This window comes from Malus sylvestris, chromosome 17 (genome assembly GCF_916048215.2).
Source record: "Malus sylvestris chromosome 17, drMalSylv7.2, whole genome shotgun sequence".
Lineage (NCBI taxonomy): Eukaryota > Viridiplantae > Streptophyta > Magnoliopsida > Rosales > Rosaceae > Malus > Malus sylvestris.
Window position 1 is genome coordinate 18041561 of NC_062276.1, and position 62076 is coordinate 18103636.

Here is a 62076-nt window from a genome sequence, read left to right on the forward strand (position 1 = left end):
AAATATGATTGTGTACAAAAAAAGAAAGTGCCAAGTGCATTGGGAAAATATGATTGTGTACAAAAAAGAAAGTGCCAAGTGCATTGGGAAAATATGATCGTGTGGGAAAATATGATTGTGTACAAAAAAGAAAGTGCCAAGTGCATTGGGAAAATATGATTGTGTACAAAAAAGAAAGTGCCAAGTGCATTGGGAAAATATGATTGTGTACAAAAAATGAAAGTGCCAAGTGCATTGGGAAAATATGATTGTGTACAAAAATGAAAGTGCCAAGTGCATTGGGAAAATATGATTGTGTACAAAAAAGAAAGTGCCAAGTGCATTGGGAAAATATGATCGTGTGGGAAAATATGATTGTGTACAAAAAAGAAAGTGAAGTGCCAAGTGCATTGGGAAAATATGATTGTGTACAAAAAAGAAAGTGCCAAGTGCATTGGGAAAATATGATTGTGTACAAAAAAAGAAAGTGCCAAGTGCATTGGGAAAATATGATCGTGTGGGAAAATATGATTGTGTACAAAAAAGAAAGTGCCAAGTGCATTGGGAAAATATGATTGTGTACAAAAAAGAAAGTGCCAAGTGCATTGGGAAAATATGATTGTGTACAAAAAATGAAAGTGCCAAGTGCATTGGGAAAATATGATTGTGTACAAAAATGAAAGTGCCAAGTGCATTGGGAAAATATGATTGTGTACAAAAAAGAAAGTGCCAAGTGCATTGGGAAAATATGATCGTGTGGGAAAATATGATTGTGTACAAAAAAGAAAGTGAAGTGCCAAGTGCATTGGGAAAATATGATTGTGTACAAAAAAGAAAGTGCCAAGTGCATTGGGAAAATATGATTGTGTACAAAAAAAGAAAGTGCCAAGTGCATTGGGAAAATATGATTGTGTACAAAAAAGAAAGTGCCAAGTGCATTGGGAAAATATGATCGTGTGGGAAAATATGATTGTGTACAAAAAAGAAAGTGCCAAGTGCATTGGGAAAATATGATTGTGTACAAAAAAGAAAGTGCCAAGTGCATTGGGAAAATATGATTGTGTACAAAAAATGAAAGTGCCAAGTGCATTGGGAAAATATGATTGTGTACAAAAAAGAAAGTGCCAAGTGCATTGGGAAAATATGATTGTGTACAAAAAAAGAAAGTGCCAAGTGCATTGGGAAAATATGATTGTGTACAAAAAAGAAAGTGCCAAGTGCATTGGGAAAATATGATCGTGTGGGAAAATATGATTGTGTACAAAAAAGAAAGTGCCAAGTGCATTGGGAAAATATGATTGTGTACAAAAAAGAAAGTGCCAATATGATTGTGTACAAAAAAAGAAAGTGCCAAGTGCATTGGGAAAATACGATTGTGTACAAAAAAGAAAGTTCCAAAAAAAAAAAAAAAAGGTGAAAGAATAGTGCATTAGTCACCATCTAAAAGGAAATGGATGTGTGAAGCACCATCTAAAAAAAATATATAAAAAAAAAAAAGAAGAAAAAGAAGGAAGTAACGCATTTTAGTCAGATATACATTTTATTTGTATTTAGCACAACATACTAAATAAAATAAAGCATGTCCATTGATATCTCTAAAAAAAATTACAAGTGTGTAAAAAAAAAAAAAAGTCAAATCAAATTTACAGGAAGGGATCTTCAAGGATGATCAGGTGGCGCCTCATCACTCAGCGGAGCTCCAGAAAGACGAAGCACCAGAGATTGATTATCCGGAGCTTCAACACTTAGTGAAGCGCCAGAGGACGAAGGCAGAAGTTGCCGCTGGAGTAACGCCACAAACCTCTGATGATCACTCTGAATCCAAACTTCGGACTCCTGCAGCTGGTCAAGCTTCCTCTTCATGCTTGTTGAGTAATTAGTTGCGAGCATGTGCAACTCTTTATTCTCGTGCCTAAGCACCATGACCTCTTGCCGAAGACTGGCCACCTCAGCCATCAACGACTTAACCTGACGAGATCGAACAAGAAGGCGTTGGCCCATGTTTGAAACTGAACCTGTACATCGAACGCTGTAGGCTAGAGAGTCCTGAACAGCCAGCTCGTCGGACCGCTTGGAAAGTATCCTAGTGTCTCTAGGAGTGAGAAGATTTCTGGCAACCACCGAAGCGGTTGTATCATTCATCATCATAAAATCCCCAACCGTAAGAGGACCATTGGGAGATACGAAGGACGGCTGCCAAATGTTGTTTGAAGAAGATATGTCACTATTTTCCCCGACATTCAAGTTAAGACGACGGTCAGAAGGGTAAGACATTTTCGAAGGTGTGAAGAAAAAGAAGAGGTCGGACAAATCAAGTTCTTAGAAGTGCAAGTAGGGAGCTTCTACAGGCGGAAAATTCAAGTGTGCTTTGGAATGTGATGCGTGCCTCTCTTTTAAAATCAGCACTCGACGGAGCTTCAGAAATCGAAGAGGCAAGCTCAGAGATCAAAGAGACGTCTGCTTTCTCAAAAGCTGGGCTACTCAGAAACCACAGACCGATCTCAGATATCGAAGAGGCGCCAGTCTTTTTTCAGCCTCGTCAGCACCTATCACATGCACACTCAGCTCTACGAAAATCACGGATAATTTGTCGAAGCGCCGATCTCAGATATCGAAGAGGCGCCAGTCTTTTTCAGCCTCGTCAGCACCTGTCACATGCACACTTAGTTTTGCGGAAATTACGGGCAATTTGTCGAAGATTTCTGATAAAGAAGAAAGCGCGTGGAGCCATACTGATCAATCACTCAATGGTTGCCAACACGAGTGAAAGAATAGTACCTCTACAGGTATTAAAGAACTTCCTATAACTGTCCACCTACACCGTCCATAGCAAGGCAGACTTGCAAAAATGCCCAACCCTTCCTCATTTCCGAGAGTACACTCTCAGCAGAGCCTCTCGAAATACCCAGTTTTCTTCCTCTCCTGGAGTACCTCTGCAAACAAATGACACCAAAGCAAAAGTATCTCATATCACCAGGGTAGAAAGCAAGAGTATCTCATATCATACTTTCTCCCTGTCCTTTCCTTTGTCCTTGTTCTTACCTGCAAAGACAAGGATAAAGAAAGCAATATGTCGGAACCTCCACTCAAACTCCGGGCAAGGAACCGACTACCGGGAACCTTTGCCTGGTTGCTTACCTGGCTTTGCTCTTGAGTACTCGTCTTTAGTTGCTGATGTACTTCCGAAAAAGATGCCATATTTGCCCGGAGAACAGATAAGGCAAGTGAAAATGATACCTTGAAGCATGTGGAGACAACGTGCTGATTTCCTTCAAGATCAAGTCTCCCCTTCCTTGCACAATCAACCAACCCAGCAGAAGGAGTCTAAGTTGAATCCAAGAGCTCGAGAAGTTTCAACAAACATATTGGTGGCACAATCGTCGAAGAACAAAGCCTCGCTGTGCAACGCTGTCAAATCGCCACCACTTCTTCGAAAGCAAGAGTATTTCATATCATGCTTTCTCCCTATTCTTTTCTTTGTCCTTGTTTTTACCTGCGGGACAAGGAGAAAGAAAGCAATCAGACAGCACTTGGTATCAAACTTCCGATCTGGAACCAACTGCTTGGAACCCTTCCCTGATTGCTTACCTAGCACTGCTCTCGAAGTACCCATTGTTTCAACATCATATGCTTCTAGAGAAAATACCACATCTGCTTGAAGAACAGATAAGGCAAGGGAAAATGATACATTGAAGCATGTAGAGACAAACACAACAAAACACGAGTCGATTCATCCGTTACTTCTTCAAAATCAAAAGTATCTCATATCATTAGGGTTGCAATCACTCTGGGTTTGGTGGACCTGTTTCGACCCTCAAATTCTTGGGTTGACTCGCTAGACGTTGTGAGCTACACGTGCCGATTTACTACCCTTGAATCAAATCCTTAAAGATTAAGTCACCAACTGGAAGAAGCGCCCATCACTCTTGAAGATCATACTGTTGACCAAACTGCTCAGGGTTCATATGAAAATGCTGCGAACTTCCTTGATCTTTCAAAGCAGGCATGTCTTGAAACTGCTCGTGGTCATGTTTAAGTTCGAGATCAAGCCTTGACAGCCTTTAAAGAAATTACAAGTCCGATTCAAGATCAAGTGTCCATCACCCTTGAATCAAATCCAGCTCAAGATTAAGTCTGTGGAAAGTCCCTTGGGGGAAACCAGAAAACCCTCCAACCCAGTTCAAGAATAAGCTGTGGAAAGTCAACAATTGGAGGAAACCAGAAAATCCTCCAACCCAGTTCAAGAATAAGCCTGTGGAAAGTCAACAATTGGAGGAAACCAGAAAATCCTCTGAACCAGTTCAAGATCAAAGCTGTGGAAAGTCAATAAGCGCAACAAAATACGTGCCGATTCACCCATTACCAAAGCAAAAAATCATCTACCACATGAAGCTCCTTGTGGTCCAATTTCAACCTTCAAGATCAAGCCTCAACGGTCTTTGAAGAAATTTCAAACAAAGTTCAAGATCAAGCCCCAACGGCCCTTGAAGAAATCACCAACCCAATTCAAGATCAAGCCTCAACGGCCCTTGGATCAACATCTGCAGTAAGGGACTTCAAAATGCATCTTCTACACGTGACAAACACATGTATACGACGAGCCTTGAAGTGGGGGCATTTGTAGACATCGAAATTTCGGAGGCCAAGGCATTCATTTTGGGATACCAATTCATAACCAATTCACCTCATACCACAACCTTGAAGCTTTGAAACTCAAAAGCTCCCAAGCAAATCCCGAAGGATCAAGAGAGCTCTCTTCGTTCTTCGTCAAATCCTCATTCAAAATCAAGCCCCAATGGCCTTTGAAGAACTTCCGCTGATTCAAGATCAAGCCCCGACAACCCTTGAAGAAAGTGTCCATCGTTCATCATTCGTTCATCCCTAGATCAAGCCCCGACGGCCCTTTGGATCCACGACGTCAACAAATCTGCACAACTGTTTATCCCAAGATCAAGCCTCGACGGCCATTTGGACCAACAACATCAAATCCACCCATTGCAAAGATAGAATCAGAGGCTAAATTTGTAGAAGAGATTGTAACCCCTAAATCATCAATACAAATATTATTTTGTACACGTGTTTCTTGTCTCGTTCATCGCAGGAATTTCCGTGTTTACAGACACCTCGATGTGCATGCTAGGAAAATGGTAGGGCGGACTCCAAGTGAGTGGATATTTTCCTTTTTATCGCATATATATATATATATGATTGGTAATTCTACAAACGTTTATAAATTGATTTTTGCATATGATTACTGTGAATATTTTGAAGTACTAATATGAACTACGAATGGCTTGATCTCTGTTTAGGGTACGTAGGCAATCTAACGAGACGTTAGATGAAGCCATACAATAAATGAGACTAAGTAATTGAGACAATAGCCTTGTTAGGAGAATTGAGCAAGGTGAAGAAGATTAGTGGAAAATGTGAGACGTAACATTATGATTTGGTGGTTAAACGTTGGTCATAAATCAATATATGAAGAATCAAGAAATTGAAGTAAGGAAATATAAGTAATGATAGATAATTTAACTAGTGTTTAGTTGGGCTTATTACCGATAATTATTCTCAAAAGCAAGTAGTTCGGGAGTGGGACGTTACAAATTATGCATATTTCGCCATCTTATATATATGTACATAATTGGAGATATTATGATATGTTGAATTTCAGACTTACATCATATTTCCATCTGTATATTCCTTGCACATAATTATTGAGAACGCTCGGAAGTGTAAAGGTGAATGTATGACACACAGGTAAGTTCAGGTAACTTCAGGTAAGTATACGGTATTAGTTGAACTGATGGGGTTATGGTATGACTACATTTATGTTTTAAGCAACTCCGACACTGTTGGACAAGTTGCAATAGTAGGCAACTCTGGCATTGTCGTATAGGTTGCTTATGAATCGTACATGTTGTATTAGATGTATTTAAAGCTCATAAACCTGCATCCCGGTGTTAGTGCTTCTGCCCGTGGCTAGGGCACAGTCCTTCACGTAATATTCACCTCCCGCACCATACGCTCACCTTGAATTCAAGGTAGGTGCACAGCTTGTCGTACAGACCACTATAGGTGGTTCCGACTCGTAAGTGACTCTTCACATGATCGTAGCACTTGAGTGTATCCATTTACACCCAGTCCTGTCGTACAGACCACTACAGTGGTTCCGACTCATGTGCAGGCGTAATGCCGTATAGGTCACTATATGTGACTTCGGCTAGATTGATTGATGAGATATGAATATGTCGTATAGTCATTATATGTGACTCCGGCTAGATTGATTGATGAGATATGAATATGTCGTACATGTCACTGCAGGTGACTCTGACTTATATGCTAGCAATGATTGATAAGATATTGAAGAGATATGGATAAGTCGTACATGTCACTAGAGGTGACTCTCGACTTATGAGCTAGCATATGTGATGAAATATGTGATGAGCTAGCATATGTGATGAAATAGGTGATGAACTAGTATATGTGATGAGATATGGGTAAGTCGTACAGGTCACCTTAGGTGACTTCGACTTGCGTACTAGTATGAGTTATTAATCGCCTGATTATTTGATATTACTTATGAGATGCTGTGTTGTGGTATATTATGATTTTCTAGAAATTATACAGGTGTTGCGGCGATGGGTTATAATGTTTTATATGGTTCATATTAAAATCTTACTTACAGGGCCACTCACCCTTGTCTTGTCTTCACCCTCCAGGTTTTATCAGCTGAGCTTTTTTATCGTCGAAGATTTGTGGTGATTCTTAGTACTGGAGATTATTTCGAGGGTACGATTCTTAATTCACTCTTATGTACTTACTTATGCTCTAACGTCACGTGTGAAGTGGGTTATTCCCGCTCATCAGTGCACTTTGGTATTTAGGCACTCTTAGGTTTAAATTTATTCACAATTTTTCCACATCACCACACTTTATGGCTTCGTCACCTTCCAGGTGTCGACCAACACAACTCAATTCGGAGTCCTAGTAGACATTTTGGGTCGGAGTGTGTCAACATTCATCAAAATTAACAAAAAAATAATATTGTATCAAAACATGGGTACATTCTTCAAAATCACAAAAAAAAAAAAAAAGATATTAGGCTTAATAACATTAGTAAATTTCTTCGATTAAAATTGACATTGATACATTTTAAAATCAAAGACAAAAGAATGTACCCATATAAGTTTAAAAATGGATTAGAAAAAAAATGAATAGATTTTATATATAAAAAAAATATGGTACATTTTACATATAACAAATTGGTATATTTAAGAATGAGTACATTTTAAGATTAAAAAGTTTTACATGAATGGGTACATATAATTAGCTTGGGTACATTTAGCAAAATAAAAAGTACAAATAAAAAATATATATGGGTACAAATAGAAATAAACTTTAAAAAATATGGGAACAAAAAGAAATTAATATATGGGTACAAATTAAAATTGAAAAGAAAATTGGTACAAATTAAAAATGGGTACAAACTAAAACTAAAAATATATGATAAAAAATTTAGTCATAAATATAAATACTAACTGTAACATTTTTAACATTAAATGAATATATTTAGAAATAAAAAAAATATTTTATTATTAAAATAATTAATGATATTATTAATACCTAAGGACCTTGATCAAAAATTGAAAATGAATAGGATTTTAATCAATGGAGTAGCAAAAAGAAGGATGAGAACTTAATTTGAAGTAATATTTATGTGAGAATGTGATATGCATATACTAATTAGTATTATGCTTTCTATTTTTTTTGGGCCAAATTATGGTTTTTAGTTTTATTATTTATTGATTTAAAATATATTTATGATATTATACCTATACTAAAACCCCAAAACCGTGCTACTATTCACGGGCATTGCACGGACGAAAATGCCCCTCAAATTGGTCTTCCCCATGTTTTTTTTTCTGCTCTTTCACAGATAAATGGCAATTTTGCCCTCGCTGGCCTCTCCTGTTTGATTTCTCTGCCGTTTCATTCTCTACCTTTCATTTTGCTTCTCTCTCTCTCTCGCCATTTTCCGCAATTGCTTCTTTTTTTTTGCCTTGCGCGTGTACACGTGTTGGTGATCGCAGAAAGTAAAGTGGTTGAAAGGCAAGGAAAGCAGTGGAAAAAGCTCATTTGCTTCCATTCGCTGATCTCAAAAGGGGCATCCCCTCTATTCACCAGTCTCGGGTTCTCGCAGTGGCGTCTTCTCTACCCTGCCTTCCCCGATTTGCTCCACCGCGGCAATAGCTTTTGTGCTTTCTTTCACCCCGTAGAAACCACTCTATTTAGATTGTCTGGGTCCTGCGATTTTGTGATAATCTTCCATGGTAACTAACTTTTGTTTGTTTTTTGTTGGTCTGACTTCAAATTGTTTGTTTTGGCTTGCTGCACATGATATAAGCTTCAAATGAGATAATTTATGTGTGTTAATATTTTTATGCAGGTATTTCTTATGTTCAGGGTGAGTCTCAACCTCACAGTTTTAACCTTATTCCAATGGTGTCCCTGGATCACATAATATATTCACTGTTATTTTTTTTTAATTCTTCCTTATCCCTTCTCTCTCTTCCCTCTCGCAGTTCTCCCGGGACTCAGGAGTGTCCTGACAACAATATTCGAGCTTTGCATACTCGAATTTACCCCTCTATCAAAGAGTTCAATAAGCCCAACTTGCGGTGGGTTTTTCGACGAAGATGCGAGTTTTTCCTGGCCAATTTCAGGCCTTTCCCACCTTTTTTGGGTCCAGCGAAGGTAATAGGCATACAACAGGTTTTGTTTTACTTACTTTCATAATTATTTTATAAGTAATTTTTGTATTTGTGAATTGCTTGATTCAAATGTTATATCTCATCTACATATTGAGGTTTTGTGGTTCCGCACTGCACAATATGGATATAGGGCTAGAGATTGACGAGGTACTAAACCATCTAATTTGTCTAATGGGCCACCATAGCTGTTGGCCATAATGCTTGAAGTGGAACCATGTAATATATCCTACAAACACGGAAAGAGAACAATGCTCCATATCGAGTTTTAAGAGATCACTTCAATCTGTTAGGGCTTTGCATACAATGGCAACACACACACACACACACACACACATTCGATCATGTAGACCAAATTAGAATCGATTACTAATTTGTGGTGAATATAATACATTCATTTTATGCAACCGTTAAGATAATGCTCTATAGTTAGACTTATGTTGTTCAACAGATGCATATTTTGTAGATAATAAATCAGGAGCACATAAAAAATCTACCATACCACAGTGTATGTATCAATTGGTATATGACGATTATGCCCCATCAACTTCCCAAAGTTTTTAAAGTTAATACTAACTGTTTCTTGCGTTAATTATTCTTCTGTTAATTATTTTGCAGCATCCTTATGTGCAGTGTATAGGGTTTTAGTGATTGAAGCCCTAGCCACATATGTTGGCCAAGTAGTTGTGCCATCCCTCATTGCCCTCTTCGTAGCTGCCACTACTGCTATGGTAATTTTCGCTTCTTAGGGGATACATTCAATTGGGATTTTGAGGGCTTTTAATGAATTTAAGGGTATTCAATTAGGATTTTAAGTGATTCTCTAAAATTCAAGATGTATTCAATTAGAATTTTAAGATAGTTTATTAAAATCCTTAGAAATCCGGATGTATTCAATTAGGATTTTAAAGAAGTTTATAACATTTCAGGTGTATTCAATTAGAAATTGATTTTAAAGAATTTGAGAAAGTTGAGGAATTAGAGGGAATTGGAGAGATTTTGTAGTGTATTTTAAGCATCCACAAATCTCACATCTCCTCCCCATGAGATTTCGAGGGAATTGAATCAAAATTTTATATGGAATCTCTACAAATCAATTAAACTCCATAAAAATCTATGGATTTATAAATCCATTAAAGTCTCTCAAATTCTCAATTGAATACACCCCCTTAATCTTTGTAATAAATTACATTATGAAATTGATGCATGCATTCAACTGGTGAATGTACATTTTGTCCTGGTAATGCAGATTAAACGGCGAGGAGTCCCATAAGCGCACCTCAGTGGGTTTTTCCGACGAGGATCCCAGTTTTCTCTGGCCGACTTCAGGACTTTCCAACCATTTATGGGTCCGACGAAGGTGAAACTCTGCACTCTGAATTAGCGTAGGTTGTGAATTCAGCTCACTGGCAGGCTTGTAGATAGAGTATTTAAACAAAATAGCAAGTGTTGAGTCCTTTAATACTCTAACTTTCATTCGTCATTTTCTAGAGTTCATATAGCAATCAGTGATTGAAATATATCTACATGCGAATGAAAATAACTGAAATGAAACCGTAGTGAACTGGGCAAAAAGACAACTTTACAATTGGTTACAGAGCTGGGCAAAAAGGCTACTTTGCAATTGGTCACCAACGAGGGTGCAGCCATTTGCAACTGGTTACAAAGCTTCCTGTGAGTTAGAGTCTTAAACTTTTGGTTGAAAATTTGTATGGTTTTTTTTTTATCATTTTTGTTATCTCTGCTGCTGTTCTGAATTTTTTTTACGAGTTTTATCCAATCTATATATGTGTAGGCACTCAAATTAGAGTTTTCTGTTTTTATTTTGAAAAAGGAAAACGATGGAAAGATAGGACTCCTATAAGATTTCAGTTTTTTTTGGGTTTTCAAGTTTTTCCTTGGCTTCAATTTTGGTTTTGAATCTGTCTGTAATGTTTGCATTGACCATTTCATCATTTTCGGTTCGCAGAAATTGCCGTTGTCAATCTGGATCTGGCCAAAGATGCATTGTCGTATCCTTTTCATTTTTTTCGTATTTATTTCATAATTTTCGTTGCGTGATTAGTATAAGGAAGCTCCTATAAGATTTTGGTTTTTTTGTGGGTTTTCAAGCTTTTTCATGGCTTCAATTTTTGTTTTTGAATCTTTGTAATGTTTGCATTAACCATTTCATCGTTTTCGGCTTGCAGGAAAATTACGGTTGTCAATTTGGATGCTGCCAACGATGCATTACCGTATCCTTTTCTTTTCTTTTTGTGTTTTGTTGTTTGTAATTTGTAGTGTTGCATTGTATTCCAATGTAGAATGTTGAGCCTTTATGTGAATTTAGTTATGAATGTTTTGTGAACATGGAGGATCTTATAAAACTCAGTGATGTGATGGTGGAGCACTCTCTTGGTCCCAATGGAGGTTAGTGTTCTTTATTGAATCTATAAAAGTTCAATACTTGGGTAAAGTAAACAGTGGATTTTTTTTGGTTTGGGAATGAAGAAGGAAAACGATGGAAAGATGGGAAGTTATTGGACTCTTGAATTTTTCTTTTGAAAATAGGTGACAATTTGGAGAAGTTAGATGGTAGGAACAATGGTTACTGACTTATTTTTGTTATTTAAGCATCCAAAGACAATTTTCCGTTTATTGACATCATAAAAACGTTCTATGTCAATGACTGCATCATTTTATAAGACGATTTTATGTCAAATGATGAGTTTACAAACTTAATAATATTGTAACGGTGAATGGTAATCTTTGTGTCAGAAGTATCTAATTTTATTGTTGATTAGGGTACCAGTGGATCCACTTGAGTGCCTGATCTCGCAGGACATTGCTAATAGCATTGTTGTGTGGTTAGCCAATACCTTAGGAGCAGCTGAGTCTGTATAGAGCTGTAAATTTGAATTTCAAAATGGGTTTTCTGTGCAAATTTCGTTTTTCTAATTTTGGGCGTTTTGTTTTCAGGCTTGAACACCATTGTCTTCAGAAGCCCTATGTACTCAAGGTAAGCAGTATATATTTTTGGTGGATTTAGAGTTTTGTTTAAGTTTTATTATATTGGAGTTAAATTTGATTGTTCCTTGGAGTTGATTTTGTTCAAGTTTATATTGAGGTTGAATTTGGCTGATTTTGTTTAAGTTTTGGTGCATTTAAATTTTGTTTAATTTTTTCACTTCTTTTATCTATTTCCTTTTGTGATGATACATGAGTCTCGCAGCATCTTCAGTCAGCATAGATAACACTGCGTCCAGGGTGACTAGTTATCTATCCAAGTCTCGGTCGAGAAGGATTTTCGAATCCTTATTGGCAGAGGTCATCTCATTAGCCTTTTCGACGAAGTGAGGTGTTACAAGTTATTACATTCGGCACATTGAAAGTCGAATTTGACATTGAACTTCACAGAACTAGCAGCCTTGTCTTCAGGCTCTAAAACCCAAAGGCCGAAAGTGTTCCTTCCTCGGCCGCAGTCGCGAGATTTAGAAGTCAGCAGTACACCCAACGCAACATCAACAAATTTTACTCCTCGATCGAGCTCGGCCGACGAGTTGTCACGCCCCGCATACAACTGAAAGACGTAGTTAACTTACTAATTACTCGGTTTGCGCGTCACGTAGGCTTGGTAGTTTTTAGGGTCAACATTTTGGCACGCCCAGTGGGACAAAGTGTATCACAGGCACAAAATCCCCTTAGTACCGTGACACCTGAGCAGCTGAATCGGCAGGTTCAGTTATAGTAGCCGAAGGGCCAGCTGCTCCAGAAGTGCTTGACAAGAGAGCTTTAAACTCGACTTCCCATGAAAGCTGCACACAAAAATCAGTTTAAGCATAAGGAAATCACGAAAGAATATAGCAAGAAGGTTTTGTTTTAAACCTGCTAAGAGGAGACTTCGGCCATGTCTTCGGGTTCGTTGCTCGAACCTAAAGAACTTAATGGCCGAGCCTAGTGTCTTAGACTGCTTCTCAACGAGAGACCTCTTTCCGCAATCGACCACTAGAGGATCAACCCGATCAGCTGCCTCAACTTCAAGGGGAAGATCAACGGTAGGAGGTTGTGTTGATCGAGATCGACTCGCCAGCGGAGTCTCATCACTCTTATCATCTTGAAACAAAAGTGTTAATAATTATTGGTTACTTAATAAGTGAAAAGATTTGACGACATAATCGTACCTCTTCTACGATAACTGCCGAATGTCGTGGGTTCTTGGAGAGATCTTTCCCAATCGAAGGAGTCATCTCCCCTAGAACAGGAACTCCTGTTGACTCTAGAGCTGCAGGCAAGACAATTGATGGTACAGCAACCAGCTCAATCACGACCTCAGGAACCTCAAGCTTTGGTTGAGCTTGGGTTGCTGGGCTGGCCGAAGAAGGTCGGTTAGTTGCCGAAACTTGAGCTACGGGAACAGGAAGAGAGGCACTCAGAGCGGTCGTCTCGGTGGTATGGCTGGAGATAAATAAATATCCCGAGTTCCCTTCTTCGCCAATTTCTTGACGCGTTTCGAGGGACAGGGAGTTGTATCTGCCGTCTTGGTAACAGGTTGAAGTCGTTTGGTCGGGAAGTTTTATGCGGAGGGTTTGGTCTTCTTGGAAGAAGGGGCCAATTTCTTGACGTGTTTCGAGGGACGGGGAGTTGTATCTGCCGTCTCGATGACAGGTTGAAGTATTTTGGTCGAGAGGTTTTGTGCGGAGGGTTTGGTCTTCTTGGAAGAAGGGGCCAATTTCTTCTTAATCGCTGCTGGGGCGATCACGTCCGTTTGTACCCGATCGCTTAGGAAAGCAAAGTCCCGTTAGTAGAATCACATGAGTAACTAAAAGAAAGACTAAAGGTAGAAACAGGGGTATACCTTGGGGCGCCTTTTTAAATTGAGGGGCAGATGGTTTTTTGGGCCGGTGACTAAAAATCTTGTTGATTACGCCCTCAGCCGAAGTGCCAAAAAAGTCATGTGAATATTCTTCCCACCAGTCGCTGAAGATATCAGTGTCGAGAGATTCAGGAGAATTTGGTCGAAGATGAAATTTCTTACATCTTTCTTGAAATTCTTTTTCGGCATCTTTGCACTCTCTTTCTGAAGAACCAGAAACGCGCCTTCGGGGCAGAAGGGAGCGAGAAGAAAGAAAAGGTAATGGGCAACCTTACAGGTAACCGAGCTGCCGGGCGGTAAAATAGGGGTGATAAACTTCCCAACTTACTCGATGCACATCACAACCAAAGGGAAGGTCACGAGTTAACACGAACGACCCCCAGTTTTGACGGAATGCGGCATCATCGTTATCACTCCAGGTCAATGTGGGAAGTCTGATGGAGCAAGGATATTCTTGATGGTGACATATTAAAAATTCATCATCAGAAAGAACATCCAGGCCAAAGAGGTGTTTAAAGACTTCTTCAGCTCGGTGAGGGGGCACTGGTCGGGATGCCAATTGAAGGCCGAACGCTACAATAGACTGGAGGTCAGAAACTTCAGGCCAAAGCGTGGAGAAGTAAACCTGCAGCCAGAGTTGGAAAACCTAGAGAGGTCCATTCTGGTGCAGGTCAATCTTGTTGAGGGTTGTCTCTACCAAACAACGAAGAAGGTGGGCGAAGATGGCAGGGCTGAGCGCTAGAGAATGGCCACTAGCCAGGGCTTCCGCCACCAAACATTTGTTCAACTTGGTATAACAAATGAATTTGTTATACCAGTAAAACAAGAAGGCCTCGTGTTCTCCCTTCCGCAGACTCACCTCTTCTCGATCGGCAAAATGGAAGATAAGGGTGTTGTAGTTTAGGAAATTGTTTTACAATTTCTAAACATCAGTTTTTTAAGGATCTTGACCTTCTTGACTCAACGTCTCGACGGCCCGACCGTCAAACAACGCCTTGAGGTTAAGATTGGAAGGGCATCCGATGAGGGTAGCGTCGACTGGGATGCCGGAAGAAGGTGTCCCAATGATAGCCAAGATGTCAATGATGGTACGAGTCATAGGGCCGAATAGGAGGACCATGGTGTTGGTGGCCGAGCACCAGAGGCTAAGAGCTGGCATGAGAAGCTCTTTATCCATTGTAATCTCCATGGTAGAGCTTGATGGTGTCATAAATACCTAGAGTTTTCCACTCCTTACCAAAGAATCTTTCCATTCGAATGACCCATGCCACCCAATTCGCATTGGGCGAAGGCTAGGATCTTTGGGGTTTTGCCTGACACCACTTCGACCAATCAAATCCTTGCAGCAAATCTGCCAAACAGTGTTCTTTTAACAAGTTGGTGATGGATGACGGCACCGTATCCTTAAAGAGTGGACCCAGAACTTGGTGAGTAGTGCTTGACTCACCCTCAAAACGCAGAGTTTTGATAGCATGATGATCGGTGAAATCCTTGGACTTGTTGCACTCAGAAGAGAGTTTTGAGACAAATGAGGCCATTGAGGAAAGGTTAGAAATTTCTGAGATAAAAGGATCGAAATTCTTGATTTTTGAAAACACATTGGTATGAAAACTTCAAGGGTTTTGAAAAGCGTAAAGTACGAATGGGAGAAGTATAGGTATTTATAGACAACTCCTTACGGCCGAATTCATTGTTTTGGACCCTTACTTCAACAAACAATACTTTGGAACTCTTTTTCACATCTTTTCAACTCTTTTTTCATACTTTTCACACTTTTTTTCTTCATTTTTTTCTTTTTCCACGAATTTTTTCTTTTCTTTTCTTTCCACACGTGCCTATGGCACACAAAATCACCAAAAGAAATACTTCCCCCACACTTGTTTTCTGTCAACATAAATTAAAAGGAATTCAATTTGAATCATGCTTTACTATGCTTTAAGAACAAGGGTATGGATGGTCCTAATCTAGGCTAGGTGAGGAAAGCATGGGTTAACAAAGAATAGGCTAAACAAGGCTCAACGGGGTTAAAAACCTACAAAACATAATAACAGAGGGGATTTACGGCTTTTTGGCTATGGTGGTGGTCACTACACAACTTTATCTTGAATATGTGTTATGCAATTCAATGACATGCTTTGAATGAAATGGGCATGAGTTCTAGCATTTGGAACTAAATGATGAAACGCCTTCTAAGTAGCAACCAAGCAAGGAATAATGAGATCATGCAACGACTTAGAAAACAAAGAATGCACAGATTTTAACTCTCCAAATAAACGTTTAGGCTCAAGTCTCACAAGGTTGTAGCATTAATTCGAGTTCCTTCCTTCAAGCATGTTACAAAAACTGATTTTTCCTTTATGATTGCATGTGAATTCATAAGTTATAACCACAACCAAGCATAAACAAAGAGTAAATCAAACTTTCATCCATGTTAATCACTCTCTTTAACAGTCATGCAATTAAAAACCAAATCCTCATCATTGTGTTGGAAGGTACCCTAAGACACAAACAAACACACAAAAACAACTCTTTTTGGGTTTTTAAAACAAATTTTTCAAATTTTTATGTGATTTTCGGATTTTTACTTCAAAACACCCTAAAACACACCAAAACAGCTTAAAAACAGCAAGGAACAAGTCTATAAGTAAAGGGTGATAAAATCCCACGAATTTGCATCAAAAACACTTATTTACCCCCCCACACTTAAATCAAACGTTGTCCTCAATGTTTCAAGCATAAACTCATACAAAACACAAAGAAACACACAAACAGCAAGTTAAAAACAAAACTGGCAGATTAGAAACAAGCAACAAAGTGAAGGGTTTTAGAAACTCAAATCTGGTTGTTAGAGCAATTCCTAGGTCCCACGGCATGGATTTGATCTTTGAACGGACGATGATACTTGAAATGAACCGGCATTGGTTTAGATTCTAGTGTAGGTACCTGATTCATCAAAATCAGCAAGTTAGTATAAAATGTAATGGAAATTGGAGAAGATGACTTACTTGCTTTGTCCGACAAGAACTCAATGACAAGCACCACTCCTTTGAAAGTTTCAGGGATATTGGACTTGGCCAGATTTACTATGATGGTTGTGACTTGTCCAATGTCATCAAATTCAACTTCTTTGGGCTTTGTTGTTTCAAATTTGTCCTCTTTGATGAAGTCTTGACATTCTTTAGCCACTACTTTCTCTTGAATCATTCTTCTTGGGAAACAAAGGCCTTTGAAATATTCAACACGATCTAGAACTTGCTTTGTTGCACCAGGAATTGGAATATCCTTTTGCACCTTTGGAAGAGCTTCCACAATGTCTTTTTCACTCTCTTCTTGCTTGGGAATCAAAAACCTGCTAGGAAAAGGGACATTGGGAGGAATAACATTAGAATGAAATGAAATTGGGACGTCCTTACTTGTGGTGGGTGGGTTAGAAGGCTTAGGGGGTTGCGGCAAGGGTTGTTCTACCCTTGCCGTGTGTATGTCTTCTTCCTCCTCCTCAATCAGCAGCTCCTCATCCACATCTAGGCAATGTTTGGACGTTTTTAGGTCAGCTCCAACCTCCATAGCACTTCCCAAAGTGATAGCATCATGGATTTTAAAATCTTCCTTCGAATTTTCAATAGTTGAGTTGGAAACTTCACTTTGCTCTTGAATTTGTGCCATGAACTCCATAATCTGCCCAATATGCTTCTCCAATTCACCCGTCTTCTTGGTTTGAATTGGCATCTCTTTGTTTCGATTTTCTACTTCCTGGTACAAAGAGGTGAGTAACTTATTAAACATATCATTATCCAAAGACGTACCTGAATTGAATTGGGCAAATTGTTGTGATGGATGTGATAGTTCATATGGCCAATGATAGAACTCCTCTTCTTGCTGCCAATATCCACCTTGTTGATCCTCCTTGGCTTGATTTTGTGAGCCCTGCAACAAAGAATTTAATTCATTAAGAATTTGATTATAATCTATTGACGAACCTAAATTTGATTGAGCATATTGTATATGAGGTTGTGGTGGCTGCATAGGTCTTGAATAGAACTCTTCATATGGCTGCCAATATGCTTTGTGTTGAACTTGTTGAGCTTCCCACCACATAGAGTTTGAATGATCACTCCAATCGCTTTGTGGATATAGATTGGCTTGGTATCCTTGCCTATAAGACGCACCAAATGTAGGGACACTTTGCATTGTGGTCCTTTCGGCAATCTGTGACAATTGAGAAGTAAGATTTGCTAATTGAGCTTGAATGCTAGCAAAATCCATGTCTTACTTCTCTAGTACCTAAAATCAAAGAAAGAGAACTAAATCAAATATCAAAAGTAACACAAAACAAGGAAAACAAAACTAAGTCAGAAACTAAAACAGAAACAAACTAAACAAAAAGAAAAGAACCAAGGGATTAGCAAAGTTGCTAATCCCCGGCAACGGCGCCAAAAATTTGATGCGCAATATATTAAGCACACAAATTAAACCCTCTTTTTGTTAATTGTAGTAAAGTATGTAAGTAGGGATCGTTCTGGACCGGGGATTAGGAGGGATTGCTAAACACTTGAAAACTGACTTAGAAACGTAAAAACAAAGTTTAAAACACTAGATTAGACTCAAAGAATGCAAAACTAAAGTTTAAAACACAAAAACAAACCAAAAACTCAAAACAGCAACCAAAAGACTCAAAACTGCCTTAAAAACACTTTCTGGGCAGTTTTGAACACAAAGCACCAAATTGGACGAATTTGGGTTTTAACTTGTACCAAAACACTTAAAAACATAAACTAAAACACTTTCTAACTAATCTAGGACTCCAAAATAAATGGGGGTTTGATTTGGACGAAAATAACTAACAAAACAGATTGCAAAGTAAAAACAGAATTGAAAACGATTTTGGGATTTTAAATGGATGATGGATTAGTTAGAGGCTCTTTCTCCACACATGACAAGTATGCAAACGACTCGATTTCCAGTTATTCCTTCGTTGAATTATGAATGACAATGCCCCAAATTAACCGTGACATCACTAGTTAATTCTCAAGTTTTCCTTGTGTTATTGGATTGGATGACATCATTCGACAACCCAAAGCATTCCTCAAAAGTTCCTTACATGACATCATAATAAAGATACAATCAAAGATCATTACGTTCAATGAAAACTATAAGCATTGACAAAACACTTGCAACTATGACATCATGTCACTCATGCTAGGAATTGGACTTAACGCGATCGTGACTAGCGACCTTCACTACACATGAATATAAGTGTGTGACGATTATGTGAAACAACCTTATATTCTAGCAACATATTCATGCAAGCCAATTAAGTGTCGATCCCTAATTAACAAACACAAATAAGTTATTACTCGCACAGTTAAGCCAATTGCATTCACGATTCAAGAACTCATAACTGGAATTTATCAAATCAAATTGCACACATAGTCATGGCTTCGAAATCACCCCTAACCAATAGGGGTTTAGCCACTCATGTTCGTAGCAAAACGAAAGGAAAAGAAATTAAACATTGAAATCATAAAACGAATTACACCTAGAATGCACCAACGATGAAGCTTAAGCATCCAAGAGCCCTTCCTTCTTTCTCCTTGCTACTGCACACGAATGGGTGAGTTTTGGGGGTTATGAATGGTGTAGAACGATGGGTTTATGGCTGGGATAGGTGTATGGGACGGCTAGGGTGGTTTTTGGTTAGAAAATATGGTGAATGGTGAAGGATAGGTGCTGTTGAAGATGGAGAATGGTTTCTGGCGTGAAGGATTATTTTCTGGATGAATCGCTATGTTTGTGGCTGCACAAACATGTTTATTGAAAGGGATTAGAAAATTAAAAACCCTAGGCTAATTAGGTAATCAGGAATTAAGTTTAAAGCTTCTAGAATTAAGGAAACAAATCAGAAAATTAAGGGAAAGGGCAAGGGAAATTCGGCTAGGGTTTAAAACACAAAAGGAAGGTGTTTTAAAGCATAAAAACAGGAAATAGGGAAGAGGAAATGCAAAGGGGGGTGCGGCAAGGGTTCAAAAGGGTTCTAGGCTTTTGTTTTGTGTCCTAGAATGCTTAGAAAGTCTTCATAATTGCTGAAACTTTTAGGGACAATTAGGAAAAATCAAACCAAAGTAGGAAACCTTGGCTTAACTTTCCTACTTCAAGTAGGAATCCTTGTTGGAGTAGGAATCCTCATCTTCAAGTCTTCAAATTCGTCCAAACCTTGGCTCCAATTATGTGATAATCATTCCAAGCCCAATTTTGCTCCAAAAAGCTCCAAAATGCATCTTCTTGCATCCTTTGGCCTTAAAACCTGAAAACACATAAAACTAGCTTAAAAGACTACTTTAACTAAGAAAACACCATGGAAATGCATAAGAACTAGCTAACTAAGGCGCATAAATATGGTCCTATCAAACTCTAAACAAGATTTTGACGAAAATAGGTTTTAACTTGACTCAAAACACTTAAAAACACAAACTAACACACTCTCTAACTAATTTGACACTTGAAAACAAAGGGGGATTTGGTTTTTACGAAATTGAAAATAAAACATAAACTTGTAAATCAAAATAGATTTTAAAACGAATTTGATTGAATTGAATGGATAGAAAGCTAGCTAAGGGGTTCATCTCCACACATGTTATACTTGCATTCAAAATGATTTCCAATTGCTTTTCAATAACCCATGAATTCTCAACGCCCCAAGTTAATTAGGTCCGCTTAAATTAACCTTCAGATTTTCCTAAAGTTATTGAATTGGATGATTGCATACGACAACCCAAAGCATTCCCCACAAGTCCCCTACATGATTGCATAATAGAGATACAAGCAAGAATCATTAAGTTCTATGAAAACCATAAGCATTGACGAAGCACTTGTTACTATGATTGCATGAAACTTATGCCAAGAATTTACTTAACGCGATTGAGATCATCAACCTTTACTACTTATGAATATAAGTCCATAACGATTAGGTGAAATTTCCTTATATCCTAGCATCAAATTCATGCATGCAAATTAAGTGTCGACCCTCAACCAACATACACAAATCAGTTTTAATTCTTGTAGATAAGTAAATTGAATTCACAACTTATGAAACGCAATTAGAAGTAATCAAATCATATAGCAAGCATAAACATGGTTTCGAATCCCCCCCTAGCCAAGGGGGGGTTTAGTTCCTCATACTCGCAAAGCAAAGATACATAAATTTAGAAATTAAAATCCAAAGAAAGAAAACACCTAGAACGCTCCAACTTGGCAGCAAGCGCATCCAAGAATTCTCCTTCCTCCTTGCTACGGCAGAGAACTTTAGAACAGGTTTTGGGTGATATTTATGGTGTAGAATGGATGGGGAATGGTATGGAAAGGTGTAGGGTTGATGGGTGGTGCGGCTAGGGATGATTTTGGGCAGAAAATATGGAATATGGTGGTGGAAAGGTGCGACAAAGAGAGCCTCTTTGTTTCTGACGTGAATGATGTATATGGGAGGTGATATCTCCGGCCAAAAGGGTTTAATGAGTATATATAGGCACTTCAAAACCCTAGCAATCAGATTAGGGTTTCTAGAAGCCCAAATCCACCAGAAATTAGGTTAAAACAATCAGATTTTTAGTGGGAATAAGGCCTAAGGTGCGACTAGGGTTAGGGTTTAGAGATGGGCCTTCTAGAATGCCTTGCAAGGCAAGGAAATCAGATATTCTAGAGGCCTAGGTGCGGCTAGGGTTAGGGTCCACAAGGAATTAGGGTTTAGGTCATCTAAAAGCCCAAAGCCAAGAATAGAAACTCTCGAAAATGGAAACCTCCAAGAATAGAAACTTCCAACTTTAGAAACTTTGGTTTCCAAATCTGAACTCTTTGTTCTTCACTTTCATTTCTTCATTTCTTAAGCTCCTTTGACCTTCAAACTCGTCCATTCCTTGTGCTCCATTAGCATACACTCCATTCCAGCTCAATTTTGCTCTAAAATGCTCCATTTTGCACTTCTTTGCATACTTCGTCTCTAAACCTGAAATTGCACGAAAATGACTTTAAACACTAAAATAACTAAAGAAAAACAACATAAATGCTTAAGAACAAGCCAACTAAGTCGCATAAATATGCTCCTATCAAAATTCAAAGGTAGAATCAAGTGGGAGTGATACTAATCATTGTACATGCTCAGAAAACTATGGCGAAAGGATCGAGATTTTCGCGAATTAAAGACACATGATGGCGTGTTACGGCGGATTTAATGCAAAAGAGACGTTTCGACGGTCACGTGTTTTCAAGGATCATGATTAAAGACTGTTAGGGTAACCAGGGGCTGACACGTGGCGGCACGATTTGGAAATCGAGATCGTGGGATTACGTCTCATAAGCATGCATGGGGATGGTTCCCGAGAGTCGGTTTCACTTCTTCAAAGTCGAGATCGACGACCTCAGAAGCGAGGGGGCAATGTTTGGGCCCAAAAATATTATTTTGGGCCGAGCTTAGATCTTTTTCGGCCTAGTATTGGAGAGGCCGAGTTAAGATTTGTTCTCAGCCCGGAAGTCGTGTACAGGTGTTATTGATATTTAGTCCATGGGCCGCATGGTTAAATTTGGCCATATCATATAGGAAGTTGGAATGTAGACGAATCTTGTTTTGAAAAGGAGTTACGACGAGATCAGGATAATGAGATTGAATAAAGTTTGATAACAAGTTACGTTCAAATTCCTATTAGGAATAGGATTGGCCGAGATAAAAGAGTTCTAATCCGAGAGGGATTGGGATTCAATACAAGTTGGCCACTATAAATAGAGGAGGTTGTGTATCATTTAAGCCCCTTTAATTCAACGCACAACTGCCCTACGTAAATTCTCTCAACAACCTTGAGACTTTTTCCTTTTCTTTTTTCGCCGACACACCTTCAGTTTGGATAAACAGCACTGTGAAGGCAACTGGTGATATCTTCAGTTGGCATAGATAACACAATCACCGTAGAACCAACCAGTCTCGCAGCATCTTCAGTCGGCATAGATAGCACTGCGTCGAGGGTGACTGGTTATCTATCCAAGTCTCGGTCAAAAAGGATTTTTGAATCCTTATTGGTTGAGGTCATCTCATTAGCCTTCTCGGTGAAGTAAGGTGTTACAGTTTATTAGGCTCGGCACATTGCACGCCGAGTTAGTTTATGATTGGATACTCTCAAGTGGGATTTAGAGTTTGGCATTCCGACAGCCGAACCACGTTTATTGTTAAGATATATATCCACTTTGAGTATTTGTGCCCTTACACTTTGGTGTCGATTCGGGGTGAGTTTACTCTGGCGAATACCATCACTGTGACCGATCCGACGACGACGATTTGTGAACTTCGTAAGAATAGTAGCCTTGTCTTCAGGTTAGAGAACCCAAGAGGCCGAGACGAGTTCCTTCCTCGGTCGCAATCGCAAGATGCAGAAGTCGGCCGCACACTCAACACAACATTAGTATATTTTACTCCTCGATCGAGCTCGGCCGACAAGTTGGCACGCCCCGCATTCAACCGAAGGACGTAGTTAGCTCATAAATTACTCGGCCTACGCGCCACATAGGCTTGGTAGATTTTAGGGTCAACAACCACAAAAAAAGAAACTAAATTAGGCACACTGAAAAATAACCTAAAACTCACCAGAAGACACTAGATCACGAGGAAAAAATGAATTTCAATGAAATCGAAAAGAGCAAAAACTTGTAGCCACTTAAGGGTTTCGAACCAAATAAATTCGCAGGAGCAGAATGACTTTTCCAGCAACAAAAACGGTGGCGGATGATTGTCGAGACAAAGATTGAAATAGTAGTGTTTGGGCCTAAAATATTGGTTTGGGCCGAGTTTTATTCTCGCCCGGAACCTCTTACGAAAAGGTTATCGTGGATTGTCTAGTTCATGGGCTTCCTAGCCTAGGTCGGCCAAGTCTTGCTGCAAGACGAGTAATTGAATCCTGGCACAATAAGAAGTCTCGGCAAGATAAAGATATTGATAACCCGGAAGTGAATGCGGCTTGATAAAGGACTGGGTTCAAAGTCATAGTGAAAATATGACTGGTCGAGATAGTGTTTGATCAGAATGAGAAGTCCTAATCTGAGTAGGGTTTTAACTCAATCCAGAAATGACCTAATGCTATAAATAAAGGAGGATGTGTATCATTCAGGTCTCTCTAATTCAACATACAACTGCCCTGCGCAAATTCTCTCAACAACCTTGAGATATTTTCTTTTTCTCTTTTCGCCGACATACCTTCAGTTTGGATAAACAGCACTGTGAAGGCAACCAGTGATATCTTCAGTTGGCATAAACAACACTATCGTTGAAGAGTCAGCCAATCTTGTAGCATCTTCAGTTGGCATAAATAGCATTGCGTCGAGGGCGACTGGTTATCTATCCAAGTCTCAGTCGAGAAGGGTTTTCGAATCCTTATTAGTCGATGTCATCTCATCAGCCTTCTCGGCGAAGTGAGGTGATACAGTTTATTGGGCTCGGCACATTGCACGCCAAGTTATTTTATGATTGGATACTCTCAGGTGGGATTTAGAGTTCAGCATTTCGACGGCCGAACCACGTTTATTGTTAAGACTTATATCCGTTTTGATTATTTGTGCCCTTACACTTTGGTGAGGATTCGACGTAAGTGTACTCTGACGAATACCATCACTGTGACCGAATCCGACGACAACGATTTGTGAACTTCGTAAGAATAGTAGTCTTGTCTTCAGGTTCGAGAACCCAAGAGGCTGAGATGTGTTCCTTCCTCGGTCGCAATCGCAAGACGAAGTCAGCCGCGTGCTGGACGCAACGTCAACACATTTACTCATCGATCGAGCTCGACCTTCGAGTTGGCACGCTCCACATTCAACCGAATGACGTATTTAGCTCATAGATTACTCGGCCTGCGCACCACGTAGGCTTGGTAGTTTTTAGGGTCAACATTTTGGCACGCCCCAGTGCTAAAACTACGAAATTCATGCTAATTGAGACACGGTCAGTTAAAAAGAAAACAGCTATGGGAAAATCAACAATCGATTTGCCAATTCAGAACATAAGACAAAATGTATCACAAGCACAGAATCCCCTTAGCACCGTGACACTTGAGTCCACAAGCGCAACTCACCGAGAAAATGAAGTTGGTCTCAATGGTCAGCTTCGCAGTCTAGAAATCCCTAACAAAAACACCTGTGTTCTCAATGAAGGGATAATGGAAAACTGTGATGAGGATGGTGGTGAAGGCTCTGATCTACCAACAAGATCGTTTCTTCGAAGACGACTTGACGAACAGTCTCGGACGGTTGAATAGACATTTAGTCGAGGAATCGATAAATTGCACGACATGATACGCAGTACTAGTGAAACACAAACCAGATTGCTTGAAATACTGGTTAGCAAGGTCTACGTCGACATGACCATCGATTTTTCCGGGCCACCAAGAAATAATCTGTTGCCAATAGTACAGGCTGAGCCAATCCCTGCTCGGCTCAAGCCAATTGACTTAGAAAAAAGAAGAGGATCGAGTAGCAGGTCAGATCGATCTGACCAGAGAGTTGAAGCAACATCCGTCGATATGACCAAGGTCCAGCGGATGATTGATTCGGCCATGAAAAAATGGACGAAGTTCCCTAAATTCATCCATCCATATCCAGCTTACGTAGAAAGGTTTGAATATCCTAAAGGTTTCAAAATTCCAAATTTTAGCCTTTTCGTTGAACAATTGTCTTTATCTTCGTTAGAACATGTGCCACGTTTCACTGCGCAATGCGGAGATGTTAACAGTGAATTTCACAAGCTGGGGCTGTTCAACTTTTCATTGACAGGCTTAACATTTGCCTGGTATATCAACCTCCCACCTAATTCCATCCAAAGTTGGGAGGAGTTGGTCGAGAAATTTCACGAGCAATTTTATCGGCCAGGGATGGAAATGTCAGTTTCCTCATTGGCGAGGATGGCTCAAGCATCTGATGAGTCACCAGTGGATTATCTTACCAGATTTAAATCGGCTAGGAATTGGTGCCGAGTACCTCTCCCTGAAGTCGAGTTTGTTAGGCTTGCTTTGAACGGACTCGACGTAGAATACAAAAAGAAATTCTTGGGGGCAAATGATAGGAGCATATTTATGCAACTTAGTTAGCTTGTTCTTGTGCATTTGTGTTGTTATTTCTTAGTTAATTATGTATTTTAAGCTATTTTCATGTGTTTATAGGTCATAATAACAAAGTTGGCAAGAAAGTGCATTTTGGAGCATTTTAGAGCATTTTTTAGCCAAGATTGGATAGTGCAAGCATGGAGACATGAGGATGGACGTTTTTGAAGATTTGAGGCTAGAAATCAACATGTGTGTGTTCAAGTATGTTGACCCATAACTCCAAACATCCATCCACTACACCCATTACATCCACTCATTACCAAACATCCACCCACTACACCCATTACATCCACTCATTACAAACATTCATCCACTACACCCATTACATCCACTCATTGCCACAACGCTCACCCACTACACCCATTACATCCACTCATTACAACTCTATACACTCATCTCCCTAGCCTATAAATACATCCACCCTTCACCATAATTTGGGGGCCATCATCCAAGGACATCACATCATCTACACAACTCTCCACCCTTCACCATAACTCACCTATATCCATCCACCACCACAAGAGACCATCCATTCACCATTCACACCTTGGTGCCGCATATTTGCAAGGAAGGAGGATTGCTTGGAGTTGTGCTAGTCATTCAAATTGGATTGCTGGAGCATTCTAGGTGTATTCTACTTTGGTTTTTAATGTTTAATTTCAATTGTTTCTGTTTAATTGCAAGTATGAGGAACTAAACCTCTTTTGGCTAGAGGAGAATTCGAAACCATGAATATATTTGCAATATGAATTGATTTCTTCCAATTGTGACTTGATAAGTTGTGATTGCAATTCAATTATCTATTTTATTCATAACGGATTTGTGTATGTTTATTAAGGATGCATACTTAGTTTTCATGCATGAATTTGATGCTAGGATATAAATAAGTTTCATCTAATCGTTACAAGTTTATATTCATGAGTAGTGAAGGTTGTTTGTCATAATCACGTTAATTGAATTCTTGGCAAACGTATCATGCATTCATAGTTACAATTGCCTCGTCAACACTTATGATTTTCATGGAACTTCATGATCTTTAATTGTATCTCTATTATGCATTCATATAGGGGACTTTTAGAGAATGATTTGGGTTGTCGCATGCATTCATCCAATTCAATGAGTAAAGGAAAATATGAGGGTTAATTTGTGCATCATGGTTAATCTGGGGTGTTGAGCATCATAGTTTATTGAAAAGCAATTGGAGATTGATTTGTATGCAAGTGTGTCATGTGTGGAAAAATACCTTCTAGCTAGCCCATCATCCATCCAAAACAACCAATTTCGTGCAAATCTGTTTAGTTCTAGTTTCTGTTTTGTTTTACTTTATTTTCGTCCAAAACCCAATCCCCCTTTACTTTAATGTGTCTAATTAGTTAGAATCTGTTTTAGTTTGTGTTTTTCAGTGTTTTGAGTCTATAGAGTCTAGTTATGTTTTTTTAAGTTTCTTTTGTAAGTCAGTTTAGTTTAGATTAGCAATCCCTCCTAATCCCCGGTCCAGAACGATCCCTACTTATACATATACTACAATTGTCAAAAGAGGGTTTAATTTGAGTGCTTAATTTTCATCGCATCAAATTTTGGCGCCGTTACCGGGGATTAGCAATTTTGCTAATCCCTTGTTATTTCTTTTTGTTTATTTTCATGTTTTTTGTTTTAGTTAATGACTTTGTTTCTATTTGTGTCTCTTATTTTTACTTATGATATTTGATTTAGTTTTGTTTCCTTGATTTCAAGTACTAGAGAAGTAAGACATGGATTTTGCTACTATTCAAGCTCAATTGGCGAAACTTACTTCTCAATTGTCACAATATGCCGAAAGGACCACAATGCAAAGTGTCCCTACAGATGGTGTGTCCTATGGGCAAGGATATCCAACTCATCAATGTTCTCAATTCGCTGCGAATGAAAATACTTGGGGTTATCAACGCCATAGCCAATCAGAGGACAACATGTTTTCCAACGCTTACAATTCGGATTGGAGAGATTATTCAGATTACATGTGTGGAGAACCACAACAATTCCAACAAGATGGATTTTGGCAGCAAGAAGATGAGTTCTATTGATAAGAGCATATTTATGCGACTTAATTGGCTTGTTCTCGTGCATTTACGTTGTGTTTCCTTAGTTATTTTAGTGTTTAAAGTCACTTTTGTGTGTTTTCAGATTCTAAGGGCAAAAGATGCATTTTGGAGCCTTTTGGAGCAAAATTGGGCTTGGAATGATTATCACATGCTTAGAGCAAAAGGATGGACGAAATTAAAGACCAAAACATGCAAGGAATCAGCCAAAGAGAGGAAGAAAAATTAATTCAAATCAAGGAAGGAAAAGGAATCCAAGAAGAAGAGGGATTGACTAAGTCCAAATTGCCTAATTTGGTCTTAACTTTCCTATTTCCAATCCATTCAATTTCCAGCAGCAAGGAGGCTTCCTAAATAATTTAGGACACTTAAATACAGCTTCTAGAAATCCTAATACCTGCCTAGGAAGTTGCTGCACCCAACCCTCCAACTTACCTTTATTGCCGCACCAAATCTGCAAGGAAATCACATTCCCTTTATTTTCTAGTCTTTGCCGCACATCACCTTACCTTTTCTCCTTTTAATTCTGATTTCTTACCTTTTCTTGGAGGATTTGGAGATTTAAACTTAGCCAATTTCAGTCCCAAACCGTGCCATACCTTTCCTATACATATATGTTATTGCCGCATCCCCCTTGGCACTTTCCCTTAAGTTTCTGATTTGATTTCCTATTTCTAGAAGCTTTTGACTTAATTTATGTTTACCTAAATAACCTAGGGTTTTAATTCCTGAAATCCCTTTAAATAAACTTCCTTTTGGCAGCCACAAACATCCATAGAATAACCATTCACGCCAGAAACACCTTACCACTCTCAGCCGCACCATTCTACCACCATTCACCCTAATTTCTACCTAGAAACATACATAGCCGACCCCTACACCTATCCTAAACATAAACCCATCATTCTACATCATCCATAAGCCCCTAAACTCAACCCCAACCCTTGTATCGCAGCAAATGAGAGGAAGAAGAAGTACTTGGAAGTTCTAGTTGTTCAACATTGAATCGTTGGAATATTTAGGTATTCTCTTTCTTATATTTACAATGTATCAATCTGTTTTCCTTTGTTTTGTGAACATGAGGAACTAAGCCTTTTTGGCTAGGGGGTTATTCAATACCATGATGATACTTGCAAGATGAATTGATTACGTCTAATTGTTATTTCATGAATTGTGAATGCAATTTGCTTAACCGTTTGATTGATGACTTATTTTTGTGTGTTGATTAAGGTGGCCAACTTAGTTTTCATGCAGGAATTTGAAGCTAAAATATAAGGAAGTTTCACCTAATAGTTACAACCTTATATTTGCAAGTAGTGGAGGTCGCTTATAAATGATCGTGTTAAGTGAATTCTTGGCAAACGTTTCATGCTTTTCATAGTAACAATTGCCTCGTCAATGCTTATAGTTTTCATGAAGCTTAATGATCTTTGATTGTATCTTTATTGTGCTTTTCACGTAAGGAACTTTTAGAGAATGTTTTGAGTTGTTGCATGTGCATTCCCATCCAATTCAATAACGTAAGGAAGACTTGAAGGTTAAAAAAGTGCTATCACAGTTAACCTAGGGCATTGAGATTCATAGTTTATTGAAAAAGGCAATTGGAAATCAATTTGAATGCAAGTGTTTCATGTGTGGAGAAGATCCCCCTAGTTACCCCATATCTCATCAAATCACCTAATCTTATCTAAGAATCTGTTTTCATTGTTCTTGTTTTAATTTAATTATTTTCGTCCAAAATCAATCCCACCTTATTTCTTTGAGTCATATTAATTAGAACTTGTCTTAGATTATGTTTTTAAGTGTTTTAGGTCATTAGAAAACCAAAATTCGTCCAAGTTTGTGTTAGAGTCCCAAAACTGCCCAGAAAGTGTTTTAAGGCAGTTTTGAGTGTTTTTTGTGCTGTTTTGAGTCTTTTGATTTGTTTTAGTGTTTTAGAGTTTAGTTTTGCGTTCTTTGAGTCTAGTTGAGTGTTTTAAACTTTGTTTTACATATTTGAGTCAGTTTAGAGTGTTTTAGCAATCCCTCCTAATCTCCGGTTTAAGAACGATCCCTACTTATCCATACTACAATTGTCAACAAGAGGGTTAATTTGTGTGTTTAGTTAATTTTACGCATCATCTATCACTGGCCATATGAACCATCACAGCCACCACAACAATCTGCCCAATTCAATTCAGGTACATCTTTGAATAATGATATGTTTAATAAGTTACTCACCTCTTTGAACCAGGATGTAGAAAACCGAAACAAAGAGGTGCAAAATCAAGCCAAGAAGACGGGCGAATTGGAAAAGCAATTTGGGCAAATTATGGAGTTCACGGCACAAATTCAAGAGCAAAGTGAATTCTCCAACTCAACTGTTGAAAATTTGAAGGAAGATTTTGAAATCCATGATGCTATCACTTTGGGAAGTGCTATGGAGGTTGGAGGTGAACCGAAGACATCCAAACCAAGCCAAAACATGGATGAACAGCTGTTGCTCGAAGAAGAGGAGAATAACAAGGCCACGGCAAGGGAAGAACCACATTTGCCGCAGCCCCATATGCCATCTATGCCGTCCACTACAACCAAGGTAAGCCTAAATCCAATTTGTCCTGACCCCGTTTCACAAAATGTCCTTATTCCTTGCAGGATCATGCAATCCAAGGAAGAAGAGGGTGAGAAAGGCATCTTCGAAACCTTTCCAACGAATCAAGAGCAAGAAGTGGATGGGGAATGTCTAGAATTCATCAAAGAAGATACATTTGAGACGAAAATTCCCAAAGAAGTTGGATTTTATGACACGGGACAAGTCATAACTCTCAAAACACCAAATCTGGCCAAGTCCCATATCCCTGCAACCTTCAAAGATGTGGTGTTCATAATTGAGTTTGTGTTGGAGCAAGCAAGTAAGCCATCTTCTCCAACTTCAATTTTATTATATACTAACTTGCTGATTTTGATGATTCAGGCACCTACACTAGAATTTAAACCATTGTCGGATCACGTCAAGTATCACCTTCCATTCAAGGATCAATTCCATGATATGGGCCCTATCCAAGTTTCAAAGGAAGTTTCGTCCGGCTGGAAGACATTAAAGCAAGCGCTTCTTGGGAGGCAACCCATGTATTCAAATAAGGAAGATTTTTGAATTGCTCCACGATTGGTTTTGCATTCCTAAAAACCTTCCATTTTCTGTAGTTTTATTTTGCCATGATTGTCATTTTTATTTGTTGCTGGTTTAATTGTTTTTGGTGTGGGTTTATTTTCAAAACACTGACAGTTATGCAAGGTATTTTCACATTCATTTTCATAAAAAAAAAGGGGGGAACATTAAGCAGAAAAAAGCTACAAGAGGGAGCCTTCACAAAGGCTGCTTAGGAGAAATCTCAATAGTCGGTGGAGCCTCAGCAGTCGGCGGAGCCTCAGCAGTCGGCGGAGCCCTAGAAGGAGGAAGCATCGGAGGTTGATCATTTGGAGCTTCATTACGCAGTACAGCCCTAGAAGACGAAGGCAAATGCTGTTGGAACAAACCCACAAACCTCTGATGATCAAGTAAAATCTGACCATCAGATTCCTGCATCTGGTCAATCTTCCTCTTCATGTTTGTAGTATAGTTATGTGCGAGCCTGTGCAACTGTTTATTCTCATGCTTAAGCCCTCTAATCTTCTGTTTGAGACTCATCACTTCAGCCGCCAATGATTCAACTTCACGGGTTCGGGCAAATAGGCGTTGGGCCATATTGGACACGGAACTTGCGCACTACACACTGAGAGCCAGAGAATCCTTAACAGCCAACTCATCAGACCGTTTGGCAAGTAATCTGTTATCTTTGGGAATGACAAGGTTCCTGGCCACCACCGCAGCTGTCATATCATTCTTCATCAACGAATCCCCAACGGTAAGGGGACCAGTAGGGGATATGAAGGATGGGCGTCATATGTTGTCTGGAGAAGGCGGGACTGCCTCTTCACCAAGGTTCAAGTCAAAACGACGGTCGGAAGGGCCAGACATTTTCAGAGGTGTTAAAGAAAGAAGAGGTCGGACAAGTCAATATCGTAAAAAGTGCAATAAGGGAGTTTTTACAGGCAGAAATTCAAGTGTGCTTTGAACGTCCTGCGTACCTCTATAAAAATCAGCACACGATGAGATTTCAGAGATCGAAGAGGCAAGCTTAGAAATTGAAGAGGCCAACTCAAAAATCAAAGAGGCGCCAGCTTTCTCAAAAGCTGGGCTTACTCAGAAACCACGACCAATCTTCTTTTCCAGATTTGTCCGCACTTGTCATATGCAACCTCTGCACTCGACGGGATTTCAGAGATCGAAGAGGCAAGCTCAGAAATCGAAAAGGCATCTGCTTTTCCAGATGTGTCAGCATTTGTCACATGCAGAGTCAGCTTTGCGAAAATCATGGGCAGTTTGTCGAAGCGTCAATTCCAGATATCGAAGAAGCATATGCTTTTCCAGACGTGTCAGCGCCTGTTACATGCAGAGTCAGCTTTGCGAAAATCACGGGCAGTTTGTCGAAGCGCCGATTCCAGATATCGAAGAGGCACTTGCTTTTCCAGACGTGTCAGCGTCTGTCACATGCACATTCAGCCTTGCGAAAATCACGGGCAATCTGTCGAAGATCTCTTGTGAAGTAGAAAGCACGTGAAGTTCACTATTAAATCATCCAACAGTTGTTGACAATAGTGAAAGAATAATACTAGTTATTAATTCCTATAAATGTCACCATTCACCCTCCATTGTAACGCAAACATACATAACCCTTCTTCTTCTCTGAGAATGCCTTTCCAACAAACCCTCTCGAGTCACTCAGTGTTCCTTATTCCTTTGGGTACCTCTGCAAACAACTCATCCAAAGCAAAAGTATTTCATATCATGAAGGTTGAAAGCAAGAGTATCTCATATCATGCTTTCTCCCTGTCCTTTTCCTTGTCGTTGTTTTGGGACAAGGAGAAAGAGAGCAATCAGCCAGCACTTGGTATCAATCTTCCGATCTGGAACCGACTACCTGGAACCTCTTCCTGATTGCTTACCTAGCCTTGCTCTCGAGTACTCATCTTCATCATCTTATGCTTCCTCTTCGTCTACCACATCTGCCTGGGGAACAGATAAGGGAAGTGAAAATGATACCTCGAAGCATGTGGAGACAATTTGCCAATTCATCCTCAGCTAGGGACAAGGAGAAAGAAAGCAAGAAGTGGCACTTGGAAAGATTGAAGAAAGAAACAGACCAACACCTCTACCTCTTGCCTGCCTGCCGTGCAGAAGAAACAAGCAGAGAAGAATGTAGACTGCACAATCAAATCAACCCAGCAGAAGGAGTCTGATTTGAAACCAAGGAACTCTCATATTCCTCGCTCAGAATTCCAAACCAGTTCGAGATCAAAGCTATGGAAAGACAACAAGATCATCTATCTCCAAAACCAGATTTGCTTTCTTAAACTCTACTATGTCTGGTTTTTACTTTGACATACTTGTCATGTTTATTCGTTGTTTGTTTGTTTTTTTTTATTTTTTATTTTTATTTTTTTATTTTTTTTTTGTGAGTTTATGCTTGAAACATTGAGGACAATGTTTGATTTAAGTGTGGGGGGGTAACCAAGTTGTTTTGCATGAAATTCGTAGGAGTTTATCACCCATTACTTCTAGTGTTGTTCCTTGCTGTTTTTAAGTGTTTTTAAGCCGTTTTGGAGTGTTTTAGTGTGTGTTGACATAAAAATCCGAAAATCTCATAAAAATTTGAAAAATTGTTTTGAAAAAAAACCCAAAAAGAGTTGTTTTTGTGTGTTTATTTGTGTCTTAGGGTACCTTCCAACACAATGATGAGGATTTGGTTTTTAATTACATGACTGTTAAAGAGAGTTATAAACATGGAAGAAAATTTGATTTACTCTTTGGTGTATGCTTGGTTGTGATTATAATTTATGAATTCACATGCAATCATAAAAGGAAAAATCAGTTTTTTTTGTAACATGCTTGAAAGAAGGAACTCAAACTAACGTTACATCCTTGAGAGACTTGGGCCTAAACGTTTATTTGGAGAGTTATTAATCTGAGCAATTTTTTTGTTTTCTAAAGTCGTTGCATGATCTCATTATTCTTTGCTTGGTTGCTACTTAGAAGGCGTTTCATCATTTAGTTCCAAATGCTAGAACTCATGCCTATTTCATTCAAAGTATGTTATTGATGTGCATAACACATATTCAAGATGAAGTTGTTTAGTGAGCCAAGAGCCAAAAAGCCTATCCTGTTCATTATGTGTTTAAGTTTAACCCGTTGAGCCTTGTGTTGCCTATGTTCTTTGTTACCCATACTATCCTCACCTAGCCTAGATTAGGACCATCCATACCCTTGTTCTTGAAACATAGTAAAGCATAATTTAGAAGGAATTCCTTTTGTTGAACTCTCGCAGAAAAACAAGGGTGGGGGAAGTGATTCTTGTGTGTGTGTGCACCAAAGTCCTTCATAAGGCACGGGTAGAAAAGGAAAAGAAAAAGAAAAATTCGTGGAAAATAGAATGAAAAGAAGAAAAGTTGTGAAAAGAGTTGAAAAATTTATGAGAAAGAGCTCTAAAGTGTTGTTTGTTGAAGAAAGGGTCAAAAGCATTGAATTCGACCCTAAGTGTTGCATGAATCTTCCCTTTGTGTTTAAAAGTTGATTTTTGCATTCTAAAGTAAATTCCAAGTGTCGATTCCATTACTTTGCTTACTATCGCTTTAAGAACGTTTGTTATTCCTATCCTTTTGATAGGAGCATATTTATGCGACTTATTTAGCTTGTTTTCTTGCATTTTCATAGTTTGTTTGTGTTTATTATAGTGTTTTAAGCTATTTTCGTGTGTTTGTAGGTCCATATGACAAAGTTGGCAAGAAAGTGCAATTTGGAGCATTTTGAGGCAGTTTTGGGCACCAAATGGATAGCTTATGAATGGAGCAAGATGGATGGACGAATTTGAAGTTCAAGATGCTAGGAATGTGCTGAAAAGAGTGAAGAAATAAATCCAAGTCAAGGAAGATAAGAAATCAGCTCAAAAGAAGGAACATTATCCAAAATCTTATACAACCTTATCTTATCTTATCCTATCCTAATCCTATCCTAACTTAATTCCAGTTGCAAAGGGGATTTATTTTCAGATTAAAACACATTAAAATAGGTTTCTAGAAGCCCTTATCCACTCCTACAAAGGTGTTGCACCTTATCCCTTGTTTTTCTAGGAAATCAGCCACAAAACAAGCTTTCTAGAAGGCCTTATCTCCTCTCCTAAAAATCTGGCGCCCCAAACCTTTCTAGAAGTTCTAGAAACCTGATTCTATTCTCCCTATTTCATTTGGATTTCTGACTTCTAGAACCTTTTCCTTCAAGGATTGTGTATTCATTTCCTATACAAATTAGGCCTTTAAATCTTTTTCCTTTGCTACATAGGGGCTGCGAATTTTAGCCTATAAATACCATCCTTTGCTGCACCATTTAGTCACCATCCTCTACCATATTTTTCTACATTCATACATCCCTCAAACACACTCTTCCCTCTAGTGCCGCAGATTGCAAGGAAGGAGAAAGAAGGAATAACCTGGTGCTATGCCTATGCCCAAGCCTTGGGAGTGTTGGAGCGTTTCTAGGTGTTTTCTATCTTTGATTTCAATGTTTAATTTAAGTTATCTTTGTGTAATTGCGATTATGAGGAACTAAACCCCCCTTGGCTAGGGGGGGATTCGAAACCATGTTTATGCTTGCTATATGATTTGAGTACTTCTAATTGCGTTTCATAAGTTGTGAATTCAATTTGCTTATCTACATAAATTAAAACTAATTTGTGTGTGTTGGTTGAGAGTGCACGCTTAATTTTCATGCATAAGTTTGATGCTAGGATATAAGGGAATTTCACCTAATCGTTACGAACTTATATTCAAAAGTAGTAAAGGTTGTTGATCATAATCGTGTTAAGTAAATTCTTGGCATAAGTTTCATGCAATTCATAGTAACGAGTGTCTCGCCAATGTTTATGATTTTCATAGAACTTAATGATCTTTGCTTGTATCTTTGCTATGCAATTCATGCAGGGAACTTGTGAGGAATGCTTTGGGTTGTCGTATGCAATTCATCCAATTCGATAACTTTAGGAAAATCTAAGGGTTAATTAGTGCAATTCACGGTTAATCTGGGGCGTTGGGAATTCATAGTTTATTGAGAAGCAATTGGAAATCGTTTTGTATGCAAGTGTGACATGTGTGGAGAAGAACCCCTTAGCTAGCTTTCCATCCAATCACTTTAACCAATTTCGTTTTAGAATCTGTTCAATTTACAAAGTTTTGTTTTTGTTTTCAATTTTCGTCAAAACTCAATCCCCATTTATTTTAAAGTGTTAGATTAGTTACAAATCAATTTAGTTTGTGTTTTTAAGTGTCTTGAGTCAAGTTATAACCTATTTTCGTCCAAGTTTGTGTTTAGTGTTCAAAACTGCCCAGATTGTGTTTTAAGGCAGTTTTGAGTGTTTCTAGCCTGTTTTGAGTCTTTTGGTTTGTTTTAGTGTTTTAGAGTTTAGTTTTGCATTCTTTGAGTCTAGTTTAGTATTTTAAACTTTGCTTTTACGTTTCTGAGTCAGTTTTCAAGTGATTTAGCAATCCCTCCTAATCCCCGGCCTAGAACGATCCCTACTTACATTCCTTACTACAATTGATAAAAAGAGGGTTTAATTTGTGTGCTTATATATTTCGCATCACCTTTCTTTGTTAGCCATTACCCCCAAGCCCTGTTACAACCCTTGACTTCAATCTTGAGTGTTGTGTGTTTCAATTTGTGGAGTTTAAAATTGATATGAGCATATGGTGTCACTGGTTCTCGCATCTAAGTAGTAGCATTTCATTCATGAGATCATATATATACATGAATTAATAATTCCAGAAATTGCTTTTTTGTTGAAAAACATATGTGAGTACTAGTTTTCATGTTCACATCAATCTTCTCACATATACCTAGTATAGGGAGTGTAGTCAGAAATTCTTGTGTAAAAATAAGAGTGTATCTAGTAAGGAATTGAGGAAATTCTCTAAGGCATGTTACTATATTCAAAATGTTGTTTTCATTGATTAAATGTGAGCTAGTGAATGGTGACTATTATTAAGTATGCTCGAGGGTAAGGAATGCTTAAATCTATGTAAGTGGTGATCTTTGGCATGTCATGTTTAATTGAAAATCCCTGAAGCAAATATTGGAAGGTTAGGTTGTATTTTGTTTGTTTTGTTTTTGTTTCGTTTTGTTTCTTTTGTTTTGCTCGAGGACTAGCAAAAGCTAAGTGTGGGGGAATTTGATAGGAGCATATTTATGCGACTTAGTTAGCTTGTTCTTGTGCATTTGTGTTGTTATTTCTTAGTTAATTGTGTATTTTAAGCTATTTTCGTGTGTTTATAGGTCATAATAACAAAGTTGGCAAGAAAGTGCATTTTGGAGCATTTTAGAGCATTTTTGAGCCAAGATTGGATAGTGCAAGCATGGAGACATGAGGATTGACGTTTTTGAAGATTTGAGGGCTAGAAATCAACATGTGTGTGTTCAAGTGCATTGACCTACAACTCCAAACATCCATCCACTACACCCATTACATTCACTCATTACCAAACATCCACCCACTACACCCATTACATCCACTCATTACCAAACACTCATCCACTACACCCATTACATCCACTCATTACCAAACATCCACCCATTACACTCATTACGGGCTGGTTTGGTATTGCTGTGCTTTGAAAAAAAGCTGCTGTGAGAATAAGCGGCTGTGCTGTGAGAATAATCGGCTGTGAAATAAATCAACAGAGTGTTTGGTAAACTTTTTTGTGAAAGTGCTTTTGGGAAAAAAAAAGCAGTCTGATAGTGGGTCTTTTCATTAAATGAGCAATGTAGCTATGTGTGCTTTGAAAAAAAGCCAGTTTTCCAAAGCTACAAATAGCAGCTTTGGCTTTTTCCTTTGATTTCAGCTTATTCTCACAGCAGCTTCCAAAATAAGCCATTTTTTTCAGTTTGCCAAACACCTAAAATCCTCACAGCTTTTTTTCATGGGTGCTTTTTTTTTAATCACCTCACTCCCAAACCACCCCTACATCCACTCATTACCACAACACTCACCCACTACACCCATTACATCCACTCATTACAAACATTCATCCACTACACCCATTACATCCACTCATTGCCAAACATCCACCCACTACACCCCTTACATCCACTCATTACCACAACACTCACCCACTACACCCATTACATCCACTCATTACAACTCCATACACTCATCTCCCTAGCCTATAAATACATCCACCCTTCACCATAATTTGGGGGCCATCATCCAAGGACACCACATCATCTACACAACTCTCCACCCTTCACCATAACTCACCTATATCCATCCACCACCACAAGAGACCATCCATTCACCATTCACACCTTGGTGCCGCATATTTGCAAGGAATGAGGATTGCTTGGAGTTGTGCTAGTCATTCAAATTGGATTGCTGGACATTCTAGGTGTATTCTACTTTGGTTTTCAATGTTTAATTTCAATTGTTTTTGTTTAATTGCAAGTATGAGGAACTAAACCTCTTTTGGCTAGAGGAGAATTCGAAACCATGAATATATTTGCAATATGAATTGATTTCTTCCAATTGTGACTTGATAAGTTGTGATTGCAATTCAATTATCTATTTTATTCATAACGGATTTGTGTATGTTTATTAAGGATGCATACTTAGTTTTCATGCATGAATTTGATGCTAGGATATAAATAAGTTTCATCTAATCGTTACAAGTTTATATTCATGAGTAGTGAAGGTTGTTTGTCACAATCGCGTTAATTGAATTCTTGGCAAACGTATCATGCATTCATAGTTACAATTGCCTCGTCAACGCTTATGATTTTCATGGAACTTAATGGTCTTTAATTGTATCTCTATTATGCATTCATATAGGGGACTTTTAGAGAATGATTTGGGTTGTCGCATGCATTCATCCAATTCAATGAGTAAAGGAAAATCTGAGGGTTAATTTGTGCATCACGGTTAATCTGGGGTGTTGAGCATAATAGTTTATTGAAAAGCAATTGGAGATTGATTTGTATGCAAGTGTGTCATGTGTGGAGAAAGACCTTCTAGCTAGCCCATCATTCATCCAAAACAACCAATTTTGTGCAAATCTGTTTAGTTCTAGTTTCTGTTTTGTTTTACTTTATTTTCGTCCAAAACCCAATCCCCCTTTACTTTAGTGTGTCTAATTAGTTAGAATCTGTTTTAGTTTGTGTTTTTAAGTGTTTTGAGTCTATAGAGTCTAGTTAAGTTTTTTTAAGTTTCTTTTTGTAAGTCAGTTTAGTTTAGATTAGCAATCCCTCCTAATCCCCGGTCCAGAACGATCCCTACTTATACATATACTACAATTGTCAAAAGATGATTTAATTTGAGTGCTTAACTTTCATCGCATCAGCAAACTTTCAGGATATGTATCATGTCGAGCAATATGATTATTTGCTCCGAGAAGAGAAGATCTCGAAATCCCCATCCCGAGGAACGATTTACAAAAATCCCACGGTCAACTACGCATCGACCGAAGGTGAGGATTCTCAATATGTCAGCATCGACGCGATCGAGATTTTAATAGATAAGCCATACGTTTGCAAGGCATTGACTCAAATTAATTTTAAGGATGTCAAAACCCGCTCGGCTACTGAAGAGATAGCGAAAACATCCAAAGTCTATACTTTTGATATCACAAAGGCCGAAGCAATTTTCGATCAATTGTTATTAGCAAAAATCATCAAACTTGGGCTAGGGCATAACATTCCTAAGGTCGAAGAGCTTAAAGGAAAGACGTATTGCAAATATCATAACTCGACCAAGCATATCACAAACAATTATGTCATATTTCGTGATGATATCCAGAGCTGGATTGACAAAAGGAAGTTAAAATTTCCTGAAAAACGCATAACGGTTGATACAGATCCATTCCCTTCGGCAACAGTTGTCATGGTAGACGCTCATTTTCCCAAGAGCAAAGGGAAAGAGAAGGTCGGGTTTGCCCTAGTATAACACATCCTAAAGCAAAGCTCCCAGCCTCGACTCAAGATCGACCTATTTTCCAATGCGCCACCTACCGAGCTCTCAGGACCGGCCATAGTGGAGTCCATGCCAGACTCCAGTGAAGAAGAAAATGGCGGGCCTATAGTTTTGTGTAGCAATTGTAAGGCACACATTGTATTAACCGAGCCCAAGAAGAAACTGCCTTAGACGCAGATGCCAACATCACGACACTAATCGGCGATCACGGCGGAACCTTCAAAGGAATCGAGTGAAGGCCAACGCCAGAAAGTATTCGATAGGCTCAGCCTAAGGAAACAGACAGATGGTTCTACATCGATCAGACGGCGCCTTGATTTCGACGCACCGTTTTATAACGAGGATTATTATTCACGTAATTCCAATAGCTTGAGCTCATCGGTAAATCCAAAACCTTTAGGCCACCTGAACCACATGACCAACGATGGTACAGCTACAATTCTCCCACCAGCATGTATACCGCGCTTTCCAAGTCTTAGAAACATCGACGTCAGCGTATAGATTGCTTTGCTCAACGGCAAGCGGCCCAGCCTGTTTCGACCACTAAATGGTTGTCGAAAGAGACGGCAGGGAGCGGAGATAATCGACCAACCCCAACAATTATGGCTGAATTACAAGGGCAAAAGGAAACCAATCGCTACTTCGAAACTACCATTGAAGAGTCCGAGAAGCGCATCAAACTCCTTCTTCGGCCCAGGGAGATGAAAGCTCATTTCGAGCAATTTAAGAAAGAAGCTGAAAGCCAACAGCCCCCGTTACATTTGAAAGAACCACTAATCAAAGTTCGGCGGAATCTGCACCCCCTATTCCTCAATGAATCATTGGAATATATGAAAGAGTTTCACAAGAAATATTCCGCCAACGATTTGTATGGCTTGCCCAAGGCATGCCAAGAAGCTCTTGACCTGGCATTAACTTGCCCCGATGCTGAGCAGATCATCCAAAAAACTACTAATCCAACAATGAAAGCTAGATTCCAGCACATTCGAGAGGCTAAGGTTCTCGACTTTGAGGTAGACCCATACACGAACATTGACATAGCCGAACTCATTTTTTCTCTTGAAGGCCTTCAACACCTTCGATATCATTTCGAAGTCTTTTTAGCTGTATCCTTTTTTGGTTTAACAGCCGATGAGAAAGATCGGGTGGCACGTTTGAACACCTACCTGGATACAAGGAACGCTCAGATCGCCTATGAGGAACGAGCTCGAAAGATGTAGTAGGTGTTCAAACGTGCCACCCGATCAGACACCAAATGCATGCGAGCCCGACGACGATAGCCAAAAGGACAAAGAGTCGGATCATATGGCACAAGTGCAAAAGCTTGTTGAGACACATAGTAATCCGACCAAGGATGCTCTAACACACGATCCAATGGGCCCCTCAGTCCTTGAAAATATGGAAATTAGCATAGTCCATGTTCTACCTGTTGAATTCCAGTTGACTACACACCAACCAAGTTCCTTGGATGGCGATGTGGTCATCGAGGAAGCAACACAAGTTGATTTTGTTACTACCACTGAAGACGAATCAACAAACGGCGATGATAAACTTAAAACAGCCTTAGACATTTTGTTTCCCCATTCTTCCTCGGCTAATCCCCATCATCTAAAGTCGTTGTATGTAACGGCTCATGTCGAAGGATACCCAGTCTCCAAAATTTTTGTTGACTGTGGGGCAACTGTTAATATCATGCCTGTAACCATCATGAAGGCGTTACGTCGCTCTAACGATGAACTTATTCCATCAGGGATCACCATGAGCACTTTCTTCGAGGACAAATCTCAAACTAAAGAGGTGCTTCCACTAGAAGTGAACATCGCCAGTCGTAATCACATAACCGCATTTTTCATCGTCAACTCAGATATCTATTAGAAGGCCATTGAGGTTGGTGCTGAAACTGTTCAACAAGATTCAGCGAGACTCGGATTGGCTAGCTTCGTTTTCAATCCCGATTTCTGACACCAGTCAGACTAAACGTCGAGCCACAGTTTCATCGACCATGGAACGATTGCTAGCTCATTGGTATGCGATCTCTAAACAGCCGAATTCGGGTGTTAACCTCATAGAGTTCCTAGCCGAATGAGACAATGGTCCTGTTTTATCTCTTGACAAAGTTCAAGTCGCCCGGCCGAACTCGAAGATAGTCAGCCTTAAGTCAAAGATCCGTTGGAGGAAATAAATGTTAGGACGGTTGATGACCCTCGGCCATTATTTATTAGTGCCTTGTTACCCCGTTCTATCAAATCTGAACTTTGTAACTTACTCGGCGAGTTTAAAGACTGTTTTTCTTGGAGCTATCATCAGATGCCTGGCCTTGACCGAATCCTTGTCCAGCATGAATTACGTATCAAACCTGGTTGCAAGCCTTTTCGACAACCTCCTCGATGATTCTCGACCGAAGTACAACTCGGCATAAAAGATGAAATTGTTAAACTTTTAAATGCCGGGTTTATTCGAACTGCTCGATACGTCGAATGGTTGGCGAATATTGTACCAGTGCTAAAGAAAAATAAGGCCTTACACATTTGCATTGATTTTCAAAATCTGAATTTGGCAACACCCAAAGATGCATATCCCATGCCAATTTCAGATTTGCTAATCGACGCCGCGGCTCATCATGACATGCTGTCTTTCATGGATGGACATACTGGTTATAACCAGATATTTATTGACGAGGTCGATGTTCATAAAACTGCTTTCCGCTGCCCGGGGGCTCTTGGAACCTACGAGTGGGTAGTCATGCCATTTGGTCTAAAAAACGCTGATGCCACATATTAACTCGCGATGAACACTATTTTTCATGACCTGATCGGCATAACTATAGAAGTGTATATTAATGACGTCGTGGTCAAATCGAAAAGTCGCCAAACGCATATTGATGATCTTCGGCAAGCTTTCCTTCGCATGCGTCGACATAACCTTAAGATGAACCTGGCCAAATACGCCTTTGGTGTGTCGCCAACAATTTCTTAGGTTTTCTCCACAATCGCGGCATCGACGTAGACGCGAACAAAGCTCATGCGATTATTGATGCACCACCCCCGACGACCAAAAAACAACTCCAGTCCTTACTCGGGAAAATAAATTTTCCTCGCTGCTTCATAGCTAATTCCGCTGGCAAAATGACGGCATTCTTTACGCTTTTGAAACTTAAGGACTCAGATAAGTTTGAGTTGCGTGAAGAACATTGAGCGGCTTTCGCGCAAATTAAGGTTGCTCTTGCAACTCCGCCCATCCTCGTACTGCCTCGACGTGATAAACCCCTTAAGCTTTACATTTCAAGGGCCGAAGAATCCATCGGGTGCCTCCTCGCACAAGATACTAATGCTGGGCGAGAACAAGCTATTTTCTATCTCAGCCGAAACCTCAATACTCCCGAGATCAATTATTCACCCGTTGAGAAGCTTTGCTTGGCTTTGTTTTTCGCCAAATCAAAACTCCAGCACTATATGCTCCCATTCGTTACTCAGGTCATCGCCCAGACAGATGTCATTCGATATATGCTTACTCGACCAATAGTCAAAGGCCGAATTGGGGAATGGACATTGGCGCTATCTGAGTTTAGTCTGCAGTATGTCCCACAAAAAGCCGTCAAAGGACAAGCGCTTGCTGATTTCTTAGCTCAACACCCCTCTCCATATGGGTTCGCAAGCAACGACGTTGAAATCGAAATGGTGGGAACACATGACAATTATTGGACGATGTATTTTAATGGTTCTAGTACGTCGACATCGGCCAGCGTGGGGGTTGTAATTAAGTCTCCACACCAACATTGTTGGTTCTTTTCCCTCAAGTTAGATTTCGATTATACCAACAATCAGGCCGAATACGAAGCCCTTGTTATCGGCCTTAGCGTGCATCATGATTTACGCGCCGCTCGTGCCCTCGTCTTCGGTGATTCGGAGCTTGTGATTAACCAACTCAATGGAACGTTTCGGTGCATGAGTTGCATTCTGGCGCCCTATCACATGGTTGCCAGCTATTTGACGGTATCACGTTGAATCATATTTCTCATGTTTGGAACACCGTCGCAGACGAACTCGCTCAAATAGCCTCCGGAGCACAACTCCTAGGGGGCGAGTTTGGCCAAATGATACCCATTTTACGGCAATCGTATCCGGCTTTGGTTAATCAACAAGTCCTCCAGCGCGACCAAGTCATCCGTACACGAGTCATGTCCTTACCTTCGTTGTTGGAACAGGAGGATCCTGTAGATATTTGCGCGGTCGAGCCACTACCAAACGACCGGAGAAGGCCAATTATGCAATACCTAGATAATCCCAAAGACAAACAAGACCGAAGACAAGGGTCCATGCCACAAACTACGTCTCGTACCAGAATGAGTTGTATCGAAAGGGCGAGGACGGTTTATTGCTGTTATGCCTCGGCTCGCAAGAAGCCACCCAAGCAACCACAAAGGTACATGAAGGAATTTGCAGAGCCCATCAATCAGGACGCCAGATGCTTTGGCTACTTCGCCAGCACGGTTACTTCTAGCCAAGCATATTGAAAGATTGTATTAAGTATGCGCGAGGGTGCGTCCAGTGTCAAATTCATGGACCCATCCAAAGAGCCCTGGCCGAATTACTTCATTTGATCACCAAACCTTGACCGTTCAAAAGATGGGCAATGGACGTGATCGGTAAAATTACGCCATCTTCTAGAGCAGCAAAACATGCATGGATACTCGTGGCAACTGATTATTTCACTAAATGGGTCGAAGCAAAATCATACGCCGAATTAACATCCAAAGAGGTTTGCGATTTTGTGAAGGAGCATGTTGTGACCAGATTCGGCGTAGCAAGAACGATCATAACTGATAATGGCACAATCTTCACAGCCGAAAGGTTCAAAGAGTATACGACGAGCTTAAAAATTCAGCTTGAGTAGTCCACACCATACTATCCACAAGCGAATGGACAAGCCGGAGCAAGTAATAAGGTTTTGATCGGGATTCTTGAAAAAATGATAAAAGAAAGACCTGGCATGTGGCATTTAAAATTGAATGAAGCCTAGTGGGCATATCGGACTTCACCCCAGTCGACAACGGGGACCACCCCATATGTGTTAACCTATGGACATGACGCGATGTTACCGATTGAGCTCAGTGTAAATTCTTTAAGCGTGATTGAGCATAGTAGTTTGTCCAACGTCAAATACAACCAGGCCATGTTACAAGAGTTAGAAGATTTGGAAGAAGATCGGCTTGACGCTTACAATCTTCTAGTGGCACAAAAGAAAATTGCCGAGCGAGCTTATAATCAAAGAGTCAAACAAAAAATGTTCGACAAAGGATGGCTACTTTGGCAAACTGTGTTACCCATGGGAATTAAAGACCCTAGGTTCGGCAAATAGTCACCGAATTGGGAAGGACCGTTTGTCGTCCATAAAATCCTCGGTAAGAGGGCATACCATTTTAGAGATCGAACCAGTATTATTCACAAGTTGCCAATCAATGGAAAGTTCTTAAAAAAATACTACCCAGTCACATGGGAGATGCAAGAATAAAAGCTCATTTCATTTCATTAATAAGTCGGTTTACAGTCAAATAATTATAGGGTGATGAAGGAAGAAGAGATCCAAGAAGGGCCTTTAGCTTCAGCCATCTCACCTCACCCATTATGACCTCGGCTTGCCGGTTCTTTTTGTCTATCTTCAGCTGCTCGACTCGCTTTGTGTTCGCCACGTATTTGGTTAAACAAGATTTACCGCCCGACTCAAAGTCCCTCGCAAGCTCAGAAGCAATGGCCGACCTTCGTTTTGCCAGTTCGACCATTTGACGGTCGAGGTTAGCCAGGGCCTCCCCTTTCACCTTTAAAGCGTCAATCTTCAGACGAAGAGTGTCTTGAACGGCCATTGTAGCTTTCAAGTCATCGTCAGCCTGAAGAGTGTTCTCGAAAATACTAAAAGATTCCTGAACTCGCTTTAAGACGGACGACGCCTGAACGATAGCTTCGACGCTTAATTGACCTTCAGATCTGAGGTCATTTAGGCATGCACCCAACGAATCAAGACCTTTACGCTCAAGGACTTGTGACGCTGAGAGAGACAGAACTTTTTGGAACCGAACCAGAGCAACTGACTCGGCAAGTTCAGTCGTAGTTGCCGAATGACCAGCCGTTTCAGAAGTGCTTGATAAAAAAACATTAAACTCGACTTCCCATGAAGGCTGCACATGAAAACAGTTTAAGCACAAGGAAATCACAAAAGAATATAGCAAAAAGGTTTTTGGTTTTAAACCAGCTGAAAGGAAACTTTGGCCATGTCTTCGGGTTCATTGCTCGAACCTAAAGAACTTAATGGCCGAGCCCGTGTCTTAGACTGCTTCTCAGTTCACGAGGCCGATGAAGGTTATCTACGTTCGATGGCCACTGCGACGGCCAAGAAATATAGATAACACCATTCGACACGTAGAATTTTCGATGAAAAGAATGGGTAGGCACCTGACATTTAGTATTTTCCTGGTTTAGAGTTCTAAGGCAGAAAAGTAACCAAAGAGAAGCGATAAGGGTACTTACGAAGGCCAAAGTGGCTTCTTGGGGAGGAATGTTGAGGTCCTGGTCTTGCGGGTGAACATGTGTTTCTGCTGTCGCTTTTGGCTCTACGGCAAGTCGTTTTCCACGGTCAGCCACAGGAAAGCCAACTTGAACAACCACCTCGGCAACGGGGGGAGGTTGATTGCGTGGTTGAAGGCGACTCACCAGTGGAATCTCGTTGCTTTCATCGCTCTCTTCTAGAACGACTGCCGTTTGTTTTGGATTTTTGGGAAGATTTTTCTCAGCCAAAGGAATTGCCCCTTCTAAGGCGGGCGCAGCAGCTGATCCCGAAGCCACAGCCGCCTCGACCAGTGGAGCAACAACTAGTTCAACGACTTTAGAGACAGGCCGTACTTGGGTTGTTTCTTTGGCCGGAAGTGGCCGTTTCACTATCGAGGCTTGGACGACGGGAGCAGAAGGGGAAACGCTAGGAGTCGTCACTCCCGTAGTCTGACTAGACATAACATGAATCTCCCGTTCTTCTTTCTTCACCAACTTTTTGACCCGTTTTACGGGTCGAGGGGGTTTGATAGCTGTCTCGGCCTTTTGACGAGGCCGTTTGCTCAACAGGACCTGCGCGGTAGTCTTAGGGGTGGTTTGGGAGTGAAGCGCTTAAATAAAAAGCACCCATGAAAAAAAGTTGTGAGGGTTTTAGGTGTTTGGTAAACTGAAAAGAAATGGCTTATTTTGGAAGCTACTGTGAGAATAAGCTGAAATCAAAGGAAAAAGCTAAAGCTGCTATTTGCAGCTTTGGAAAACTGGCTTTTTTTTCAAAGCACACGGAGCTACAGTGCTCTTTTAATGAAAAGACCCACTATCAGACTGCTTTTTTTCTAAAAGCACTTTTACAAAAAAGTTTACCAAACACTCTGCTGATTTATTTCACAGCCGCTTATTCTCACAGCACAGCCGCTTATTCTCACAGCAGTTTTTTTTCAAAGCACAGCAATACCAAAGCAGCCCTTAGTCCTCTTGGAGATAGTCGACTTTTTCCCAGTCGCAGTGATAGGAGCATATTTATGCAACTGAGTTAGCTTGTTCTCATGCATTTATGTTATTATTTCTTAGTTAATTATGTATTTTAAGCTATTTTCGTGTGTTTGTAGGTCTATAGGCCTTATAAAGCAATAAGATACATTTTGGTGCATTTTGGAGCAATTTTGGGCTTGGAATGAATAGTACATGCATGGAGCAAAGTGGATGGATGAAATTGAAGACTAAAGAAGCTAAGAATGTGTTAAAGAGAAAGAAGAATTAATGTAAAAAGGACAAAGAGCTTAGCCACAAAGAGGTGTCACTCCACCATTCACCTTTCCATCATTGTTGTGCACCACCATTACACTACCTTTGGATTCCTATGCCGTACATCATCATCCATGTTCCCTCCATTGACTCATTTGTTGCATCATTCCACTTCCTTTCCTTTGTCGAACATGTGCACAATATTCTTTCACCTCCTTGCACTCATTGATTCACCACTTACTCACCTTTCCACCCATGCCATGCATAATCACCATTGTCCTCTCCATCATTTCAGATTTCATGCATCATTACATTGAATCATTGCACTCAATTGCTACACCATTTCTTGTTCCCTCCATCATTTCAGATTCATGCATCATTACATTGAATCATTGCACTCAATTGCTACACCATTCCTTGTTCCCTTCATCATTTCAGATTTCATGCATCATTACATTGAATCATTGCACTCAATTGCTACACCATTCATTGTTCCCCCCATCATTTCAGATTTCATGCATCATTACATTGTATCATTGCACTCAATTGCTACACCACTCCATGTTCCCCTCCATTGCCATGCACGTCCTCTATAAAAGGAAGTGTGTGTAACAAAAATTTAGTTCATACTTTGTTAGATCATTCACTCCCATTTTCAACACAACCTTCATACAAACACATTCATTCATCTTCACATCCATTCCTCCATACAAACAAACCTTCAAACACTCACCAACATCTTGTGCCATAGCAAAGGAAGGGAAGGAAAATGCTTGGACGTGCTTGCTATCCAACTTGGATCGTTGAAGCGTTTAGGTATTTTCTTTCTTTTGTTTCTAATGTTTAAATTCATTTCATTTCGTTTTGTTGTAAATATGAGTGACTAAACCCCTCTTGGCTAGGGGTGATTTCAAAGCCATGATCATGTGTGCAATATAATTTGATAAATTCCAGTTATGAACTCTTGAATCGTGAATGCAATTGGCTTAACTATTTGATTGATAACTTATTTGTATTTGTTAATTAAGGGTCGACACTTAATTGGCATGCATAATCGATCGCGTTAAGTTCAATTCCTAGCATGAGTGACATGATGTCATAGTTGCAAGTGCTTTGTCAATGCTTATGATTTTCAGTAAACGTAATGATCTTTGATTATATCTCTATTATGATGTCATGTAGGGAACTTTAGAAGAATGTTTTGGGTTGTCGAATGATGTCATCCAATCCAATAAAACAAGGAAAATCTGAGAGTTAACTAGTTATGTCACGATTAATTTGGAGCATTGTTGTTCATAATTCAATGAAGTAGTAACTGGAAATCGAGTTATTTGCATATATGTCATGTGTGGAGAAAAAGCCTCTAGCTATCTCATCCATCATCTTATTTCTCAAATTTATTTTACAATCTGTCTAGTTTTTCATACTTATTTGTTTGTTTCAACTTCGTCCAAAACTCAATCTCCCTTTACTTTAATGTGTCTAATTAGTTAGAATCTGTTTTAATTTGTGTTTTTAAATGTTTTGATTCAAGTAAAAGTCAATTTTCGTCCAAAGTCATTCCTAGTGTCTAGTTTAAGTTTATTTGGTTATTTTAAGCTGTTTTGAGTATTTTAAGTTGGCTTTAAGTCTTGTGAGTCTTGTTAAGTGTTTTTAAGTTTAGTTTTATGTTTTTGAGTCAGTTTAGATGTTATTAGCAAGCCCTCCTAATCCCCGGTCCAGAACGATCCCTACTTATACTTGTACTACAATTGTCAAAAGAGGGTTAAATTTGTGTGTTAAGATAATTTTCGCATCAAGTTTAGGGTTAAATTTGTGTGTTAAGATAATTTTCGCTTCAAGTTTTTGACGCCGTTGCCGGGGATTAGCAACTTTGCTAATCCCTTATTATTTCTTTTTTGTTTATTTTCATGTATTTTTGTTCCTAGTTGCTGATTTTACTTGTTTTCTTGTTTTAGGTGGTTTATGACTCGAAGTTCTCAACCTGTTCATAAGCACATCATTGAATTTGACGACGATTTTGAACGAACTTTGAGACGAGCAAGGAATCAACAAGATCCCCAACCATCTCAACCTGCACTAGACCTTGAAGAAGACAAAGTAGAAGAGCAAGAGGAGGCCACGGCAAGGACTTTTGAAGAAGTCCAAGATATGACAGTAGACAATCGAACAATCAAGGAGCTTTCCGCTTCGGGATTGGACAATGCTCTGCCTTTATGCATTCAATATCCAAGGGCGGCCCAAAACAAGACCGACGAGTTCGAATTAAAGTCCAGTTTATTGCATCATATTCCTAAGTTCCATGGGTTGTCCATAGAAGATCCTAATAAACATTTGAAGGAGTTCGAGGTTGTTTGTTCGAGCATGACCCCTGTGAATGTTGATGGGAGCATTCTGAAAATGAAGGCTTTTCCCTTTTTTCTCTTGGAAAAGGCTAAAGATTGGTTGTATGAGCTAGCCCCCGGAACTGTCACATCATGGGAGAGTATGAAACGGGCATTTTTTCAGAAGTTTTTCCCAACTTCTCGAGTCATTCTACTATGCAAAAGGATTAGTGGCATTCAGCAAAACCAAGGTGAATCATTTCCCACTTACTATGAGCGTTTTAAAACCCTTGTTGCTTCATGTCCACAACACCAGATGAAGGAGGAGCTTCTTCTTCAATATTTCTACGAAGGACTTCTACCAATTGAACGCCAAATGTTAGACGCCTCAGCAGAATGAGCTTTGGTGGACAAAACACACATGGCTGCCAAGGCCTTCATTGCTAATCGAGCATTAAATGTTCAACAATATGAAGGCGTTGGTCAAAGAGACAACTCACGGCTACAACAAGTTAATGAAGTAAGTGTTATTTCCGAACTTCAAAATCAAATGACTAATCTTACTACTCTTCTTTCACAAGTGGTTGAAAAACCAAAAGAACAAAGTGTAGCTGCTTGTGGCGTGTGTTCAATGAATGGACATCTCACGGATAAGTGCCCTCAATTGATCGAGAATGGAGGGTGGGAATCTGCCAACGCCGTGGGTTTTGGGAGTCAAAATCAACCAAGGAATGATCCGTTCTCGAATACATACAATCCAGGTTGGAGAGATCATCCAAATTTCAAATGGAGGGAGCCCCAACAAACCCAACAATAAAGTGCATTCAGACAACAACCTCCGGGATTCTATCAAAAGCCGTATGCACCCTCACAACCCCAAACACAACCTGCCCAAAATAACTTAGGTTCGTCTTTTGATAATGCTCAAGTTATTCAGTTACTAACTGCGTTGGCGAAGGGTCAGGAAAATCAAGCCAAAGATTTGCACAATTACGCCAAAGAAATGCAAAATCAAGCTCTAGAGGTGACTAAATTGAAGCGACAGATGGGACAAATGGCTGAGTTCATGGGGCAATTTAGTAAAGAGCCAGGTAAGTTACCTAGTTCGACGGATGTGAATCCAAAGGGAGGCTTCGAATCTGCCAAAGCCATCACCTTGCGAAGTGGACAAGAAGTTGGATCTGATCCCAGCCCATCTAAATCCAATCAAAAGGAGGACGAAAAGATGCAATCTGAGGAGAAAGAACAAGGCCTGTCCTCGGCAAGGATTGAGCAATCGTTGCTGCAACCACCTACACACCCTAATTCGACCACCAAAGGTAAGTTGGTTTCAAATTCCATGACTTTTAATTCCATTCCAACCAATGCACCCTTTCCTCGTAGGTTTATGCAATCAAAGAAGGATGAGAGTGACAAAGACATCCTTGACACATTTAGAAAGATGCAAGTCAACATTCCACTTCTAGATGCAATTAAACAAGTCCCCAAGTATGCTAAGTTCCTGAAGGAGCTGTGCACTACAAGGAAGAGGGCTTCAAACAAAGAGGTGGTAAGGGTAAGTGAGAATGTCTCAGCTGTGTTGCAATGAAAACGACCTCCTAAGTGCAAAGATCTAGGCAATTTTACAATTCCTTGTGTTATAGAAAATACTCGCTTTGAATTTGTCATGTTAGATTTAGGTGCATCAATAAATGTCATGACTTATTCAATATATGTATCTATGAACTTGGGAGAATTAAAAAATGATGGAGTGATCATTCAACTATCCGATAGATCTAATGCGTATCCAAAAGGTGTTTTGGAGGATGTTGTAGTGCAGGTGAATCACCTAGTCTTTCCGGCGGACTTCTACGTGCTTGAAATGGAAGACTCGAACCATTCCTCTCAATTACCAATATTACTTGGCCGACCATTCATGAAGACTACCCGTACAAAGATAGATGTATTCAAGGGAACATTGACCATGGAATTTGATGGGGAAGTTATTGATTTCAATATTTTTGATGCTATGAGATATCCTCATGATGGTCACTCTTGTTTCTCTATTGATGTGATTGACTTTTAGGCGCAGGAATTCCTTGATGATTTGAATGAGGATGCACTTGAAAAGACTCTCACGCAAAACATTGGACTCAAAAACGAAGGGTTAGCACTTAGACATGCACACGGCAACAACAAGGAACATCTTGCCGTGCCTATTCAAGAAGAATTGGTGGAGATGGTTGCTGCCCTAGAGTCAAATCCAAGGCATATTGGTAAGTCTCCTAACCTAATTTCAATTCCCATTTCGACTAACAAGTTGCTTCCTTCTGTAATCTAGCACCCTTTCCTAGAGCTTAAACCATTGCCTAGCCATTTGAAATATGTGTTTTTGGGAGAGCAAGAGACGCTGCCCGTCATCATCTCTTCTTCACTCACTGCACAAGAGGAGGACAAGTTGGTGAGGGTGCTTCGGGAATACAGAACTGCCATTGGGTGGACATTGGCCGATATCAAGGGAATTAGCCATACCACTTGTATGCATCGAATACTCTTTGAAGAAGGAAATCATCAAGCTACTAGATTGTAGAGTGATTTACCCAATTTCTGATAGCCATTGGGTCTCGCCGGTCCAAGTTGTTCCTAAGAAGTCCGGAGTCACTGTGGTAAAAAATGAAGATAATGAGCTTGTGCCCACCCGAATCCAAACCGGATAGAGAGTTTGTATTGACTATCAGAAGCTCAACGCTACGATAAGAAAAGATCATTTCCTGCTGCCCTTTATTGATCAAATGCTGGAAAGGTTAGCCAGTCATTCATTTTATTGTTTTCTTGATGGCTATTTGGGTTATAATCAGATTGTGATAGCTCCCGATGACCAAGAAAAGACTACCTTCACATGTCCCTTTGGTACCTTTGCTTATCGACGCATGCCATTTGGGCTATGCAACGCACCAGCCACATTCCAAAGGTGTATGGTAAGTATTTTCTCAGAATTTGTGGAAAAGATCATTGAAGTGTTTATGGATGACTTTAGTGTCTTTGGTGACACATTTGATGCATGCTTGAATAATCTTACTTTGATCTTACAACGATGCATCGAAACTAATCTTGTCGTGAATTGGGAAAAGTGTCATTTTATGGTAAAACAAGGTATAGTTTTGGGGCATATCATATCAGAAAAAGGGATTGAAGTTGATAAATCTAAAATAGATCTTATACGTCACTTACCCTCTCCCACTTCTGTGAGGGAGGTTCGTTCTTTTCTTGGCAATGCAGGATTTTATAAGAGATTCATAAAGGATTTCTCAAAAATCGCCCAACCCTTTTGCCGTTTACTCCAAAAGGAAGTAGCCTTCGAGTTCAACAAGGAGTGTGAGACCACTTTCAAAACCCTCAAGGACATGTTGACGTTGGCCCCTGTCATCATGCCACCAGATTGGAGCCTTCCATTTGAGCTAATGTGTGATGCATCTGATTATGCCATTGGTGCTGTTTTAGGCCAAAGGAAGAACAAACAGCCTCACGTCATCCACTACGCTTCCCGGACACTAAATGATGCTCAATTGAATTATTCTACCACTGAGAAAGACCTTCTTGCAGTTATATTTGCTTTAGATAAATTTCGTTCATACTTACTTGGTACTAAAGTGATTGTATATTCTGACCATGCAGCGTTGAAGTACCTCCTCACCAAGAAGGAGGTCAAACCAAGGCTGATTCGTTGGATGCTCCTACTTCAAGAGTTCAACTTTGAAATAAGAGACAAAAAGGGGAGTGAAAACGTTGTGGCTGACCACCTCAGCCGTTTGGTGCATGAGGAAGACTCCTTACCCATTCCAGAGACCTTCCCTGACGAGCAATTGCTGTCCCTAGAGGTAAGTGAGCCCTGGTATGCTGATTTGGTCAATTATTTGGTCACAAAACAAGTTCCTAGCACTTTAGATAAATACAAGCGTGATAAACTTAGAAATGATGCATGATTTTATGTGTGGGATGATCCATATTTGTGGAAATATTGTCCTGACCAGATTATTCGTAGATGTGTGCACAATTCTGAATTTAATTCATTTCTTGCATTTTGCCATAGTTATGCATGTGGGGGTCATTTTGGCAACCAAATGACAGCCCTTAAGGTTTTAGAGAGTGGTTTCTATTGGCCTACATTGTTTAAGGATGCTAGAACATTTTGTATAACTTGTGATAGATGCCACAGAACAAGTACAATCGGTGCCAAAGACCAAATGCCGCAAACCCCTATCTTTAATGTGGAGATCTTTGATGTATGGGGTATGGATTTCATGGGACCCTTTTCGCCCTCATATGGTTTTACTTATATTTTGCTAGCCGTTAATTATGTGTCGAAATGGGTGAAAGCCAAAGCCACCCATACTAATGATTCTATAGTGGGGACAGATTTTATCAAGGCTAACATCTTTTCCAAATGTGGCATGTCGAGGGTGTTCATAAGCAATGGAGGCTCCCACTTTTGCAATCGCACAATTGAGGCGCTGTTTAAAAAGTACAATGTGAAGCATCGGGTTTCCACGCCATACCACCCTCAAACAAGTGGCCAAGCCGAAGTCTCGAATAAAGAAATCAAGCAAATCTTGGAGAAGACTGTTGGGCCAAACCGGAAGGATTGGAGCTTGCATTTAGATGATGCACTATGGGCATATCGTACTGCCTACAAAACACCTCTAGGGATGTCTCTATTTCGACTAATCTACGGCAAGCCGTGTCACCTACCTGTGGAACTGGAGCACAAAGCGCACTGGGCTGTGAAAACATTCAATTTGGACTTAGATGCTGCTGGAATGAATAGGAAGCTCCAACTGAATGAACTTGAGGAGATACGGAACGAAGCCTATAAGAATGCACGAATTTACAAGGAGAAAACAAAGGCGTTTCATGACAAAATGATTCGGGGAAAAACATTCTCAATTGCACAGAAACTGCTACTATTCAATTCCCGTCTACGATTGTTCGCTGGTAAGTTACGGTCTAAGTGGATTGGGCCATTTGTTGTCACTAATGTTTTTCCCCATGGTGCAATCCAAGTTAAAAGCTTAAGGAACGACGACGAATTCAAAGGGAACGGGCATCGCCTGAAGCTATATTATGAGAGTGATGTGGGGCAGATTATGGAAGAAATCTCACTCAGTGTCGTGGGCCCTATCCAAGCTTAGAAGGAAGTTTTGTCCGGCTGCAAGACGTTAAAGCAAGCGCTTCTTGGGAGGCAACCCATGTTTTGCGTTCCTAAAAACCTTCCCTTTTCTGCAATTTTATTTTGCCATGATTGTCATTTTTATTTGTTGATTGTTTAATTGTTTTTGTTGTCGGTTTATTTTTGAAACATTGACAGATATGCAAGGTATTTTACATTAAAATTCGTTGAAAATGAACAGGAGGCAGAAAAATACAAGAGGGAGCCTTCACAAAGGCTGCTTAGGAGAAGTCTCAGTAGTCGGCGGAACATTAGCAGTCGGCGGAGCTACAGAAAGATGAGGTATCAGAGGTTGATCATTTGGAGCTTCACTATGCGGTACAACCCCAGAAGACGTAGGCAAATGTTGTTGGAACAAACCCACAAACCTCTGATGATCAAGTAAAATCTGACCATCAGATTCCTGCATCTAGTCAATCTTCCTCTTCATGTTTGTAGCATAGTTATGTGCGAGCTTGTGCAACTGTTTATTCTCATGCTTGAGCCCTCTAATCTCTTGTTTAAGACTCATCACTTCAACCGCCAACGATTCAACTTGACGGGTTCGAGCAAATAGGCGTTGAGCCATATTACACACAGAACTTACACACTGCACACTGAGAGCCAGAGAATCCTTAACAGCCAACTCATCAGACCGTTTGGAAAATAGTTTGTTATCTTTAGTAGTGACAAGGTTCCGGACCATCACTGCAGCGATCATATCATTCTTCATCACCGAATCCCAAACAGTAAGAGGACCAGTAGAGGATATGAAGGATGGGCGCCATATGTTGTTTGGAGAAGGCATGGCTGCCTCTTCACCAAGGTTCAGGTCAAAAAAACGGTCGGAGCGGCCAGACATTTTCAAAGGTGTTGAAGAAATAAGAGGTCGGACAAGTCAAGATCGTAGAAGTGCAAGAATGGAGTTTCTACAGGCAGAAATTCAAGTGTGCTTTGAAATGTACTGCGCGCCTCTATAAAAACCAGCACTCGACGGGATTTCAGAGATCGAAGAGGCGAGCTCAAAAATCGAAGAGGTGCTAGCTTTCTCAAAAGCTGGGCTTGATCAGAAACCACGGGCCAATCTTCTTTTTCAGATTTGTCCGCACTTGTCACATGCAACCTCTACACTCAACGGAGCTCAGAACTCGAAGAGGCGAACTCAGAACTCGAAGAGGTAAGCTTAGAAATCGGAGAGGCATCTGCTTTTCCAAACGTGTCAGCATCTGTCACATGCACTCAACTTTGCGGAAATCACGGGTAGTTTGTCGAAGCACCGATTCCAGATATCGAAGAGGCACTTGCTTTTCCAGATGTGTCAGTGCCTGTCACATGCACACTCAGCCTTGCGAAAATTATAAGCAATTTGTCGAAGATTTCTTGTGAAGTAGAAGGCACGTGAAGTTTACTATTAAATCATTCAACGGTTGCCGACAAGAGTAAAAGAATCATACAGGTTATTAATTCCTATAAATGTCAACCTTCACCCTCCATTGCAAGGCAGACATACATAACCTTTCTTCATCTCCGAGAATGCCTTCCCAACAAAGCATCTCGAGTCGCTCAGTGTTCCTTATTCCTTGGGGTACCTCTGCAAACAACTCATCCAAAGCAAAAGTATTTCATATTATGAAGGTGGAAAGCAAGAGTATCTCATATCATGCTTTCTTCCTGTCCTTCTCCTTGTCGTTATTTTCATCGGCGGGACAAGGAGAAAGAGAGCAATCAGCCAGCACTTGGTATCAATCTTCCGATCTGGAACCGACTGCCTGGAACAACTTCCAAATTGCTTACCTAGCCTTGCTTTTGAGTACTCATCTTCAACATCTTATGCTTCATCTTCGTCTATCACATCTGCCTTGAGAACAGATAAGGAAAGTGAAAATGATACCTCGAAGCATGTGGAGACAATGTGCTAATTCATCCTCAGCTAGGGACAAGGAGAAAGAAAGCAAATGGTGGGCACCTGGAAAGATTAAAGAAAAAAACAAACCATCACCTCTACCTTGTGCCTGCCTGCCGTGCAGAAGAAACAAGTAGAGAAGAATGCAGACTGCACAACCAAGGAACTCTAATATTCCTCACTCAGAATTCCAAACCAGTTCGAGATCAAAGCTGTGGAAAGTCAACAAGATCATCTATCTCCAAAACCAGATTTGCGTTCTTAAACTCTACTCTGTCTGGTTTTTACTTTGCTATACTTGTCATGTTTATTCGTTGTTTGTTTGTTTGCTTGTTTGTTTGTTTGCTTGTTTTTGTGTGAGTTTATGCTTGAAACATTGAGGACAATGTTTGATTTAAGTGTAAGGGGTAACCATTGTTTTGCATGAAATTTGTAGGAGTTTTTCACCCATTACTTCTAGTGTTGTTCCATGTTGTTTTTAAGTGTTTTTAAACTGTTTTAGAGTGTTTTAGTGTGTTTTGACATAAAAATCCGAAAATCTAATAAAAATTTGAAAAATTGTTTTGAAAAAACCAAAAAGAGTTGTTTTTGTGTGTTTATTTGTGTCTTAGGGTACCTTCCAACACAGTGATGAGGATTTGGTTTTTAATTACATGATTGTTAAAGAGAGTTATAAACATGGATGAAAATTTGATTTACTCTTTGGTGTATGCTTGGTTGTGGTTATAATTTATGAATTCACATGCAATCATAAAGGAAAAATCAGTTTTTGTAACATGCTTGAAGGAAGGAACTCAAATGAACGCTACAACCATGTGAGACTTGAGCCTAAACGTTTATTTGGAGAGTTAATAATATGTGCATCATTGTTTTCTAAAGTCGTTGCATGATCTCATTATTCTTTGCTTGGTTGCTACTGAGAAGGCGTTTCATCATTTAGTTCCAAATGCTAGAACTCATGCCTATTTCATTCAAAGCATGCAATTGATTTGCATAACACATATTCAAGATGAAGTTGTGTGGTGACCACCAAAGCCAAATTGTCGTGCCCCTATTTCATTATGTTTTTAAGTTTAACCCCGTTGAGCCTTGTTAAACCTATGTTCTTTGTTAACCCACACTATTCTTACCGAACTGATAGGAGCATATTTATGCGCCTTAGTTTAGCTTGTTCTTGTACATTTATAGTGTTTTTACTTAGTAAAGTAGTCTTTTAAGCTAGTTTTATGTGTTTTCAGGTTCTAAGGGCAAAGTATGCAAAAGGATGCATTTTGGAGTCTTTTGGAGCAAAGTTGAGCTTTGAATGGATGTCATATGCTTGGAGCCAAGAGGATGGACGAAATTGAAGATTTGAAGATCATGTTTCCTACTTGAACAAGGTTTCCTAGTCGAAGTAGGAAAGCGCCTAAGTGAAAATGGGTTTCCTAGTTGAATTGGGATTCCTAGAAGATGAAGATTCCTACTCAAACAAGGTTTCCTACTTGAAGTAGGAAAGTTAAATCCAAATGGCATCAAGTTTCAGCAACAAAGAAGTTTTCCAAGTCCAAGAAGGAAAAGGAATCCAAGATGAAGAAGGAGAAGAATTCCAAGTCAAGAGAGGATTTTCACATGTTTTCCTAATGCTAGAAGGACTCCTAAGTGTTGTAGAACACAAATGAGAAGTTTCTCGGGTGTCCTCCTCCTTGCCGTGAGTTTCCTACATTTCCTATCAGTTTTGGGGCTTTCTAGAAGCCCTATCCCTAATCCCTACATAAGTGCCGCACCCTAGCTTCTAGAAATCTGATTTCCTTGCCTTGCAAGGCTTTCTAGAAGCCTTATCCACCTTATCCTATCCCTGCTGCACCTAGGACCCCTTTTCCCTTGCAAAATCTGATTGTTTAGACCTATTTCCTTGTGGATTTGGGTTATCCAAGTCTATATCTGATTACCTTAGGGTTTTAAGTGCCTATATATACTCCTATTAACCCCTAAATCAGATCACCACTCACCACAATTCACAATTCACTCCAGAAATTCGTCCAAACTCTCTCCACACCTTTGCCGCACCATTCCCTTCCCCTAAACACTACTACATCCCTCCATACCCATGCATCCATACACCTAAGGTCCTAAACTAGTCGCTAGACCCTTTGCCGCACCAAGGAGGAGGAGAAGGAAGCTCGGAAGTTCATGCAATTCAAGTTCGCGTCGCTGGAATTTCTAGGTGTTTCTTTTCCTTTGATTTCAATGTTTAAATTCAATTCTCTTTGTTTTGTGCATATGAGGAACTAAACCCCCCCCTTGGCAAGGGGGGGATTCGAAATACATGTTTATGCTTGCGTTATGATTTGATTACTTCTAATTGCGTTTCATAAGTTGTGAATTCAATTTACTTATCTATGTGGATTACATTGATTTGTGTGTGTTGGTTGAGAGTGCACGCTTAATTATCATGCATAAATTGAATGCTAGGATATAAGGAAATTTCACCTAATCGTTATGGAATTATATTCACAAGTAGTAAAGGTTGATGATCTCAATCGCGTTAAGTAAATTCTTGGCATAAGTTTCATGCAATCATAGTAACAAGTGCTTCGTCAATGCTTATGGTTTTCATAGAACTTAATGATTCTTGCTTGTATCTCTATTATGCAATCATGTAGGGGACTTGTGGGGAATGTTTTGGGTTGTCGTATGCAATCATCCAATTCAATAACGTTAGGAAAATCTGAGGGTTAATTTAAGCGGACCTAATTAACTTGGGGCATTGAGAATTCATGGTTTATTGAAAAGCAATTGGAAATCGTTTTGTATGCAAGTATAACATGTGTAGAGATGAACCCCTTAGCTAGCCTTCCATTCACCCATTTAAATCAAATTCGTTTTTACAATCTGTTCTAATTTACAAAGTTTGTTTTGTTTTTAAATTCGTCCAAAACCAATCCCCCTTTGTTTTAAAGTGTCAAATTAGTTAGTAAGTGTTTTACTTTGTGTTTTTAAGTTTTTTGATTCAAGTTAAAACCCAAATTCGTCCAATTTGGTGCTTAGTGTTCAAAACTGCCCAGATTGTGTTTTTAAGGCAGTTTTGAGTGTTTTGGTGCTGTTTTGAGTCTTTTGGTTTGTTTTGGTGTTTTAAAGTTTAGTTTTGCATTCTTTGAGTCTAGTTTAGTGTTTTAAACTTGTTTTTACGTTTTTGAGTCAATTCTAAGTGATTTTGCAATCCCTCCTAATCCCCGGTTTAGAACGATCCCTACTTACATACTTTGCTACAATTGATAAAAATAGGGTTAATTTGAGTGTCAACATAATTTTCACATCAAATTTTGGCGCCGTTGCCGGGGATTAGCAAAGTTGCTAATCCCTTGGATTGTTTTATTTCAATTTGTTTTATTTGTGTCCAGATTTTGACTTTGTTTTTGTTTTGTGTTTTTAGGTACTAGTTTATGACTCGGAGCTCTCATCCGGTTCGTGAACACATATTGGACTTTGACGACGATTTTGAACGAGAGTTGAGACGAAAGAGGAAGAATCCAGAACCTAGTGAATCAAGTTCAAATTCGGAAGCCGAAGTTGAGATTGAGGAAGAGGAACCCACGGCAAGAGTGGGTGAAGTGGAGGAAGCCATGGCACAAGACAATCGTACAATCAAGGAGCTCTCGGCTTCGGGATTGGACAATGCCGCACCTCTATGTATTCAATATCCGGCGGCTGCCCAAGGAAAGACCGAGGAATTCGAGTTAAAGTCAAGTTTGCTACACCATATTCCAAAGTACCATGGGTTGTCCATGGAGGATCCTAACAAGCATTTGAAAGAATTCGAGGTGGTGTGTTCAAGCATGACTCCAATCAATGTCGACGGGAGTATATTGAAGATGAAGGCCTTTCCCTTTTCTCTCATGGAAAAGGTGAAAGATTGGTTGTATGAATTAGCTCCCGGAACGGTCACATCTTAGGAAAGCATGAAGCGAGCTTTCTTGGAGAAGTTTTTCCCAACTTCTCGAGTCAACCTCCTACGAAAAAGGATAAGTGGAATTCAACAAGAAGAAGGTGAGTCTTTTCCTACATATTATGAACGTTTTAAATCTCTTGTTGCTTCTTGTCCACAGCATCAAATGAAGGAGGAGCTTCTTCTACAATACTTCTACGAGGGACTTCTACCAATCGAACGACAAATGCTAGATGCCTCGGCGGGAGGAGCATTGGTAGACAAGACCCCCACGGCAGCAAAGACTTTGATTTCCAATCGAGCGTTGAACGCTCAACAATACGAAGGTGTTGGACAAAGAGGCATCACACGGCAACACCAAGTGAATGAGGTAAGTGCCATAACCGAACTTCAAAATCAAATGGCTAACCTTACTACTTTGCTTTCTCAGGTTGTGGAAGGGCCAACAGTTCAAAATGTAAGTGCGTGTGGCGTATGTTCCATGCAAGGACACCCTACGGACAAGTGCCCACAACTGATTGAGAACGGAGGGTGGGAGACCCTAAATGCCGTGGGTTTTGGGCAGCAATACCAACAAAGGAATGATCCCTTTTCTAACACCTACAATCCCGGTTGGCGTGATCATCCAAATTTCAAATGGCGAGAATCCTAACAAGGCCAACAACAAAGCACATTTAGGCAACAACCCCCGGGTTTCTATCAAAAGCCATTTGCACCAACTCAACCCCAAGCACAACCCACCCAAAAATCAGGTTCGTCTATTGATAATGATCAAATTTTTAATTTACTAACTTCTATGGCGCAGGGAATGCAAAATAGGGACAAAAAGGTGGACGAGTTGGAGAAACAAGTAGGGCAAATTGCCGAGTTCATGGGGCAGTTTCGAGAGCAAGGAAGATTGCCTAGCTCATCCATTACAAATCCGAAAGGAGGCTTTGAATCTGCCAAGGCAATCATGTTAAGCAGTGGGAAACAAGTAGGAACAACCCCACCACCATCCAAATCAGCCCCAAACAAGGTGGAGGAAGTGATAATTGAAGAGGAGGAACAAGGGTTGGCCACGGCAAGGA

The 62076-nt window shown here is 39.9% G+C and overlaps 1 protein-coding gene and 2 long non-coding RNA genes across 4 annotated transcripts; all 3 read left to right on the top strand.

The window, feature by feature from the left end:
* The first annotated feature begins 8093 nt into the window (after nucleotides 1-8093).
* Nucleotides 8094-9478, top strand: LOC126611678 (uncharacterized). 2 transcript variants are annotated; one of them, XR_007618926.1, is made up of 3 exons: nucleotides 8094-8309; nucleotides 8426-8733; nucleotides 9366-9478. It is a non-coding gene; the product is annotated as an uncharacterized LOC126611678 (long non-coding RNA). The 2 variants fall into 2 exon arrangements; XR_007618925.1 differs by having other exon boundaries at nucleotides 8102-8309; nucleotides 8562-8733.
* Nucleotides 9479-26071: 16593 nt separating this feature from the next.
* LOC126612635 (uncharacterized) lies at nucleotides 26072-38499 on the top strand. The gene is made up of 2 exons (XR_007619201.1): nucleotides 26072-26351; nucleotides 38312-38499. It is a non-coding gene; the product is annotated as an uncharacterized LOC126612635 (long non-coding RNA).
* Nucleotides 38500-42468: 3969 nt separating this feature from the next.
* On the top strand, nucleotides 42469-43892 carry LOC126611866 (uncharacterized). The gene is made up of 2 exons (XM_050280192.1): nucleotides 42469-42624; nucleotides 43104-43892. The coding sequence occupies exons 1-2, from the start codon at nucleotides 42469-42471 to the stop codon at nucleotides 43890-43892; spliced, it is 945 nt and encodes a 314-aa protein (XP_050136149.1).
* The last annotated feature ends 18184 nt before the right edge of the window (nucleotides 43893-62076 follow it).

Coding starts and splice junctions, on each gene's coding strand:
- LOC126611866 (XM_050280192.1), top strand. CDS start 42,469: ATGCCAATTTCAGATTTGCTAATCGACGCCGCGGCTCATCATGACATG. Junction 42,625..43,103: donor CTCTTGGAACCTACGAGTGG/GTAGTCATGCCA, acceptor GCGCAAATTAAG/GTTGCTCTTGCAACTCCGCC.